Source organism: Sus scrofa, chromosome 1 (assembly GCF_054392235.1).
Source record: "Sus scrofa isolate SSC_HxYL_T2T_F1_AM1 chromosome 1, Sscrofa_HxYL_maternal_Yorkshire_Landrace_v2.0, whole genome shotgun sequence".
Lineage (NCBI taxonomy): Eukaryota > Metazoa > Chordata > Mammalia > Artiodactyla > Suidae > Sus > Sus scrofa.
In genome coordinates, this window is record NC_139383.1 from 275,496,077 (window position 1) to 275,557,024 (window position 60,948).

Below are 60,948 nucleotides of genomic sequence, written 5' to 3' on the forward strand. Positions count from 1 at the left end.
ATTTAAAAAATTGGGTTGTTTGCTTTCTTATTCTTGGGTCTTAAGGGCTAACAATCCTTTTTTTTCAGATTGGACTTAGGGTTTTCCTCCCCCGTGGCAGGGGGAGGAAAAAACTGGGAGGATGGGATTAATAGATACATACTACTAAATGTAAAATAGGTAACTAACAAGGACCTACCATATAGCCCAGGAAGTCTTTACTGGCATATAATTATTCCTCAACAAATGTTAGTGATAAGACAATGATGGTGTACATGTCCCCGTGTCCTCAGTATTCTCATCTTCTTGCTGGTTCCCATTCCCTTATCCATCCTACTGAGCTCTGTTGATGGGGCTTTGATGAATCTTAAGAACCATGCGTGTTCCTATGGTGACAGGCACTGTAGGTACTGGAATAGGAGCTGTTTCCTGAGCTCTAGGCAGGCACATCCATCTATACTTCTGTAGACTATCCCATGGACAGCTCAAAAGGATATATTCCCAGTAGAATGTACTTATCAAACTTGCTCCTTTCTTTTCCAAAAACTTCTGCTTTATTTTTTAAGGCCTACTTTAGATAACATCACTTTGGTAAAGTTTTTCTGCACTTTTTAGATAAGCTAAGCAAGTACTGCCTCTAGCCTCCTACAGCACTTTGCTCACTTGACATCACTTTGTGTGGTATTTGTTTCTGCCCCACCTGGTGGATGGAGACTTCCCACCAGGCTGTGAGTCCTTTTGCAGGGCAGTGACTGTGTCCTGTTCATATGTTTATCTCCAGTACTGAAAATCCCATGTAACACCTAGTATGGTGCTCAGAAGACATCTGATAAGTGAATGAGACTAGAATACAGAAGCATCCCTACATAAAAAGACATCTAGCCTTTTTTGTTTTCTACCATTTAGCATTTTGTTTTGTTTTTTTATTTTTTTAGGGATGCATCCATAGCATATGGAAGTTCCCAGGCTAGGGGTTGAATATCAGCTGCAGCTGCCAGCCTGTGTCACAGCCACAGCAACACCAGATGTGAGCTGCATCTATGACCTATGCCACAGCTTGTGGCAATGCCAGATCCTTAACCCATTGAGGGAGGCCAGGGATTGAACTGGCATGCTCATAGATACTAGTCAGGTTTTTAACCCTCTGAGTCATTTAGCCTTTTGGCATCTGGTGGAAAAGAACAATTGTGGGATGATATTAAATTGGAAGAAAATATGTTTGTTTGTTTGTTTGTTTATTTATTTATTTATTTTGTCTTTTGTTTTTTTAAAGGCTGCACCCATGGCATACGGACGTTCCCAGGCTAGGGGTCAAATTGGAGCTATATCTTCTGGCCTACTCCATAGCCCAGGCAATGCCAGATCCAAGCCACATCTGCTAGCTACACCACAGATCACAGCAACGCTGGATCCTTAACCCACTGAGCTAGACCAGGGATCGAACCCACAACCTGATTGTTCCTAGTCAGATTCATTTCTGCTGTGCCTCGATGGGAACTCCAGATAATATATTTAGCTGTCTATCATATACCACATATAAAAGAAAAAAATCCCAGATGAATTTAAAGAGCTAAGGCAAAAAACCAAAAACTGTAAATGGATATTATAGAATATTTTTGTAATCTTGGGGTGGATTAACTCTTCCACAACAAATTATAAACCCTGAAACTCTAAAAGACTGACAGATCTGACTACCTAAAAGTGAGAACCTAGGTGATAAATAATTCAATGAACCAAGTTAAAAGAGAAGCAAAAGACTTGGAGAAAATATTGATATACATAATATATCCATGCAATATAATGCATATAATATCTTCACAATACAAAGGATCTGAATAACTCAATAAGAAAATGATAAATATTCCAGTTGTGGCAGGGACAGTGATATTTATCAAATATTCCATATGAAAACAAATTTCCCACCCCCTGCAGTTTGGTATGAACACTTGTTATGTACAGAAGGCACAGGGTATATTTGAACAATGTATATGGAATATATGATTATATAAGTATTAATTATAATAGAAACAAGAAAAAATAGATACTTTCTTATTTCCAGGAAGAGAGAAATGGTTAACTAAATTGTAGTAGCTTCATATTATACAATGCTATTGAAATACTGTAGGAGATTCTGCTGTGGCTCAGCGGTAACAAAACCAACTAGTGTCCATGAACACATGGGTTCGATCTCTGGCCATGCTCAGTCAGTTGAGTATCTGGCATTGCCGTGCCCTGTGGTGTAGGTCACAAATGCAAGTCGGATCCCATGTTGCTGTGGCTGTGGTGTAGTGTGGCAGCTGCATCTCTGATTGGACTCCTAGGCTGGGAACATCCATATGCCACAGATGTGGCCATAAAACAAACAAAAATACTATGGAACAATTAAAAACAATAGTGTAGATTGTATATAGTAGTGCCTTGGAACTGAGGCATCCCCAAGACAACTTGTTAGATGAAAATACATGTTGCAAGATAATATATTTATGTAGTGTGATTTCAATGTTATGAATCTACATTTGCTGGTGTGAAAATATATTTCTACATATAATAGTGGGTGGGAGTCAGAAGGGACTTTCAGTTTGAGTCTTACAACTTGACTGTGTTCATGTGTTACCAGTGTCCTAAGGAAATAAAACTTGGAAAACAGAATGAAAGATCAGAAACAAGGATTAAAATATTTTTAATAGAGTGCCTTCTTTTTGTCATCTCTCAGCATCATTTTCTTTTCTCTTTGGTGACCCCTGCAGCATGTGGACATTTCTAGGCCAGGGATTGAACCTGTGCTGCAGCAGCAACCTGAGCCATGGCAGTGACAATGCCAGATCCTTAACATGCTGAGCCACAATGGAATTTCTCAGCATCAAATAATAATGCATTAAATAATTTAAAAAGCCTCTTATGTTATCTGAAAACATACCTACGAGAGAGGAGAAGGTTATTAATTTGCTGAACCCTAAAATCACCACATTGGCTCTAACAAATTTCAAGACAACTGTGGTCCTCTGAAGAAATCAGTGGTTCTCAACCTTGGCTGGTGATTGGAATATCCTTTGAGCCTTAAAACTACAAATACCAAGGTTGCATCTCAGAGATTCTGATCTAATTGCTGCGGGGTGTGGTCCTGGGGATGAGATTATATTAAATCTCCCCAGGTGCTGCTAAATGCACATAAGATGCCTAGAACTTCTGCTTTAGATAATATAAACACTATCACAAAGGTTTTTCATTAAGAGACCAAAAGGAATTGGGGAACTGAATTGTATGCATCAAGGATAATGTTGTCCAGGGAATATGGCCCTGGGTAGAACTGCTTGAAAAATCCCCTCCCTCGAGTGGGATTGACTGGGAATCTAGGGTTAAGAGATGTAATGTATTTCCTTTGGAATGAATAAGCAATGAGTTCCTGTTGTATAGCACTGGGAACTATATCTAGTCACTTATGATGGAGCATGATGGAGAATAATGTGAGAAAAAAGAATGTATTTATATCTCTGTGACTAGGTCACTTTCCTGTACAGTATAAAATTGACAGAAAACTATCAACTAGCTATAATTGAAACAATAAAAATCATTTAAAAAAGCCTCTCCCTCTAAAACTCATAATTCAGTAGCTTCCTTCAGTGCTGCCCTTGAGGATTGGCCTCAGATGAGAGGAAGCAAAGCCTTGTTGCTATGATATCCTCTTTTATATTTCTAGAATTAAATCAGAATATGGCCCCCTGAGAGCAGCACAGGAGGAAAACCAGGACACCTTACTCATAATGATGTGTCAGGAAAGTTTCTGAGCCACCATCAGTGCAGAAGCTCCCTCAGAGGGATGAGGTCCCATCTTTGCTTTTTAACAAGGCTCAAGGGAGATCTTGCTGGTGAACCTCAAGGATCCTTTCCTTTGATGCTAATTAACCACTCAGGCCCCTCCTTACAGCCTAATCAAATAGAGTCCAGAGATAAAAGTTTGGCTCCTCTCTGTGCATGGTTGATTGGGGATTAAGCCTGGAATCTCTTATCACAAACCTATCTCAGTGTAACCATGGGTCACAACTGATCCCAACACAGACCTTGGTCAGAGAAACAGACCACCCAGGCACCCCCATCCCACTGTCTAGTCAGAAAAACATGCTGTCTCTCGAGGGCAAAAGTGTTGATCTGGTCAGACCATTGACTCATCTGGTTGAGAACTCTTCCAGAATGGAAGCCAAAGAAAGGCTCTGGGGAAAGTCATGACTGTCCTTAGTGATATCCTCATGCAGGTTAAGATGTGGCCTCAGACAGTGCCCACTTCTCCCCATAGTGTTTGGCTTTGCAGTTGGGATTTCCCCTTGATCAACTCTGAGTTTGAATTCTGTTTACCACTTCCCTGTTCATGACTTTGGACAAGTCACTTCACCTCTTTGGACTTGTTTCCTCATTTTTTTTAGATTGATCCTGCCACAGGTTTATTTGTACAAATAGCACAGAAGGACACCAGCCCCATATTGACAGCAGCCCAGGGATCACACCATTGCTTCTGTCCTCAGAGTGGCAGATAAACACCTCTATTGTGGAGTCTTTGTGGGGGCTTTGGCATCTTTCGGAGCTGTACCTCCAGCCACGGCCTTGGCCTTGGTCTGAGCCTTGGCCTGGGACTTTGGCCAGCAGAACCTGGACCCTTGGCCAAGAGGGCAAGAGTATGTTTCACAAGTTCATGGTGAGCAGTGTAGGCAAGTCAACTGAGCTTGTTGCTGCCACCCTATGGGATATTGTGCTTGACCTCCTTGGGTTTTACAAGAGCCCTGAGAGCTTCAGCACATACACTCTTGGCCTTGGTATTGTTGGCCTGCATCTTCTTTAGGTACTTCTCATTGTGATTCTTGGCAAAGTGCATGTTCCTCAGGAATTTGGAGTCCACCCCCTTAAGGGATTCATATCATTGTTATTGGGGTTTCTTGATGTTGTTTCTGTACCACTTTCAAGATTGATTATTTGTGGTGTGGTTCTTGGACTTTGCCATGTCTGCACCAGGGTCAGCTGATCCCGAAGTGCCTGGGGCTGGAAGAAAAAGAGCAGTTTCCTTATTTTTGAAATGAGGTCATTAATTCCCATCAGTCAGAACTGGAGGTGGATGGTTTTTGCTCATTCCCTTCCATGACCATGACAGTCTACAGCATCAGCTAACATCTTGAAATTTATTAAAAGGAAATGATAAAAAATGTGTATGCTAGCTCAGCAGATGATGGAAACTAAGAGGGTCCATTATGGCCAGAGAACTCAGGAGAATTTGGATCCCACTCTAAGATCCAGCTGCTTCCTTCCATGAGATTTCTAAGGAAAAGGCTTCCCAAGAAAAAGGGCAAAGAGCAATCTTGACAGGAAGATGGCTCTCTCATATTTCCCACATAATTCATGGGGCTAAATATTCAAATGTCTTTAGGTTATAGAATTCTTTATGTCCTTTCAATCAGGATTCCCTTGTCATTTTGTTCTTGTGTTGACTTTTACACCCCAATCTCTTACTAGTTGAGTTCTAGGTCTTATTTCTCAAACAAGCTAGAGGTTATGGAAATTTTACAGGTTTATATTCTCCTGGATAATCCAGAAATCAGAGTCCTTCATGTTTGGAAAACTAATTTTCTAGCCAGAATGGAGGACATGTGGAAAGCCTTTGCTGTGGCTTAAAAAGCTGAGACCTCTAGTACCATTTATTTTTCAATTATCAGCAGCACAATTATCAAAACTGCTGTCTTGGGACTTTCTGTTGTAGCTCAGTATTAAAAAACCTGATTTGTGTTGATGAGGAATGGGCTTGATCCTTGGCCCCACTCAATGGGTTAAGGATCCGGTGTTGCCATGAGGTGTGGTGTAGGTAACAGACATGGATCAGATGTGGCGTTGCTGTGCTTGTGGTGTAGGCTGGCAGCGGCAACTCTGATTTGACCCCTAGCCTGAACTTCCATATGCCTCAGGTATGGCCCTAAAAAGAGCAAAAGAAGAAAATAGTCTTCTTAGTTTGCTAGAGCTGTTGTAACAGAGTACCCCATATTGAGTGGCTTAAGCCACCAGAATTTATTTTCTCACAAGTCTGGTTGCTAAAAATATGAAGACCAGGTATTGACAGGTTTGGTTTCTTCTAAGGCCTCTTTGCATGGCTTGGCATCTTCTTCCTGTGTTTTATGTGGTCTTCCTTTGGTGTATGTCTGGGTCGTCATCTATTCCTTTTATAAAGGCAGCAGTCATATACTATTTGAGCCCACTCTAATGACATAATTTTATCTTAATTACATCTTTAAAGAACATCTCTCCAAATATGTCACATTCTGAGATGTTAGGGATTGCCGGATGCCAGCTCCGGAGGCCAGGGTGTATACATCCTGATCGGAGAGGGGCATGGTGTCGGTGAATGTACATACGGAGACAGCCTCTTTGTCCCTTCTTTCAGGGTGCTGGACTGCTCAAATTTTATTGGCAACAGTGGTTGATTATATAGACAGTTTTTCACTACAGAGTACATTACAGTGTTAAAAGTACATTGGTTAACTATTACATGGTATAGCAGCTATGCATCCAGTTTTAAGATCTCTATCTTAACTAAGCTTAGTGAGTACTTTGAAGAGAGGCCATAGACACAAGAATTTAGCATTCACAAACTTTGTTTGTAGACTGGTGCTTATCTTCAAAGCATTATGGCAGGGAGACGGTGTCAGTAAATATAAACCAACTTAATTAAACTAGCTATCACTTAAAAGCTTTTAAAATCAAAGACAAAACTCATAGCTAGGTTTTTTGGATAAGATGTGGCTAAATTCTATGGACCTCATTAAAATCCTAACTCTAAAGTTTCCTATATAACTAGTTAATAGATAAACACTATGTTTTAACTAAGTTGGATTTAAATAGGGGAAAAGTCCTTCAGGATGAAATTTTTATTATATTATTGTTATAATTTTGTTAACTCACAAATCACCACAGGAAAATAAGAATGGGAAATAAGAATAATAAGTAAATAATCAGAAAAGACTGAGGAAAACTGAATAACCAATAAAACAGCTGGAAAGACTAGGTCACCTGAGAAACAATCCATGTTCTCCAGTGCAAACATGGAAATTGTTTTTCCAGGAAAGCCCCAATTCTTCCCCATCAACATCAAAGTGAGAGCTGTGTAACCTGAGGCCTGCCCTCGGCTTTCGTGCAGGCAGCCTTTTATCCTGACCAGAGGCCCACCATTGGCATTCACCGTTCAGGTGAGCTTTTTTCCTGACCAAAAGCCCACCTTCGGCTTGTACCATTCAGGTGAGCTCCTTTTCTTGGTTAAGAACCTGCCTTCAGGTTTTCCTGCCATCAGCCAAGGTCCTTTTTTTGAGTCCCTGCATTTTCTCGGCTCCCCACAGGGATTAGGATTTCAACTTATGAATTTTGAAGGCGACACAATTCATTCTAAAAATTAAAAAAAAAAAAGGATTTCCTGTCATGGCTCAGTGGAAACAAAACTGACTAGCATCCATGAAGGCATAGGTTCAATCCCTGGCCTTGCTCAGTGGGTCATGTATCCAGCATTGCCCTGAGCTGTGGTATAGGTCACAGATGTGGCTTAGATCTGTCTTTGCTGTGGCTGTGGCATAGGCTGGCAGCTACAGCTCTGATTCGACCCTTACCCTGGGAACCTCCATATGGAGTGGGTGTAGCCCCAAAAAAGCCAAAAAAAAAAAAAAAGAAAAAGAGAGAAGTAAATAGTGCTGGATTTGTATACACCAGAGTACTAGATATTGTCCTAAGTACTTTCCTTGAGGTAATCCAAAGGTTTTCTTTGTAAAAAAAAATTTTATTGGATTATAGTTGATTTACCATGGTGTATTAGTTTCTGGTGTGCGGCAAAGTGAATCAGTCATACATATACACATATCCATTATTTTTTCCTGTATAGGTGATCACACACTATGATTAGACTTTCATGTGCTATGCAGCAGGTTCTGGTTAATCATCTATTTTATGCAATAGTGTGTGTATATCATTTCTACCCTCCCAGTTTGTCCCTCCCCCCAGTGGTTTCACTCATGATAACCATAAGATTGGTTTTGAAATCTCTGAGTTTGTTTTTGTTTGTTTGTTTAATTATTTAGGGCCACACCCATGGCATATGGAGTTTTCCAGGCTAGGGATAAAATCAGAGCTGTAGCTGCCAGCCTAGACCACAGACACAGCTATGTCAGATCCAAGCCATGTCTGTGACCTACAATACAGCTCACCACAGTTCCAGTTCCCTGACCCTCTGAGAGGGGCCAGGGATCAAACTTGCATCCTCATGGATGCAAGTCAGATTTGTTTCCACTGAGCCACAATGGGAACTCCCCAGTTACTGTTTTTTAAATAAGTTCTTTTGTGTTATGTTTTATTGGATTCCACACAAAAATGATATTGTATGATATTTGTCTTCTTTTCTGACTTACATCACTCAGGATGATAATCTCTAGGTCCCTCCATGTTGATGCCAATGGTATTATTTCATTCATTTTTATGGCTGAGTAGTATTCCACTGTAGATATGTACCACATATTCCTTATCCATTTCTCTGTTGGTGGACATTTGCATCGCTTCCATGTCTTGGCTCTTGTAAATAACACTGCAGTGAACACTGGGGTGAATATCTCTTCAAATTAGAGGGTTTTTCTTTTTCTGGATATGTGCCTAAGAGTGAAATTGTTGGATCATATTATAGTTTTATTTTTTAATGACTTTTATTTTTTCCATTATAGTTGATTTACAGTGTTCTGTCAATTTTCTACTGCGAGGAAAATTGACCCAATCACACATACATGTGTACATTCTTTTTCCTACATTATCCTCCATCATGCTGCATCACAAGTGACTAGATATAGTTCCCAGTGCTATATGGCATTTCTATATTCAGTTTTTTGAGGAACCTCCATACTGTCCTCCATAGTGGTTGCACCACTTTACATTCCCATCAACAGTATAGCAGGGTTCCTTTTTCTCCACACCTCCTTCAGCATTTATTGTTTGTTGACTTTTTGATGATGGCCATAGCAGGGGTCTAGAGTGGCTCATTCAAATTAGAGAATGAATGAGAGAACCAAAGCCAGGTTGGTAGGGAGTAGAGAGATGAACATCAAAGGGACATGGGAAGACCCACTTCATGGTGGCTAAGAATGAATGGCATCTCCATTGGATCATCATCTCACAGTATAAAGAGTAATGAGAACCAGCCTCCATTCTCAAAATAAGCCCCAGCTGTCGTGTATGGTGACAAATGAATGGAACAAGGTCAGATGTCAGCTACAGATTCTTGGGTGGGACCAAAAGATGGACAAGTCTGATAAAAGACCCGCTGTCTCTTTGGATATGTATGGAGCAAGTTGCATAATCCCTGACAGATTAGAAACCGAACTTGGAAGGAGCAATGATAGCCATGAGAAGTGGGAAATGAATGAATGGGGCTAAATTACAAATCAAAGGTCACTGAGAAATTGTTGGATTGGGTTGAAAAAAGGCAGAATTGTGTTACAATTTCCAAAAATAAAATAATATTAGGAGTTCCTGTTGAGGCACATTGGAAACAAATCTGACTATTATCCATGAGGATGTGGGTTCCATCCTGGCCTCGCTCAGTGTGTCAGGGATCCAGAATTGCCATGAGCTATAGTGTAGGTTGCAGATGTGGCTCAGACCTTGAGTTGCTGTGTGGCATAGGTCAACAGATAAAGCTCTGAATCGACCTCCTAGGCTGAGAACTTCCATATGCTGCTGGTGTGGCCCTAATAAGCTAAAATAATAATAAGTAACTTAAACTATTGAAATTAAATTACAGAAACAAAGTTTCATTTTTGCTTGCCCAGGTTTTGAGGCCTATGGTGACTGAAAATTCACTTGCTATATGTACCGGTGCTTCTTGCACCCACATCCATAGCATCCATCATAATCCATCTTTATTCACCCTTCTTCATTCATCCCAGAGGGAGACACATGTTTTCTCACTGCAGCAATGCAAGATGTCCTCATCAATTGATGAGAACTGGCATGAAAGTTCAAACTTACATGCTACACATGTAATAAAGGAATGAAATCGAGGAATAAATCCTCACCCACACAATGCTCTACCCTAAGTTAGGGCTGACTGAGGCAAAATTAAAGCAGTTCAAAGATTCCTATTCTATCATTTAAAACTTCAAGTACCTCCACTAAGTCCTTGCCTAAAATACCATGGAAGATTAATTTGTTTGACTTGGATATTTCTATCTACTAAAATACAAATACCAGAAGAATCACACAAACTGCCATTTTCCACAACAACACAGTATAAAATAATTCATCTGACTGCTATTCTTTCTTATTTTGTGGAGGTATACTCACCTTATATTAGTTTCAGGTTTACAACATAGTGATTCAATATTTTAAAAATTGCATGCCATACAAAGTTATTACAGTGTTATTGACTATATTCCCTGTTGTATACATTACATTCCTGTGATTTACTCACTTTTATAAATGGGAATTTGCACCTCTTAATCCCCTTCACCTCTTTTGCCCATATCTGTACCCCCACCTCCCACAATGTCCCCTCACCTGTGGCAACCACTGGTGTGTTCTATGAGTCTGTTTCTGTTTTGTTATATTTGTTCATTTGTTTTGGTTTTTTGATCCCATACATATGTGAAAACTATGGCATTTTTCTCTCTCTGGTTCTGAATGTTTTTCTGTATAATTCATTTTTAACTCAATTGAAAGTGTCATTCATACCAGGCATTTTAAACCAAAGAGTTATTCCTATTAACTTACATCCATTGCTTTTTTTTTAATTGAAGTATATCCATTGCTTGTTCTTTCTTTCTTGCTGGTGGCTGATTGTTTGTCTGGCTGGCTGGCTGGCTTGCTTTTTAGAGTCGTACCCACAGCATATGGAAGTTCCAAGGCTAGGGTAAAAATGAGAGTTGCAGCTACAACTATACCACAGCAACAGCAATGTGGGATCTGAGCCACATCTGCAACCCATACCATAGCTCACAGCAACACTGGATCCCTAACCCACTGAGTGAGGCCAGGGATCGAACCGTCATCTTCATGGATCCTAGTTGGGTTCATTAACCACTGAGCCACAAAGGGAACACCCAGAAGCATTTCTGATTAAACAGAATAAATAATCCTTCTGTCATTCTGAAACAAAATCAACAGATAACAAATATTTGGAAAAACAGCCATCCCTAAGAGAGAAGAACACACAGGCAAGGAGCCACAGAAAGATTAAAGTAATGAATTCACTCTGAGCACACGGACATGAGGAAGACTAGAGACCAAAACATGTTTAAAGGCATAGAGATGACTAAATAATAGTCAATTAAGTGATTTCTCTGTCATAAATCTAACAACCCAAAAGCCCAGGATATCCGTAAGATATCCATATGTTGGAAGAATTTTTAAACAGGGACCATGGTACTATCAGCACATGATTGTGGAACAGAGATGCTGCAATTGGGAAGCACCTGGTCTGATCTGGAGGTGAAACACACATACCCACACCTGCAAAAACTTATAGAAATTTAACTAGAACATTGTGTTTATGTGTGCATAAGTACCTTTGCATGCATATAGATTTCCAAATAGATGTATGCAAAAAATTAAGTGACCAAATTTGGCTGAAGTTATAAATAGATGGAAATACAGGAGGTTCCAAATAAATATGGAAACAGCAAAGGGATTATGGTTTTCTAGAAAGGAGAGGTGCTAGGGGCAAGTAGCATTGTATTATATGAACAAAGACATGGGTAGAACGGTCCAACCGTGGCATAACAGAGACCATAGGGTGGAAAATGAAAAGGTTCAGGTTCCGTTGATGAAATAATATTTCTCCATGGAAGACTTTCCTCAGAGGCTGTGTGTGTAGGAGTGTGCATGTGTGCACACATCACCACACCCCACACCTTGTAATCAGGGTCCACAAATTTTCTTGGCTTTTGCAGTAGAAAGCCTATCCATGTGAGACTTAATCCTGCTTATCAGTTTCTCCAAGCCCCGTTTCAGGTCTTCATTTCTTAAACTGAAAATAAATGGGTTCAGCATTGATGTCAGCACAGTGTAGATGACTGTTGCTATTCGGTCCTTGACAGTGTAGCTGGACAATGGCTGGAAATAGACATAACTAATACTCCCATACAACAGAGTCACCACAGTGAGATGGGAGCTGCAGGTGGAGAAGGCTTTGCGTTTTCCAGCAGCTGAGGGGATTTTGAGGATGGCTATGAGGATTCTCAGGTAAGAGATGATGATGCAGCCAAGCGGGGCCATCACAGAGGCCAGCCCTTCTGTCATGGCAACAACTCCATTTACAGACATTTAAGAGCAAGCCAGCTTCAGAATGGGGTTGATATCACAGAAGAAATGATGGATAACATTTGATGCACAGAAGGTGAGCGACTCACCAGGAAGACATGCAGGAGGGAGTGAAGGTAGGAGAAAGCTGTGAAGGCAGCCAGTAGCAGCACACAGCATATGTGGTTCATAACAGTGACATAGTGGAAAGGGTTACAAATGGCTACATAGCGGTCAATGGCCATAGCTGCCAGGAGATAACTGTCCATGTTTGCAAAGGCCAGGAGGAAATACATCTGTGCCAGGCATTCATTGTAGGAAATGGTCTTTGTCTCTGATACAAAGTTCACCAACATCTAGGGGACTACAACTGTTGTGTAGCAAATATCAGCAAAGGACAAGACGCTTAGGAAGAAATATATGGGATTTTGGAGTTGAGGGTCAGAGCGGATAGCCAAGATGATGAGCAGGTTTCCCATCACGGTGACCAGGTACATGATAAGAAAGAGGACAAAGAGTGGTTTTTGGTCCTCTGGGCGAGAGGAGAGTCCCAAGAGGTTGAATTCAGAGTGTCTTGTGAGGTTGGACATTCCAATACTGTCAGTTGATGGTTCTTACATTATGGATGACATGGATTTTTTTTTCCATCTTGTCCTTAAACTGAGTAGGTATAAATAGAATTTCTATTGCAATATTCTTCATCCTGAATATGGAAAAAAAATCAGAGCCAAATTTGTGCTTTCAGTTGTTCTCTTAAAATCTTTGACATAGTGATGTACAGAAAACGGATATGGGGCAGCATTGGTGAGAGAAAGTGAGAGGGGGAGAAGGTTGTTGAGACTTTACTTTCCTTTTTCCTACTCCATGGCTGATAATCGCAGGAACAACAGAGGCAGTCTGCAAAGCAGGTTTAGGTCTGCCTCTGATTAAGGATTATCAGTGACTAACCTACATCTAGATAATCATAAATTAATCTAACTTGTGGTTGATAAATAGTCATCTTTTAAAATAAAAGATGCTTCTTTCCACATCATTTATAAAGGAAGGAAGAAAGCCATTTAAAAAGCATTGAACTGAATGTGGGCATTCCCCCTGTGGCACATCAGGATCAGCAGGCCTTTCTGGAGCACTGGGATGCAGGTTCAATCCCTGGCCTGGCATGGTGGATTAAGGATCGAGCATTGTTGAAGTTGTGGCATAGGTCACAACTGCAGCTCAGATCTGATCTCTGGCCTGGAGGCGGAGAAAGAGGAAGTGAACTTGGGTGAGAAAATTTTCTCCCCAATCTCCCTATTCATCAGCTGATGATACAAATCCTGTGGTCAGAGGAGGGGACTCACAAGTAATGGGTAAAGGAAGATTCACTTTTGCAGTATAGATCAAAAACCTCCATCTTTGGCATGAACCTAAGTTAACTTTCTTATTCAGGGTCCAGTGATGACCAATTCTCTGAGATCAGAGATTCACACCTTCTCATCAGGTATTCATTCTCAAAGCTGATTTCTTACCTGGGAAGAACATGGTAGTCCTGCTTCATGTATTTAGTCCATTTTTTTACATTATACTCTATGGGATGATTAGTCAAAAATGAAGACAAAATTGAGCCAAGAAACAGCATACAGCAAAGGCACCTGATTGCAGACAATCTTCTTGTGATTCTTGAAAGTGATGTTCCCTTCCTTGGATTCTTATGGTCCTCTGCCAGCTGTAGATACTCGCAGCTCCTGTTTCCTCCTGGGAGCATCCTCTACTACTGTGTCACTAAGTCCCTGGTGTTTGGTGGAGGGGAGAGTATGCACACAGACATCCATTATCCATGTGCAGGACTGTCTCCATGGATCCAGAGGAATTACAAGCCTTCTCCCTCCCAGGTATCACCACATCCCTTTCTTGAAACCTCAAGGTATAGTGCAACTTCTGCCTAGCCTGACATAGGTGTCTAAGAGGGACAATAATGTTCTGGACCTGCCTCTTTCAACCCCTGTGAGGGCTTACCTGGGAGATGTCTCATGTAGCACTGAGGATGGAGTACCAGGCAGGGACATCTGGGTCCAATTTCCCCCTTGAACTTATAAAGCTTCCACTTGGTCTCCCCTGAATCTTTCCATTTCTCCAAAGGACAACTACCCCCAGAGTTCTCCCCTCCCACAACATGTTAGGTATCTTCTGCCCCACTGCTCTCATGTTCAAATAAAACTTCTAGTTTAGTATCTGTGGCTTATGCCTCTGTCCTCTAACAAAAGGCAGGGTCATAACCTTGGAACCTAACCTCAGGTCACCCTTCCTTTATTAGCCAATCCTCAAGGCTACTGCTCAGATATTTGCTTACCATTCCCTGCTACCAACTCTGGGGAAAGCCACTGGCTTCAGATGTTTCACCCTTTTTGTTGGGTGAAAGCACAGAGTAACCACACATGATGCTCCTGACATTCCCTGCCAAATATATAGTGCTCACTGCCTGTCACTTGTTTGTGTTGGTTTTGTCTGCCTTTTTGGCTTTTATCTTTTGTCTTTTTAGGGCCGCACCCACGGCATAGAGATTCTCAGGCTAGAGGTCTAATGAGAGCTGTAGCTGCAGGCCTACACAACATCTAGAACAATGCCAGATCTTAACTCACTGAACGAGGCCAGGGATGGAACCCAAAACCTCTTGGTTCCTAGTTGGATTCATTTCTCCTGTCCCATGATGGTAATTCCCAAGATTTCTGATCACATCTTATAGTTAAACCTCCTCACTTCCTTCTATTTCTCCATTGACCTTCTTCTCAAGGCTAAAATATAGTCTCCTCCAGGAAGCATCCCTTGATGACCAGATTAGAATGAAATAGCTGTCTTGGCTGTCTTAGTCTTATATATGAATTTCTATTAAACACAAATCATGTTCATTGTTATATGATATTTCACTTAAAGGAAGGCTATTAATACTTATGTACTGAGTAATTTGTAAGCCTTTCTCACATGAAGCACACAACAGACTCATAACATGTGTGTTTATTGTCTCCCTTTTATGTGATTTTAAAAATAAGGTAACTAGCAAAATAAAGCTTGAGCCAAAGACAGTTTGAAGCCAAACAACACCATTGAATCACTTCACTAAAAGGCCTCTCTCTTTTGCTTTGACAAAATTAAACATTTCTGTAAAGGAACAGCTTTCCAATGACTTAGGGAGCCAAAATGTAGCCATATTTCTTTCTTGCCAGATTAAGCTTGAAAACTCTTTGATGCCCTGATTCAAATCCAGGCCCTTATTTCAGATGCTATGTGCTATATTGCCCATGATTCAGCTATTTTATCTATGAAAACATAACTATATATTGCTTATATATATAAATAGCTTATATGTGTGTATATATACACACACATAAAATAAATGAGAGGAGAATCAAAACTGTATATGAGAAAAAAATCAATTAGATATGAAAGAAGGAAGTAATGGGTAATTGAGAAACAAAAAAGATGAAAGACAGAAAACAAGTAATAAAATGGTACAAGTTAAGTCCTTCCTTAGTTGCAATTATTTAAAATGAAAATGAATTAAACTATTCAATTAAAAGGCAGAGGTTGGCAGAATGGGTTTTTTTAAAAAAAACAACCATGATCTGACCATAAACTGTTACATGTGACTCAATTTAAATTCAGAGCCACAAATAAAAGTTTAAGGATGGAAAAAGATATTCCATGAAAAGAGTAACTAAAAGAAAGCTGAGGTGGCTATGTTAACTATCAGAAAAAAAAATATAAACTTTAAGTAAAAAAATGGTTACATGAGATAAAGAAGGACATTATATATGGATAAAAAGGTCAATACCTCAAGAAGCTATAAATTCTGATTATCCACTATGCTCTACCTTAGATCTCCAGAACTAATTCTTCTTATAACTGGAAACTGTATTCTCTGATCAACATCTTCCCATTTATCTCACCTCCCACCCTGGCCCCTGGCAACCACCAATCTACTGTCTGATTCTGAGTTGAATTTTTTTGAGATTCCATACACAAGTGATATCACACAGTACTAGTCTTTTGATGTCTGACTTCTTTCTCTTTTGTGTGTGTGTGTGTGTGTGTGTGTGTGTGTGTGTGTGTGTGTGTGTGTGTGTTTAAGGTCACAGCTCTGGCCTATGAAAGTTCCCAGGCTAGGGGTCGAACTGGAGCTATAGCTGCTGGCCTACACCATAACTACAGCAACACCAGATCTGAGCCTTGTCTATGTCCTACACCACAGCTCATGGCAACACCGATCCTTAACACACTGAATAAGGCCAGGGATTGAACTTGTGTCCTTATGGATGCTAGTCAGATTTGTTTCCACTGAGCCATTAGGGGAACACCTGACTGATTTATTTCACTTAGCCTAATATCCTGAGTGTCCATCCATGCTGTTATAAATGACAAGATTTTGTTTTTCATGGTGTAATCATATTCCATTGTATGTATGCTTGTATATACACCACATTTTCTTTGTCCATTCATTTGTCAACAGACACTCAGGTTGTTTCTTGGCTATTGTGAATGATGCTGCTGTGAACCTGTAGTTTTAATGTATCATTGTACCCAGCACACAAGCAAGAGCTCACTTCCACTTTTTACACAGCAGTTGCCTGAGCACTGACGTGGGTGGATGTATTTTTTCATTCTTACCACCCCATGCACATTGGCTAGAAATCTTCCTAGAGCAATGATCCAAGGCAAAATTAAGCTGAAACAACTGACAATATTTACAACTTAAATGTAAAGAATACTACAACAGTCAGGAAAATTCAAATGAACAATGTTAAGGGAATGTGATAGATCATGTTTTACTGAAATGAAATTGGCAGTATTAGGTGTAATAGAGAAAGAAATTGCCTTAGATCTGGTTACATTTTTAATGTTTCTATATTTTTGCTTTAATATCCTTATATGCAGAATGGTTATTTAAAGAAGTAGATAAAAATGATGTTAGTAACATCAAGCTGTGTTTAATAGCTTAGGAAAATCAAATATCATACTGATCCAAAATTACCAATAAAGAATCCTAAAATACAAAGTTATTAAAATGTCACTTCACAACTCTTTAAAGCTGTCCTGTTCATTTGAAAAAGTTTAGTCTTTTGACTTTGTCTAGATCCGCATGAAATGAGGATCTAGAGAGCTAAAGGGATCTAATTAATCACAGTAGTAATAACAATAAATAACAATTACCATTTATTGAGTCCTTTACATGAGGCAGTGTCCTCATGTCATTATTCACAGCATTTTATTTATTGTCTCTTACTATCTGAATAGTACCTCATTATCTTTCTGCAGCAATCAACCTTAGCAGGATGGCTATACTGCATCTTAGTGGCACTGATGTTGACCTTTCTATATGGAGTAGAGAGTCACAAAGGTAGAATTTAGTATAGAGATGGCCATCAGTTGGGGTATACCCATTTTGAAGACCATAGATTCTTTTGTAATTTCAGGAAGATTAGTTTAAGTGAGCCATTGTTATGGTCTATAAAACCAGCAGCATGGAACTGATAGGGGAGGTGGAAGTTTCCTTGAATGCCTTGTCCACAAGTCCAGCATCATGCATTTTGAGAAGAGAAGTGAGTGCCTTGGTCTTTTTTCTGGGAATCCACAAGAAATGAGGGGTGTTTTGATGAGGTTCTGTGTGCTACCTTGAGCAGTGGCAGGTCTGGTGGATGGGAAAATAATATTCCACTCTAGGAGTTACCCATTCTAGCTCAGTGGTAATGGACCTGACTAGTATCCATGAAGATGGGATTCATTCCCTGTCCTTGCTCAGTGGGCTACAGATGCGGAATTTCTTTGAACTGCAGTATAAGTCACAGACACAGATCAGATCTGTCATTTCTGTGGCTATGGTGTAGGCCTGCAGCTATAGCTCCAATTCAACTCCTAGCCTGGGAGTTTCCATATGCTGCTGGTGTAGCCCTAAAAGAAAAAAAAAAGACAAAAAAGAAAGATGCCACTGTAGATTATCTACCAAGGTCAAATCATAGGTAGTGGCACTGGCTATTGGGGACAGTGGCTCAATAAAACCTATTTGCCAGTGACTCTATGGAATCTCCATGGGAGTGCCACCTCAGTGATTATATAGCCAATGATGGGTATTTTCACATAGGGTGCCTAGGCTCATCACCATGTGGTCTATAACAGAGGAAAGGGAACACCCTTTGCATGTAGCCCAAGACACAAGGGCAGAGGGGCCTCTATGACCTGATGTTTCATAGGCTCTCTGAGCCAAAAGGAAAGGAAATACATCTGGACTTTTACATGAAGTAGTTTCATCCCTGGCCTCTAAAATCTGTGCAAATCTATCAGCTTGGATGTTCGATTGGGCCTCAGAAGTCTGAGTCTTGCTTTTGGCAGAGACATGTAAGATCTTAATTTGTATCTTTTATATTTGACAACCAAGGAATTCCCAGAGTTCATTATTCCACAGAGGGCAACCCTGAATGAGAATTATTCTTCCTATTGGCCAAAAACAAAGTGCTAAACCACTGGCAATGGCCAGTTTCTAAAGATGTATAATTGGAGCCAGGTGCTGCCCAGGGCCTCTACCAATGCCAAGATGAGCACCTGGAGTTCAATCAACTGTTCTGACCAATGGATTCCATCCTTGATCAGGGGAATCTCAATTGGGCAATGAAAAGCAGCAGTTCTCCAGTGAGCTCCATCGTGTATAATGGTGGTGCTAACATATGTAAATATTTGAACTCCCTTTCCTGTTCACTTAGTTAGTCCCAAAATATTTCCTCAGGTAGCCAAGGAATCCAGGAGAAGGATGACCTCCTCTGGCATTCTGGCATCTGGCAAAAGATAGAGGACTGAGGAGGCCACCTCCTGCAGGTGGAATATATCAGGGTTCAGGTTTGCTCCATCCTATAGGTACCATTTCCGTTTCAGCAAAGAGGCCTCCATGACCATCTCAGCTTTTAGGGTGATGTTTCCATGACTTAGAGTATAGTGGGTAACTGAGTGTAGAGATAAAAGTTTCAGATCTTGTGATAACTTCTGTTTCCAGCAAAGCTCAGGATGAATCCAGCTCTAACAGTGTATAGCATGGGGCCTAAGTAGGCAATCTTTTATGCCAGAACTCTGTGGGCAAGTTATAGCTTGTATGGGCAGTTCAGAGATAACAAGAGAAAAAGGAAGTAGATACCAGAGCCTTTATTTATTTATTTATTTATTTATTTATTTATTTATTTATTTATTTTGTCTTTTTAGGGCCACATCCTCGACATATGGAGGTTCCCAGGCTAGGGGTCTAATTAGAACTCTAGCCACCAGCCTATGCCACAGCCATATCAACTCAGGATCTGAGCTGCATCTACAACCTACACCACAACTCACTGCAAAGTTGTATACTTAACCACAAGGACAGGGATCCAACCTGTGTCCTCATGGATGCTAGTTGGTTTCACCAACTGCTGAGCCATGACAGGAACACTCAGAGCCTATATTTTAATGGAGTTTCTAATAGGCACTAATGAAAATGTCTGTTACATGATCTTCTGTGCCAAATCCAGGGCCTTCTATTATAATGGGCCCTATTCATTGTGGGCTGATTTGCTGGTGATCCCATAAATAGGCCTTGGAAGTATTTGTAAATAGGGAATATCCTGCTTCTAGAAGCCAAAAATACATAACAAGTGTTGGGCCTGCTTGAGATTTGTTGAAGCTGCCAATGTCGGGAGTTATCTTTGTGCCTGGTCAGGAATGGAATGGCCCTCAGTGGATTAGATGGTGCTTAAGAATTTAATGGAGTTAGCAGGCCCCTGAACCTTAGGTGGGGAAGACCCCCTCCCCTCTTACTAAGTGCAGAGGTGGTATTTGTTGTGTGTGTATCTAGTGAATCCCCTACGAGGATGTAACCAAGGCAGTATCATTACCAGGTGCCTGGGGACAGATTGGTCTGATTAAATGCTTGCCAACAGAGATTGTGTGTGGTGACAGATCTGCTGAGGTACTCAAGCAGAGGTGTATCTTGTCCTTTCAAAAGTGAGTATAAACAGAGGCCAAGATGTTGTTCAAGTTGGCACTTAATTGAACATATCACACAAGCCTAAAACAGCCAAGTATTTGCCCATGAAGCCGGAATGGCCTTGATTATTACAATTATGTTAAGTATAAGGGCCTTAATGAATGGAACTATGGCATAAGGTTAATCTACCACTAGCAACCACTGATTCCTTCTAGTTTTAAGATCAGAGCAAATTGGGCTGTTATGTTGAGAAATAGTAGGGATAATTTTCCTTTTTCTTGAAAGGTCTTATACAATGAGTCTCAATCCTTGAAGTCCTTGTTTTCCCAAGACATGCCATGCCCCTAATGAGGTTGGAGGGGTTGGCACTGTGTTAGATCAGGGAATAGGGCAGTGGGTTCTGCACCTTAGGAACCCAAGTTCTGGGTAGGAGGAGATTGGATGTACTGGGTAGCTTGTCATAGAAGAGCCTGGAGCTCCATGGGATTTTTCCTAGAAACCATATCCCATAATCATTGGGAAGCCAATACCAGAGTCTCCAATAGCATGTCTTTTGATGGGGGTCCTACCCTGATAGGAGCTATCCCTGGACACTCTGAAATGGGGGGGTTTACATGTCATTTTTGGAAGTGAGGATCTGGGTAACAGAGTGCTCCTCAGGGCAGACAATAATTTTGGGTCATCAAGGGAATCATTAATACTAGTCACTTGTGTAATCCAAGGGTGCAAGGAAGACTTAGAATTTTCTGACACTCCCTGAACAATATCCACCAGGGGTCTGTGTCAATGGTAGACTGTTTAGGACTGGTTAGGGCTTCCCATCCCTCAAGGTGCTCAACATTGTATCACACCAAATTCCTTGACAACTTGTGTGCCCCTTCTGAAGTTTTCCATTTGATGAAGCCAAGTCTTAAACCAGCCTTCTGTTCCCACATCACGTTCTGTCTCAAAACCATCTCCCTGTTCTCCATGATGTTCTAACTTTTTAATATTGTTACTGCCATTTCCTGGATTGTTGGTTTATCCCAGTTTCCCAAGGTGAGTGGGAGCCAGCAGTTTAAACGAATCGCCCTCTTAGCCATAATTTGAAACTGAAAGGCTCAGAGCAAGTAAAGTACAAGGAAATCTTTGGGCCAGTTCAGAGTTAAAGTTAGCTGTACTCCACCTCCTGTTCTTGCTCCCTTCTGCTTTTTTAAATTTCTTATTGGACTATAGTTGATTGACAGCATTGAGTCACTTTCTGCTGTACAGCATGGTGGCTCAGTTTTACACACACACACACACACACACACACACGCACACACACACTTTTCTCATACTATCTTCCATCATGGTCTGTCCCAAGAGACTGGATATAGTCCCCTGTGCTGTACAGTAGGACCTCATTGCCCATCTATTCTAGATGTAATAGACTTCCTTCTTCCACAGTTTCCAGTTCTCCCAGGGGAAACCCCAGAGCAACCACCACACTAAGAACAGATATACACATCCCCAGAGACAAAACTTACCACATGCAAAACCACCAATAAACATACTCTTCACTCCCTCCTCCCATGCTCCTCAGTGAATTCTGGTGCCAGGAGACAAAGTGTGAAGCTGGAGCAATTACTTCATGTTTGTCCCTGTGGATCCAGGGACTCATGCTCCAGAGACCCAGAACCTAGACATATGCCCATGAGAATGTGCCCAAAACACCTCTCACCACCAACACCACAATCTGGGTGCTACTCTGCAGCTGGCCCAGTGTCACCTGCAGCTGTGGGTCTTCTCACCCTTCTCATCCATCATAGGCTAAGAAGAGCCTTCAGTGCTTGAGGCATGGGCCTCTGAGACCAAAACGGACCTGTAGGAACAGGGTGGGTTCCTTTTGGGGGGGGGCAGAGAAATACGGTGAGTGCTATGAGAAAGGGGCAGGGTTGTTTTCCCTCTGAGACCCACAGAGACCCCAGTCCCTATCCCTGCCTCCTGTTCTAGGTCATCCTGAGATGATATGTGGTACCTGCTCCCCTACAGAGCAAGTCATGTAGGTCTTCTTCTTGCAGAGGAAGGTTCAATTCAGAGATGACCTTTACTCAGGGTGTTTAAGAATGTGGTGAAGAGCGTCAGAGTCCAGGTTTGTATTTATTTGTTTCTTTGGGACTTGGTGAAATTGACTTAATGTTCCTGAGCTTCTTCCATGATATGCAGGTAACAAAAGCAAGCTACTCACAGGTAACTTAGTTAGAGATGCTATGATGTACAGGGATTTGGGTTCAGCAAATGGTAGTTCTGAATGCCTATGTGCTACAGAGCAAGGATGGAAATAACGTGAACCTCACCTCCTGGGCCAGCATATAGCACTTTGCTTTTGTGCCTTAATACCTCTGCCTGCTTATTCTCCCTTCTCAGATGGACTGAAGGGTAGGGAAGCATTAAGGGAGATTGAGGAGGGAGGGTCTAGGGATCTGATAAAATCACATCTACTGAATAGAATATGACCACATCATTATGATTATATCATTGGAGGCCACATGTGTTACTCCTTCTACAATTTTCCTATATCTGTTTTCTCTTTCTAGAAAGAGGGGGTATCATGGACCAAAACAACCAGTCCGCTGTCACAGAATTCCTTCTCTTGGGTCTCTCTGAGAGACCAGAGCAGCAGTATCTCCTATTCAACATCTTCCTGGGCATGTACCTGGCCACCATGTGGGGAAATCTGCTCATCATCCTGGCCATTGGCTCTGACCCACACCTCCACACCCCCATGTACTTCTTCCTGGCCAACCTCTCTTTGGCTGATGCCTGCTTTTCTTCCACCACTGTCCCCAAGATGCTGGTGAACATCCAGACACACAGTCAGACCATCTCATATGAGGGGTGTTTATCCCAGATGCACTTGTTCATGACATTCGGGGCACTGGATGACTTCCTCTTGGGGGTGATGGCCTATGACCGCTATGCAGCCACCTGCAGACCTCTGCACTACTCCACACTCAAGAGTCCTCTTGTGTGCGTGCTCCTTCTTGCAGCATGCTGGGTTCTCACCAGCCTCGCCGCCCTCTTACATACCCTGCTCATGGCTAAGCTTTCATTCTGTGCTGTCAACACCATCCATCGCTTCTTCTGTGATGTGGTCCCTCTTCTGCAGCTCTCCTTGCCAGAGGCCACCTCCGACAGCCAGGGAGTATACACATTTCCTGATAGGAGAGGGACACGTGTTGGCTTTTGCAATGGAGACAGCCTCTTTGTCCCTTCTTTCAGGGCACTGGACTGCTCAAAGTTTATTGGTATAACTGGTTGATTATATAGACAGTTTTTCATTACAGATTACATCATAGTAAGTACATTGGAAAACTATGGGGCTTTGTTTTGTGATCACATGGTACAGTAGCAATACATCACATTCTAAAATCTTCAATTTAACTAAATTTAATGAGTACAATTCAAGGACAAACAAGTGTAGCATATCATGTGGGAAAGAGGAGACTCAGCACAAACTATCTCATGGCCAGTCAATTTCCACAAGCTGAAGAAGTTACAGACACAAAAATCTGGCATATGCAAATCTTGTTTTTAGACTAATATATATCAAAATATATAATGTCAGTCAAAATTTCAGTTGTTATTCTAATGAATGTGTGATGACTATTTTTTTTTATTAAATGACTCAACCCATGTTTATTAATTTTTGCCATTTTCCAGATACTGTGTCAGGCAGAGGAGGTGTTGATTCCATGTCTTTATAATTATGCATTTTTGTGCATGGGGTATAGTTGTTCACATGTATGCAATTAAATATAATATGGACAGTGAATTATGCTGGAGGCAGCTGTACACAGTCCTAGAGATTTCATCAGAAGTCAGGGTTGTGGTGGCAGTTAAATTTCCACTTCTATCAGGTGCAGTTTTGTTCTTGCTATTTTCACACTAATTTCCCTCCTGCAACTTTTGAGTTTCTCTTAGGTTTTCAGTAGTTTGGCTGAAAACTACTGTTGTATTTTCATTTATGTTCACTCTGCTTTGATTTCACTTGACTTCTTGAGTCTGTGAGTTGATGTTTATCACTGGTTTTGGAAAAATCTCAGACACTATAATCTAGAATATTGTCTCTGCCCCATTATTTCTGTCTTCTCATTCTGGGGCTTTAACTAAATAAACATGTGTATGTTAACATTTTCCATGTTTTCTTCATGGCTTTTAAGTCTCTATTACATTCCTTTTTAAATTTATTTTTATTATTTAATCATTTATTTATATATATATATTTTTTTCTATTCTACAGCATGGTGACCCCATTACATTATTTTAATTTCTTCTCTCTTTATGATTCCATTATGAGTTTATTAATCTTATTTTCTGTGTGTTGAATTTGCTGTTAAACCACCTGGTTATTTTTTTTTTGGTATTAAGATATAATTCATATGTCACACAGTTCACCCACTTAATGTGTGCAATTAAATGATTTTAATTATATTCACAGAGCTAATCAATCACACATAAGTTTTGAACCACTGTATTTTTCAAGGAATTTGTTTCTCTCTTCCAATTTAACAAATTTGTTCATATAAAGTTCACCATCACTTATCAGAGAGAAATTTCCTTTCCTTCCTTATACAGTCTAATTTTTCCTCATTTATTCCTAATTATCTAGCAACGGTTTATCAACTTTTCCGATCTTTTCAAAGAATCAAATTGTTTCTTTTAATTATCTCTATTTCTTATCAGTGTGATATTTCACTAGCTTCTGCATTTATCTTTATTATTTCTTCCCAATCTTACTTTTGGTTTATCTTTTCCTTCCTTCTATAGCTTCCTAAGCTAGAAGATTTAGATGGTGCTTTTTATTCTCTTTCATTGTAAGCACTTAATGTGATAAATTTCCCTTTAAACATTGCTTTATCTGCAACTCATCCACTTGGATACATTGTCTTTTTAGCATCTTAATATTCAAAATAATATCTTATACCCCATGTGATTTATTTTTTTGACTTGTGTGTTTTTGAAGTGTGGTGGTTAATTTCCAAATATTTAAGGTTTTCCTTCATATTTTATTATTATTGATTTCTTTTTTAACTTTTTGCTTTTGAATTTCTTTATACTTGTTGATTAAGGAAAAATTTTAGACTTGCAAAATACTAAAAAAAATAGTAAAAAGTGTTCTTATATACCTTATTATCAGTGTCCCCAATTACTGCAGTGTAATTATCAAATCAAAGAATTCATATTGATAAAATTCTCTTAAATAGTCAGCAGACCTCATTCAAATTTTGTTACTTGTCCCAGTAATATCATTTTTCAGATAGGATCAAATCCCAAGATCACATGTTACATTTCGCTGTTAAACTTTCCTTTAATTTTGTACAGTTTTGTTTTTCATGACCTTGACACTTCTGAAGAGTCCTGGACAGTTATTTTGTAGAATATCCCTCATCTGGAGTTGTCTGATGTTTCCTTATGATTGAACCCAGATGATAGGACTTTGACATGCCAAAAAAGTGAAACTGTATCCTTATTATATCATATCAGGAAGTGAATTGTGTTGGTATGTTTTGGTCTCTTGGTTGAAATGCTGTTTGCTTTTATTTGTGACAGACATTACAAATATCTTATTTCAGTTAGTTGTCTTTGACTTTTTTTATAGTTTTGCTTCACCATGAAAAGTTTAAAGCACTTATATGATCAAATTTTTATCGCCTCTTGACTTTGAGTCAAAGTTGTTCTCTATGGAGACATTAAAGAGAAATTTACCATGTTTCCTTCTAGTACTTTACACCAATGTACTCATTGTTATAGTACATTTATTAAACAATGGATGTTTGTATGAGCACTTATTATACTCTAAACTTAAATTTCTGAATATTCTATTCACTTGTCTATTTGTTTATTCATTCACCAGTTGCACACTCTTTGAATTATTGCATGTAAGATAAACTTTCTCTCCTCATGCAGCTAAACACCTGGACCACAAATAGCTAAATGTTAACAGCTATTTACAGTAGTTTTCTAGAGAAGCCTGCAAAGATCTGTGGGTATATAGAAGTATGAATTAATAACTCTCTCTGAATCAATGAACCCAGGAGGACTTCACTCAGAAGGAAACGTTTGCAATGGGTTTTGAAGTGAGGGTAGGTCATTGCAAAACAGAACATAGGAGACATTTTTCAATGTAGGAAGAAGTGAATATGAAAAGATACAGAATTAAATCAGGAGAGGAAAATGAGGAGCTCTTGCTCTGTGGGTGTGGTGACATGGGATATCTACTGTTCCTAATCTCAAAATCTCCAAGCATTTTCTTGATGTCAGTTTGACAGTGAACGCAGACAGGGAACTGGCACTTAAAATGGTTCTTGGCCATTTAATTCATTGACTAGTGCATGTTTATGATTCAACTGAAACTCAAATACTAGAAAATAAGAAAATGGAGTTCCCGTTGTGGCGCAGTGGTTAACGAATCCGACTAGGAACCATGAGGTTGCGGGTTTGGTCCCTGCCCTTGCTCAGTGGGTTAACAATCCGGCGTTGCTGTGAGCTGTGGTGTAGGTTGCAGACGCGGCTCGGATCCTGCATTGCTGTGGCTCTGGCGTAGGCCAGTGGCTACAGCTCTGATTAGACCCGTAGCCTGGGAACCTCCATATGCCGCGGGAGCGGCCCAAAGGAATAGCAAAAGAAAGACAAAAAAAAAAAAAAGAAAATAAGAAAATGTAGTAAAATCAACATCTAGACTAGACTTCAGGCAGCATGAAATGTCAGGGATTTTCTTCTGCTCTTGTACCCATGGTCAGCATCATTAGAAGGCATGGAGAGTAGCAGAGAATTTCAATTGCATGCACCATTCAAGGGAGAGGTGGTCCAGGGTAACGTCAGAGTCTTAGTGTTAAAAGGGGGAGGGGCAGGATGTGGGGTGGATGGGGAGTTTGAGGTTGGTAGATGCAAATTATTACACTTAGAATGGATAAGCAATGAGGTCCTCCTGTACAGCACAGGGAACTATATCCAATTTATTGGGATGGAACATGATGGAAGACAGTATGAGAAAAAGAATGTTACATATGTATGACTGGGTCACTATGCTGTCTAGCAGAAAGTGACACAACACTTTAAACCCACTATACTTTAATAAAAATAAAATTAAAAAAGGAATATATCACCAATACCTTTTTAAACTTAGAGGAAATTTCCTGGTACCAGTGATTCATGCACTAGAGAAAAGGTTGGAGTGGACATGTCACCTTATGCACTGTAAATGGAAAATTTCAGACTGCTCTCTGATAAGAGGTGGAAGGGAAGAGAAGGGAATGGAGGTGCTGGGAGAAGAAAAAGAAAAAGAGAAAAATCTCTATTATTTGCACTTTAAGTAGAAGTAGATTACAGCATATGTATTAGACACTGTGATAAGAATTTTATATGTGTTACCATTTAGATGAATTCTCACAAGAGACTTAGATGACAGTTAACTATAGTTGATATTAACCACCCACTTGTTTATATTTGGAAACAGAGACTCTGGGATGTTGAGAACTTGCTGAGTCACACGGGCAGTGAATGGTAAATCTAGTACTTAAACACAAGTATTTCTGACACTAATGTAAGTCTTACTTTCATTTTTAAAAAGAAACTATTTTCAGAATTCCCTCATGGCTCAGTGGGTAAGGATTCAGGATTGTTACTGCTGTGGCTCTGGTTATAGCAGCCGTGGTGAGGGTTCAATCCCTGGACCAGAAACTTCTGCTTGCCACAGGCATGGGCAAAAACAAAAACAGAAACTATTGAAAAAAATCTGAGTGCATCAGTGAGATCTCAGTAGAGTCTCAGTGATGGGGGGAAGAACCCACAGAGAGCAGTGCAAGTTCTGAAATTTCTTCTACATATTAATAAAAAATCCTCTGCAGATTATTAGGATATATCCTTAGCTGCATCTCTAGGGGAGAGACTATATCCAGGTTCTTGAGATAGACCATGATGGAAGATAATGTGAGAAAAATATATATATATGACTATGTCACTTTGCTGTACAGCAGAAATTGACACAATGATGTAAATCAACTATACTTTAATCAAACACACAGAAATGGCCACAGTTTTATTTGAAAAACATCTAAGCATGGACTGTTGGCATAGTGCTAAAGAATGATGATGGTTCGATGAAAGAAACTTGGTGAGAGTGTCAGGCAGTGTGGTCCAAGTGTGCTTCTCTCCAATCCTGTGGCTTGGTGCAGAAGTCATTTCAAAATGTCTAAGTTAGGACTTAGGCTCAAGCAGAGTGTGTGACCTCTTGGGGAAGCAGAATCTCTGAAGCTGTATATACTCTATTCTCTAGCTTCTTAGTCATTTTACCTCATTTTCAAATCAGTTGCTTATATTTGGAGAAGTTGTAGATTGGAACTGCATATGTGAACAGTGTGAAGTAAGCAAAAAAGAAAAAAAAGATGAATATATGTATTTCATGTGCATTTATCAGAGTATGCATGTTGGAATCAGATATCTGAGTTCAAATTCTGGCTCTGCCACTTATTAGTTGTCTAACTCCAAGTTTAATAATTTAATCTATATGAGCCTTTTCTTCCTCTTCTGCATAATGTATATATTAACCACAAAGGCGTATGTTGACCATTACTGAAAAAATGAAGATCTAAAAAATTTATACTTATTTATTTTTTTTTCTTCTGACCCTCCCAGAAACCCTACATGATGGAAAGTGTTTTATTATCTCCTTTTTTTTTTTGAGTGAGGAAACCATGGGTCAATGAGATTATTTAATTTGCCCTGGGTTGGAAAGCTAGCAAATGGCAGATGCAGGATTTGGATGGCGACACCAAGATAATTCTCTAAATTGATTTCCCCTGAAATCCCCAAATGATGTCCTTGGGCTAATGGAGATTGCAGTGCCCTTCTGCTCAGGAGTCTCCCCAAGGCCCTCTTCATGTCTCTGTTTCTCCGGCTGTAGATGAAAGGGTTCAGCATGGGGGTCAGCACAGCATACATCACTGTTGCAACCCAATCCTTGCTGGCTGCATCTGCTGAGGAGGGAAGGAATTACATGCCAGTACAGACACATAGAATAAGCAAATTGCCAAGAGGTGGGAGCTGCAGGTGGAGAAGGCCTTCCACTTCCCCCTTGCTGATGGGATTCTCACAATGGCAGCCACGATGCGGGCATAAGAAATGATGATTAGCAAGGGGATCAAGATGGTTAACGCCTCTCCCCAGTAGGTCAACACACACTGGTTGGCATAGGTGTCGGAACAAGAGAGCTTCAACAGGGGGAGAAGGTCACAAAAGTGAAGAATGCTATTGTCAGTGCAGAAGGATAACTGAGCCAGGAGAATGGTGTGGGTTAGAGAGTATGAATGTGTGAGGATTAGGATGCAGTATCTGGGGCTCATGACCAAGTTGTAGTGCAGAGGATGGCAGGTAGCCACAAACCGGTCATATGCCATCACTGCCAGGAGGAACACATCTAGACCGATGAACCACAGGAAGAAGTAGATCTGAGACAGGCAGCCAGAATCGGTGATGGTACGCCTGTGAGCCTGGATGTTGACCAGCATCTTGGGGACCGTGGTAGATGATAAAGCCAGGTCGGTGAGGGAGAAGTTGGCCAGGAAGAAGTACATGGGGGTGTGGAGCTGTGGACCAGAGCCAATGGCCAGGATGATGGCAATATTCCCCACCACGGTGATCAGGTACATGGCCAAGAAGATGCCAAAGAAGAGAGGCTGCTGTTCCTGCTGCTCAGACAGGCCCAAGAGGAGGAATTCAGAGACTCCAAATGTGTGGTTTCCTGCTTTCATCTCACTGGTGTTAACTAAGGAATAAAATGAAGGCTGATGCATCCAAAACTTTTCTTGCCCTAATATTGTCTAGATGGAAACAAAAGCATAAGATAGAGATGGAATCAGGATATTAGCAGCCATGCATTATCTCATTTAAACCTGGAAGAGATCTATGAGATTGTTATCATTATACCCATATTACAGGTATAATGATGAAGAAAAACAGGTAAATTTCAAATCTGGCCATTCCAACGTTAGAACCTGTGATCTATTTTTTAATTTTGGCTGCAACCCTGGCACCCAGAAGTTCCTTGGCCAGGGAATCAAGCCTTTGCCACAGCAGTGATAACAACAGATCCTTAACCCACCAAACCATGAGGGAACTACCTAGAGTCTGACCTTTACCTCCCTACCAATCTGCCTCTAATGAGGTACCAAGGACTACTTCATTTCTTTACTCCAGCTTCAATGAATACATATTTTGGTCAGCCTTTTCTCTAAGAACCAGAGAAGCAATGGTTCATACCTTTATGTGGATAGCATGCTAATCAGAGGAGACATGTCATAAACAAATACTTAAATGAGAATCTAAACTGTGTAGAGCTGGGAACTATTTCTAGTCACTTATGATGGAGCATGGTAATGTGAGAAAATAGAATGTATACATGTATGTGTAACTGGGTCACTATGCTGTACAGTGCCAGAGTCCAGCTCCAGCAGCCAGCGTGTCTCTGCAGAGATGGACAGCGTTGGCAGATGCAAATGGAGACAGCCTTTTTGTCCTTTCTTTCAGGGCACTGGACTGCTCAAATTTTATTAGCATAAGTAGCAGTTTATATAGACAGCTTAATTGTAACACATCACAGTGCTTAGATCATATTTTTAAAAGTTAAACTTTTAGATTATATGGTACAGTAGATATACATTGTATTCTAAGGATTTTAATTAAAACCAAGGGATACAATACATCATGTAAAACTATAATGGGTACAAAACATCATGTGGAAAAAAATTATATAAAAATAAGAACTTTTGGTACAAAGCATCTTGTGGTTACTACCTATTATTATGTTAAGTTAGTCATTAACAGCCAGAAAGGTCACAGGTATAAGAATCTGACATTAACAAAGTTCATTTTTAGATTAAAACTTCAAAGTATTATGGCAAGGGGACAGAAGAAGAAATCATTTTTATTTCTCAATCAACCAATTTATTAAAACTTAAAAGCTTCCCAGAAAATTAAAAAGAATTATAATTATTATGTTTTTTAACATGAATAATGCATACATATTTTCAACCTATTGTGTACTCCAAAATACCTAACTCTAAGACCTATTGTGACTTGCAACAAACTAATGGATATAATTTCTTACTTTAACTAAATTAGATTTGAATGGGGGGAATTCTATCAGGGTGAAACTCTTATTATTCCATTGTTATTTCAGTTCACTGAGTCACAAATCAATACAGGAAAGTAAAATAAAAAACAACAGGAGAGACTGAATTATCCAAGAAGTAGTTTCCATTCTTGTGCTGCTAAGCAGCCCCTTCATTTTGTAGTTGTTAGGTCAGCAGGTGAGCCTTATTGTCTTCTAGGGCCTGTCCTTTGAATCACACCATACAGGCAGGCATTTCCTTGTTCAGGAACCTGCCCTCAGAATTGCACCATTCAGACAGGACTTGATCAGGAGCTAGCCCTCGGAATTGTACTGTTCAGGCAAGCTCCCTTGCTTGGCTCTTTGTATCTTCTCAGCTCCCTGCAGTACAGTAAGAAAAAAGTGTATTGGGGAAATAATTAAAAAAAAAAGAAAAAGAAACCAAAAAACAAAACCCCTAAGATCTTTCTTTAATCAAACCTGGAAGTCAGTCCTTCATGCAATCTCCTAAGAAAGGCCTTTATTTTCTCATGGATATTATAGATAGTTGTCAACTACTTTGTAACCATGTGGGTAGATCCATTCTTTAGAATGCCTCCACATTGGGTCTAGGGAGCCCTATTTGCAATTTTTCATCTATTCAAATATTTATTGATTGCCTACCTTCCACCATGTTTGCCTCTGGCCACTAAGAGTCTAAAGGGAATAGAAATAGGCACCTTCTCTGCACCTACTGGCTGAGTAGAGAGACTGACAACAAACAAATAAAAAGTAAATACAAGGTCAAGGAGAGATATAGTGGTAACACTAAGACCATATAATTGGAGGACCTAATTTGGATAAGAGCTCAGGGAAAACTTCCTGGGGAAAGTTTGATATCATTTGGGCCCTGAAGTAGTGATGAGCTATATCAGCAGTAGAAGAAAGAAGAGTAGGGCTGAAAAATTTTCAGCATATATGAAAGTCTGGTCATGAAGACCAGAGTGGCTGGAGGACAGTGAGCAGATATGACCTGCACAGAGCACTACCTGGGCTTTCTGGCCAAAGGAGACTGAACCACAAAATCAGATGTGTCAGACTGAGTCAGGAGGGTTCTGTTTTTAAAACTTGGAGTTAGTGATACAGAGAATTTAGGCATTAATTTCGATCTCTAAAGATATAAGTTTCTGTAGCATGAGGATAAAAGGCTGCCTCAGAGCCCACAGCCTTGCAGAAACCTCTGCTACATAGGAACAGAAGCAGAGATAGATCTGTGGAGAGAGTGTTGGCACAAACTTGGAGAAAAGAACAGTCAAGAGGTGTAGCATTCCAGAAAGACACACAATAGCTGCTCTCTGATGTTCCAGTTTAATTCCATTCTCTTGAGCATTTCTTGCCCCACCACCCCAACAAGAGGCAGAATGACTTAGGGCTCAAGAGTACAGATTCTGCAGTAAAACAGACCTAGGCATCAGTTTTGCCTCTTCCATCTGTGAGCTACGGGTAAATCACAAATTATCTCAGTGTTCACAGCAATATCAAAGGCAAGAATAACAAGGATTGACTTCACATCCTGCCAGGCTTTGTGCCAAAACTGCTTTTCTTATCTCATTGTGTTTTCACTATCTCATTGGATGAACAATCTCTTTTTCAGATAAAGAAACTAAGTTGTAAAGAGGCAAAGTGATTTGTCCCAAAGGAGGCAGCAGGTAAGCAGTAAAACCCAGACTCGAATTGTGGTGCATCTGATTCAGCACTGACCCACCTGATCCTCCTCAGATCAGCAGTGCACTATCTTCACTTTCTCCTTGGAAAAGGGCGGATTCACATCACAGCCTCATCTGGAGACGTGGCCTCTCCTCCATGTTTCAGGCAACTGTAGATTTCTGGAGTCCCAATAAATGGAACTGAGGGGGCCTAACAGGTCTCCTGCTGGGAATATGCTTCAGGTTTGGAGGCCCCAGTGTCCTCATTAGAGGGAAAAGAGACTAATTGCCTCTGAATCCCTAAAGAGAGGAGGGGGCCCTTCTGTTTCCAAGTGGGAGTCCTGTTTACCTGCAGACTCTCAGAGAATTTTCCTCTTGTCCATCATCTCGGGAGGCCCTGCTCTGAGCTTGCTGTTGCCACCTTATTTTATTATATCTTTGACTCAGAAGGAAGAACCTGGGTGAAAGGCCCAGGAATCACCTAGTTTCTCTCTTGGACGACAGTCTCCTAGTCCAAGTATCTTGGGCAATATTCTAACACTTCCATGTGTTATTCTCCTCATCAAGGGCAACTGTGGTGTCTTTTGAGGAACAGAAATTCCTAAATTTAACATAGATTTATCAGTTTTGTCTGATTTTTCTTGTTCACTATCTTGTTTGTGAGATTCATCAACATTCATTTGGTTTATTTATTCTCATTCAGTTTAGAATTCCATTATATAAACATACCGCAATTTTTAATCCATTATAATGTATGTGGACATTGAGGTTTTTTCCCAATTTGATACTGTAATGAATAGGGCTGCTGTGGACATGCTTGTAAATATCTTTTGATATACATACAATGCAGTTCTTTTGAATACATGCCTGGGAATGAAAATGCTGGGTCACAGGGAATACATGAAAAGATACCACCCATTCCAACTCCAGGGGGTTTATACCAATGTATGTTCCCATTTATACCATAGAAGGGTTTTAGTTGCTCCAAATTTTCAGCAAGATTCAGATTGTTAAGCATGGTGGTGGGTGTGTATTTCATGGTGGTTTTAACTTGTATTTCTTTGATATTAAAAACTGAAATTCGGAGTTCCCATTGCAGCTCAGGTTAAGAACCTGACTAGTATCGTGAGGATCCAGGTTCAATTTCTGGCTTTGTTCAGTAGGTAAAAGGATCTGGCATTGCCATGATGTGCAGTGTAGGTGGCAGAGACGGCTAGGATCTGGCATTGCTGTGGCTGTGGTGTAGGCTGGCAGCTGTAGCTCTGATTTGACCCATAGCCTGGGAACTTCCATGAATTGAATTTGAACATCTTATTTTATGTTTTGTGTTCATTTGTGTATCTTCTTGTGTGAAGTAGCAGTTTTAAATATTTGCTTACTTTTCTATTGCATTCTCCTTTTCTCTTAGTGATTTGAAGATTCCTTTATACAGTCTGGATTTGATATCTTTGTTGAGATTAGAAAATTAGGGAAGTAGATAGGTAGAATCTTCTACTCTGGTAGTTGCCTTTTCATTATCAAAATGATATATTTTGATGAACAATACATAAATTTAATGTAGTCCAACTTGTTGATTCATTCCTTTATGATTAGTACTTTTTTGTGTTGTAATTTGGCCAAATATATGAAGATATTCTCCTGTGTTGTTTCCAAAAAGTGTTTGTTTTTTTAGCCTTTAATATTTAGACCCATAATCCTTCTGGAGGTAATTTTTGTTTACAATGTATGTTATAATTCATTTCCCTTCTATATGGATATTCAATGACCCTAGCACCATTTGTTGAGAAGGGCATCTTTTCCCTCATGGCATTGCAGTATTGCCTTTGTCAGACATATATGTACAAGTGTATAGCTCTGCATCCAAATCTTTGTGTGTACAAGATTTTATTTCTTTTGCGTAAATACCTAGGAGTGGAATTGCTGGGTCAAGTGTATATTGAACTTTATGAGAAACTGACACTTTCTCATCTAGGCTCTACATTGTGCATTACTGCTGACCACATATGAGAGTTCCATTTTCTTTCTTTTTTTTTTTCTTTTTTTTTTTCTTTTCCCACTGTACAGCAAGGGGGTCAGGTTACATTTTCTAATAACATCCTCACTGCCTCTGGTATTGCCAGTCATCTGAATTCAGCCATTCTGGTGGGTTTACTGGTGTATCTTGCTGTGGTTTTCATTTACATTTATCTAATGACTAATGATGTTGTCTTTATACATACTGCTTTGTTATATAACTTTGGTGAAATATCTGCTCAAATATTTTATACATAGTTTTACAATAATTGGGTTGCTTGTCTTCTGTATATGTTCCAGATTCAAGACTTTATCAGAAACAAATTTTTACAAATAGTTTCTGACTGGCAGAAACTATGTAATTTTATCAAGGGTTTCTTTTGCACAACATATGCATTTTATTTTGGTGAATTCCAAATTATATATTTTTTTCTTTCCTAGTTCATGATTTTTGTGTCCCACTTAAGATAATTTTGCCTACCCCATATTTTCTGAGATTTTGTCCAGTGTTCTCTCCAAACTAGCTTTATAGTTACAGTTCTTATACATTTGACTCATTTCTAATGTGGTGCAACATAAGAGTCTATGTTGCATTAAGACATATTGATATTTTATCATACTGGCACTGTTTACTAAAACAGTATCCTTTGCACATTAAATCACCTTAGAACACTTGGAAAATATTAATTGAACTTGTATGTATTGATCAATTTTGAAATTATTCATTCTGTTCCATCGATCTATATACTCATATCCTCATGCAGTTTTTGTTATTTTTATTGATAACTTTATAAAAAGTTTCAAAATTATGTAAAGTCTGGCAGTTTTCTTTCCATTTTAAAGTGGTTTTGGCTGGAGTTCCCATCATGGCACAGCAGAAATGAATCTGACCAGGAACCATGAGCGCACAGGTTCGATCCCTGGCCTCACTCAGTGGGTTAAGGATCTGGCTTTGCCATGAGCTGTAGTGTAGGTCACAGACATGTCTTGGATCTGGTGTTTCTGTGGCTGTGGCAGAGGTCTTTGGCTATAGCTGTGATTTGACCCCTGGCCTGAGAACCTTCATATGCCATGGGTGTAGCTCTCAAAAAGACAAAAGACAAAAATAAAATAAAATTGTTTTGGCTATTTTGATTCTTTTTCACTTCTATATAAAATTAATAATTAGTTTATTAAAATAGTCTGCAAATATTTTGGTTTTAATTGCATTGAATCTATAGATCAATTTGGGGGAGAATTATTTCTATAATAGTATTGACTCATCCAATCTACGTGCAAGCTATGTTTCTATTTATCTGGGTTCTCTAATTTCCTTCATTAATGTTTTGAGGGTTTTAAGTTACTGCTATTGCTAGTATTTTATTAAATTTATCCATATGAACCTTTTAGCTTTTATACTGTTATAAATAGTGTATTTAAAAATTTCAGTTCTCAGAGTTCCTGTTGTGGCTCAACAGTTAGCCAACACAACTAGCATCCATGAGGATGCAGATACAATCCCTGTCCTTGCTCAGTGGGTTATGGACCCAGCATTGCTATGAGCTGTGGTGTAGGTCGCAGATGTGGCTCAGATCTGTAGTTGCTGTGGATGTGGTATATGGAGGTGGCTATGGCTCAGATTAGACCCTTAGCCTGGGAATCTCCATAAGCCATGGGTGCAGGCCTAAAAAAAAAAGACAAACAAAATAAATAAATTTTAGAAAATTTCAATTCTCAATGCTCACCACTGGGATATAGAATTATCATTGATTTTGGTGGTTTGTTCATTAACTTTGTTCCCTGTTACTGTGGTAAACTCACTTAGTTAAAATAGATTTGCAGGGAGATTTTTTTTGTTGTTTTATTTTCCCTAGTTTTTCTGCCCTCATTTAGATTAATTTCACTTCTATGTCTCATTTTACCTCTATTATTTTCTTCTTAGCTATGTTTTCTTTTGAGGCTCAGGGTTTTAGCCCTTTCATTTCATCTTGTCTTTATGTGTGAGCATGTGTGTTTGTGTGTGTGTATGTTTGCCCTACCCAAATTGCAGTATGTTTACCTAATTTTATATGTAAATATAAGATTAAATATCTGGAATTACATTTAAGGCTGTGATGATACCCCAATCTCTAGGCTATTTGAGGTATGAAGATGGAAATGAAAATATTTTGAAAGAGTTTTATATTTGATACATATGTAGAATTTATGATAGCCACTTTCATTTATTATGCATTTATTTCATCCCATAAGCTGTAATGCCACAGGTGATCCCATAGGTGAATGAGGACAATTTGGCTTTGTTGTCTCTCTTGTCATGGGGTTCAACCTGGATTTCCATTCTCCATGTATTTTCCTGGACCTTCTCAAGTTAGTTCAGCAAATGAGTAAGCCACAGGCAGTGGGGAACTAAGGCAAAGGAGCCCATATACATGGATACTTTGAGTCTGTTTCTCTTCTGCAAATAAGTTAATTTGTATCCTCTTTTAGAATCCACATATAAGTGTTAACATATGACATTTGTCTTTCACTGTCTGACTAACATCACTTAGTAAGGTAATCTCTAGGTTCATTCGTGTTGCTGCAAAGACATTCTTTCATGCTTTTGTATGGCCAAGTAGTATATCTGCACCACATCTTCTTTTTCCATTCCTCTATTGTGGACATTTAAGTTGCTTCCATATCTTGGCTTTTGTAAACAGTGCTGCAGTGAATATCGGGGTGCATGTATCTTTGCAAATTATATAATTTCATGTTTTCTCTGGATAGATGCCCAGGAGTGGGATTGCTGGATCACACTGTAATTCTAGTTTTAGTTTTTTGAAGAAACTCTGTGTGTTTCCCATAGTGGTTTCACCAATTTACATTTCCACCAAAGGTGTAAGAGATTTCCATTTGCTCTTCATCCTCACCAGCATTTATTGTTTGCAAACTTGTGACTTTGACAAACATATGATCACCAAAGGAGACAGGTGGGGCAGGTAAGGATGGACTGGGGGTTTGGCATTTGCATGTGCACAGTGAAGTGTATGGGATAATTGGCCAATGGAGACCTGCTATATGGCACAGAGAACACTACCCATATTCTGTGATAATTTATGTGGGAAAAGAATCTCAGAGAATGTATGTGTATACATGTATAACTGAATCACTTTGCGGTATGACAGAAATTATCACAAAATTGTAAATCAGCTGTAAACCTTACAAAAAATGGATCCTTTGGAGATATACAAGTAAACTTAATCTGACAACTAACAAAAGGCAAGACTCCAAATAATAGTATAATCTTTAATAAAATTTCACAATGAAGCTGTGTGTTAATTCAACAAGACATCAACTAAAAATTAAAATTTCAGGAGATTGAAGATTTGATGTTGTATGCTTTCTATGTATTGGTATGCAGAGAGGTGGAAATTGAAATATTACAATAAATTAGGAAAATAAAGGAATAAAATCCTATATAAAATAAATCATAATTAGTAAACTAATTTTTTCTGAAAAAAATTGCAGAAAGATAACAAAAATGAATAATGAAAGAACGAAGGACTTTGATTTTATCCTATGTTTTCATGTCTATATACTTAAATATGTTATTTCCATCATGGATGCAGAATTAATTTTAAAAGCAGCAAATCAAATAGGAATTTAAACTTCAAAGAGAAAATGCTTCTTCACATCCCAGGCTATGACCTGTCAGGGGAAACATGAATCTGGTAGGAAGGGTTGGTATGTAGGTCTCCTCACATCTCCTTCTGGGCTCAGTTAGTTCACCCCCTGCAGAAATGGAGAGGTGAAGACTAAGCACAGGGCATCTCCCTGAGGTTCTTCCTAAGGACAGTTTTGCCTCACAGTCTGCCCTGAGAACCATCTGTCTGAGAATCACCTGGCCCCAGCTCTCATGAATGAGCATCACTGGATGTGGAGCTGGGATCTGCATCTTTTAACAAGCTCCCCAGGTGATTCTATAGAATATCCCAGTTTAGGGACCACTGCCTTAGGGCATCTGTCTTGGAGGCAGGAGGAGGAAACCTGAGCAAATATCACAGGTTTAATGCAGGTCTCTTACCAAGATCTTGGTGCCCTGTCCCCTTGGGTCCTCTCCCTGGTGGGTAGAGCTTAGTCTTCACCTCTCCATTTCTGCAGGGGGTGAACTAACTGAGGAAGAAACTCCAGGCTCATGACTTTTCTCTCTGATGCTGGTGGGAAGTTCAGGACCACAGAAGCTGTGGCTACATCTATTGTCAGGGTCCCATACAGAGAATGTGAGAAGCCAGTGTATGCTCCTGGAAGCTAGATCACCTCAACATAAAGTTCAGAGCAGATCTGCATATCTTTCATCAGAAACAGATGTAATGTGTGTGCATGTATGTACATAGGATTTCAGTACTTCCCTGTGCTCTTGCTTAAGCCACTTCTAAAGAGTAATTCTTAAAGATGGATAGAGGAGATTTCCTGGCTTCTCCCTTTGGTATCTCTTGGTGACAGCCCTTTTCATTACATTTGGTGGATGTCAATGGGGTCATGAGAGGTTGTTCAATCAGCAGGAGATTAGAAAATGATGAATACAAGTATCAGTAAAAAAATAAATAACTCATTAATATTTTCACTTTTCCAAGCAGTGATATTGCAAGACTGAACTCCAAGACACTTTGAGTCCAAGCACCATATGTATCATTTTACTTCAACATTTATGTCTAATGGACCTTTTGACAATTTATTTTTGATCCACTTTGCTTTGAATACATGTTGCAGAAACTTCCTCTGACAAGTACTTATTAAAGGATTTCAGGTTTCAAAAGGTCAGTATTTAACAACTTGAAAGTCAAACCTTATGACTATTTCTAAATGTATAGAAATGAATAGAAATTAGAGAGATTTCAACTTAATAATCCTCTGTTAAGACAGTGTGACGCTTAACTCTTTACTGACTAGACACAGGTGCAAATGACTTAGAGGCTGACTCTCTCCTGGATGATGGAAAAATGACACCGAGCCAGATTCTCTTATGTAACAAACTGTCTGTAAATTCTCTCATTTTATGTGGTGTTACCATTCTGATTAAAGGATTTTTGATCAGTCTTGGCAATGCAGGCAGACTTTGGCATATTCACCAGTGGAAAGGTCTCCATTGTGTCTGCCTTCTGTACACCATAATGTGATGGTTTCTGACTTTCTTACTCTCTGTTCATGCCAGCAGACAGGAGAGGAGCATGAAGAGGGAGAACCAGAGCAGTGTGTCCAAGTTCTTGCTTCTGGGGCTCCCCATCTGGCCTGAGCAGCAGGACATGTTCTTTTCTCTGTTCCTGGGCATGTACCTGACCACGGTCCTGGGGAACCTGCTCATCATCCTGCTCATCAGGCTGGACCCTCGCCTCCACACCCCCATGTACTTCTTCCTCAGCCACCTGGCCTTATCTGATGTTTGCTTTTCATCAGTTACTGTCCCTAAGATGCTGACAAACATGCAGACTCAGGATCAATCCATCTCCTATGCAGAGTGCATAGCACAGATGTATTTTTTCATATTTTTTACTGTTCTGGACAATTTCCTTCTCACATCAATGGCCTATGACAGGTACGTGGCCATCTGTCACCCTCTCCACTACACCAACGTCATGAGAGAGGGAATATGTACCTTACTAGTAACAGTATCTTGGCTTCTCTCCTGTGGCGATGCCCTTTGTCAAACCCTCCTCCTGACCCAGCTGTCCTTTTGTGATGATAACACCATTCCCCATTTCTTCTGTGACCTTGATGTCCTGCTCAAGCTCTCCTGCTCAGACACCTCCCTCAATGAGCTGGCCATTTTCACAGTGGGATTGGCAGTCATTACCCTCCCCCTTGTGTGTATCTTGGTCTCTTATGGCTGCATTGGGGCCACCATCCTCAAGGTTCCATCCACCAAGGGCGTCTGCAAAGCCTTGTCCACATGTGGCTCCCACCTGTCTGTGGTTTCTCTGTATTATGGAACAATTATGGGGGTTTATTTTTCCCCCTTATCCAGCACCTCCAATGACAAGGACATAATTACCTCTGTGATGTACACAGTGGTCACCCCATTGCTGAACCCCTTCATTTACAGTCTGAGGAACAGGGACATGAAGAGGGCCCTGGTGAAACTCTTCCACAAGGGAGCAGTCTTGTCTCAATGATGTTTTCTCATCTTTATAACAGACACATGGGGTCACTAACCCCAGACCCAACAAGTCTAATCTTGAGTCCAGCCGGAATGAATACTAAGTAAATATTTCTTAACTTTAAGTGCAGTTTGTTATAGTTATTCTCTCTTCTCCTAGCAACCTTTTAGTCTAAATTGTGAATTCTTAATTAATGTTCAGATTATTGCTTAATTACTAAATTGAGCAGTTACATAGGTAATAGTACTTAAGTCTTTCCTTTTATTTCCTAGGAATTTATAGATCTTTTTAAAATACCTTTATTGAGGTTAAATTGATATAGAAATTATACATGTTTAAAGTCTTCATACTGATATTTTGATATGTATACATTGTGAAATAACTACTCTAATCAATTTAATTATTATATTCATCATCTCCCCACTCTTAACATTTTAATTTATTTTTCTGTGGGGTGAGAGAACTTGTGTTCCACTGCACTAGTAAATACTGTGTATGCAATATAGTCTGGTTTGCTATAAACATCGTGCTGTACATTCGACCTCAGAAGAACTTATTCCTCTTGCCTAACTGGAACTTTGTACATTATGCTAGTGAATGAAGTCAAACTCATAACAAGACACTGCAAGTTTTCACTTTATGTGGAAACCTAAATAGACAAATTAATAGATCAGGGGATTGGATGGTGGTTTCTAAGGGCTGGGGAGGTGGAAATCGGGGTCCTTATGGATTGGCAGGAGTTCTAGGCTGACCAGGCTCCTGTGGCATAGAAAGGTGGCAGAACTGGGACTTTTTAAACTATGTTTTTTTCCTTTCCTTACTTCCCATTCAGTGTTCTTTTCATGTTTTTGGTTGTTGGTGGTGATGATGGTGGGTCATGAGAAGAACCTGTATATTATCCTTTATTGCTTCGGGCAACAATCCACAGGTATGAGTTTAGCTCCTCCACTTAGGGATTCAAGGCTTATTCTGGATTGTAGAAACACTGATCACTCTAAATCACTGCTGTTCCCTACATGAAGCAGGTAACTCTCAGATCAGTTGTCTCTGGGGTGTTCTGACTGCATGGATGAGTTTGAACAAAATGCATGCTCAGTCAAGACTGGGATTCAGAAAGACAAAGAAACCACCTCTGGTCTGGACATTTCTGTTTCCCTCACTGAATTTGGTGTCTGTCTCATTCAATGTCTTCATTATGAATCTCTGTGAAAATAATTTCTACTCAGCATAATGATACAAGTTTTATGTTAGGAGCCTACATAACAATCTCTTTTCTTCTATATCCAGGAAGGGACCACATAGTTCTGTTCCTTCAGGCTGTACTTAGTTAAAGATGAATATGATCAAAACTGCTTCTGAGGCTTAGCACCATGTAACTATAAGAGAAGAGGATTTGGGAAAACAGATCTCAATTGCAGGGTATCCTTGGCAGAGTGTATAGCCTAGGGAAATTCCCTTCACTCTGAATATCCATTTCTTCTTCTGTAGACATTGAAAACATTGCAAAACTTCTAAAATATGTTTGATTTGAAACAACTGCAATACAAAATTTGGCTTAACATGACCACTGACCAAGCATAATGAACATTAGCTTTCCCTCCTTGTGTATCAGTATCACATTTGTTCGATGTATATGTTCATGCTTATAGCTATGCATCCAACACTTTATGGGAATAAGTTTTTTATTTCTTTTTTATATTGATTTTTGTTTTCTCCATTGTAGATGGTTTATAGTGTTCTCTGAATATTCTACTATACAGCAAGGTGACCCAGTCACACATACATGTATACATTCTTTTTTTCTTACATTATCATGCTCCATCATAAGTGACCAGACATAGTTCCGAGAGCTATACAGCAGGATCTGATTGCGTATCCATCCCAAAGGCAATAGTTTGCTTCTATTAACCCCAAATTACCAATCATTCCCACTCCCTCCCCCCCCCTTGGCAACTGCAAGTATGTTCTTTAAATCCATGTGTTTATTTTATGTGCAATGGTTCATTTATGCCATATATTAGATTCCAGATATAAGGGATATATGGTATTTGTCTTTCTCTTTCTAACTTCTCTTAGTAGAAGAATCTCAGGTTCCATACATGTTGTTGCAAATGACATTATCTTGTTCTTTTTTAGGGCTGAGTAGTATTCCATTGTATATATTTACCACTTCTTCTTAATCCAACCATCTATCAATGGATATTTAGGTTTTTACCATGACTTGGATATTATGAATAGTGCTGCAGTGAACATACAGCTGCTTGTGTCTTTTTCAAGGAAAGATTTGTCCAGATATATGACCAAGAGAGGGATTTTATATGGTAGTTTTATATTTAATTTTCTAAGGTACGTCTATACTGTTTTCCATAGTGGTCGTAAAAATCTGCATTCCCACCAACAGTGCAGGAGAGTTCCCTTTTCTCCAAACCCCCTCCAGCTTTTGTTATTTATGGACTTATTAATTATGGCCATTTTGACTGTTGTGAGGTGGTATTTCATTGTAGTTTTGATTTGCATTTCTCTAATAATCAGGGATATTGAGCATTTTTTCATGTGCTTGTTGGCCATCTGTATATATTCTTTGGAGAAATGTCTGTTCAGGTCTTTTGTCCATCATTCAATTAGGTTGTTGGCTTTTTTGCTATTGAGTTGTATAACTTCCTTGTATATTTTAAAAATTATGCCCTTGTTGTTTGAATCATTTAAAAATATTTTCTCCCATTCTATAAGTTTTCTTTTTTATTAATATGATTTCCTTTCCTGTGCAAAAGTTTGTCAGTTTTATTAGGTCCTAGTGCTTTTTTTTGTTTCTTATTTGGTCTTTTTGCCATTTCTTGGGCCACTCCCATGGCATATGGATGTTCCCAGGCTAGGGGCCTAATAGGAGCTGTAGCTGCTGGCCTACACCAGAGCCACAGCAACAGGGGATCTGAGCCACATCTGCAACCTACAACACAGCTCAGGGAAATGTTGGATCCTTAACCCACTGAGGTGGGCCAGTGATCAAACATGCAACCTCATGGTTCCTAGTCAGATTTGTTAACCACTGAGCCATGATGGGAACTCCAAGACCCGTTGCTTTATATTTGCTTTTATTTTATTTTATTTTATTTTTTTTGCTTTGGGAGACTTTGAGAAAATGTTTTTAAAGTTAATGTCGGAGAATGTTTTGCCTGTGTTCTCTTCTAAGAGTTTGATAGTGTCTCCTTTTTCATTTAAATCTTTAAGCTATTTTGGTTTATTTTTTTTTCGTGTTTATCTTCTTTTTATTTTTTTTTTTTATTTTCCCACTGTACAGCAAGGGGATCAAGTTATCCTTACATGTATACATTACAATTACGTTTTTTTCCCCACCCTTTGTTCTGTTGCAACATGAGTATCTAGACATAGTTCTCAATGCTACTCAGCAGGATCTCCTTGTAAATCTATTCCAAGTTGTATCTGATTACCCCAAGCTCCCAATACCTCCCACTCCCTCCCCCTCCCATCAGGCAGCCACAAGTCTTTTCTCCAAGTCCATGATTTTCTTTTCTGAGGAGATGTTCATTTGTGCTAGATATTAGATTCCAGTTATAATTGATATCATATGGTATTTGCCTTTGTCTTTCTGGCTCATTTCACTCAGGAGGAGATTCTCTAGTTCCATCCATGTTGCTTCAAATGGCATTATGTCATTCTTTTTTATGGCTGAGTAGTATTCCATTGTGTATCTATACCACCTCTTCCGAATCCAATCTTCTGTCAATGGACATCTGTGTTGTTTCCATGTCCTGGCTATTGTGAATAGTGCTGCAATGAACATGCAGGTGCATGTGTCTCTTTTAAGTAGGGTTTTGTCTGGATAGATGCCCAAGAGTGGGATTGCAGGATCATATGGAAGTTCTATGTATATTTTCTAGTTTATTTTTGAGCAAGGTGTGAGGGTGTGTTCCAGTTTCATTGATTTACACACAGCTCTACAGTTTTCCCAGCACCACCTGCTGAAAAGACTCTTTTTTCCATTTTATATTCTTGCCTTCTTTGTTGAAGATTAATTGATTGTAGGTGTCTGGGTTTATTTCTGAGTTCTCTGTTCTGTTTGATTTGTCGTATGTCTGTTTTGGTACCAGTACTACACTGTCTTGATTTCTATTGCTTTGTAATAGTGCCTGAAGTCTGGGAGAGTTATGCCTCCTGCTTGGATTTTGATCCTCAGGATTGCTTTGGCAATTCTGGATCTTTTGTGGTTCCATATAAATTTTTGGATTGTTTGTTTTTGTTCTCTGAAAAATGTCTTGGGTAATTTGATAGGGATTGCATAGAATCTGTAGATTGCTTTGGGTAGTATGACCATTTTTACAATATTAATTTTTCCAACCTAGGAGCATGGAATATCTTTCCATGTCTTTGAATCATCTTTAATTTCCTTGATTAATGTTTTATAGTTCTTAGCATATAAGAATTTCACTACCTTGGTGAGGTGTATTCACTGGTATTTGATTTTTTTTGGCTGAAATTTTAAAAGATTTTGTATGTTTTAATTCATTTTCCAATATTTCTTTTTTTTTCTTTAATGTTATTCTCAATTTTAACAACAAAAATTATCAGTTTCACTTATTGGAACTAGCTTGTATATCTGGTCAAAATATTTTTCCCAATTTACATCTTAAAAGCTGTATTTAGAACTTGCCATACAAATTTATATTTGTAAGTTTATATTACTCCTGATATTTATTTTGTATATGTTATTAGGTAAGAGATTAATTTTATTATTGTTGATTCATTTTTCCAAGCAAAACTTAATGGCAAAAAGATACCCCATAATCTTCTATGTCACCTGTGGTGTAAGCTAATTATGCCTATATTCAGGTGATGTGATTTGATGCACTTTCTTTCTTTTTTTAATTTTTTTTATCTTTTTTCCCATTATCATGCTCCATCGTATGTAACTAGACATAAAACTCAGTGCTACACAGCAGGATCTCATTGCTAATCCATTTCAAAAGCAATAGTTTGCATCCATTATCCCCAAGCTCCCTCCTCCTCCCCAGGGTACCACAAGTCTATTCTCCAAGTCCATGATTTTTTTTTTCCATGGACAGGTTCACTTGTGCCTTATATTAGATTCCAGGTATAAGTGACATCATATGGTATTTGTCTTTCTCTTTCTGACTTTCTTCACTCAGGATGAGAGTCTCTAGTTCCATCCATGTTGCTGCATATGGCATTATTTTGTTCTTTTTATGGCTGAGTAGTATTCCATTGTGTATATATACCATATCTTCCTATGCCAATCATCTGTCAATGGACATTTGTGTTGTTTCCATGTCTTGGCTAATGTGAATAGAGCTGCAATGAACATGTCGGTGTTTGTGCTTTTTTTTTAAGAAAGTTTTGTCCAGATATATGCCCAAGACGGGGGTTGCTGGATCATATGGTAGATCTATATATAGTTCTCTAAGGTATATCCATACTGTTCTCCATACTGGTTGTACCACATACCATTCCCACCAACAGTGCAGGAGGGTTCCTTTTCTCCACATCCCCACCAGTATTAATTATTTGTGGACTTATGAATGATGGTCATTCTGACTGGTGTGAAGTGGTATCTCATGGTAGTTTTGATTTGCATTTCTCTAATAATCAGGGATGTTGAGCATTTTTTCATATGCTTGTTGCCCATCTGTATATCTTCCTTGGAGTAATATCTATTCAGGTCTTTTGTCTATTTTTCCATTGTTATTTTTTTATTTTTTATTTTTGCTGTTGAGTTGTATAAGCTGTTTGTATATTTCAGAGATTAAGCCATTATCAGTTGCATGATGTGAAACTATTTTCTCCCATTCTGTAAGTTCTCTTTTTGCTTTCCTTTACTGTGCAAAACTTGTCAGTTTGATGAGTTCCCACTGGTTTGTGTTTGCTTTTATTTCTGCTCCTTTGGCAGAATGACCTGAGAAAACATTTGTAAGGTTGATGTCAGAGAATGTTTTGCCTGTGTACTCTTCCAGGGGATTGATTGTGTCTTGTCTTATAATTAGTCCTTTCAGCCATTTCGTGTTTATTTTTGTGCATGGTGTAAGGGTGTTTTCTAGTTTCATTGATTTGCATGCAGATGTCCAGGTTTCCCAGCAATTCTTATGGGATAGACTTTTTCCCATTTTATGTTCTTGCCTCCTTTGTCAAAGATTAATTGACCCTAGGTGTCAGGGTTTATTTCTGGGTTCTCTATTCTGTTACATTAGTCTGTATGTCTGTTTTGGTACCAGAAGCACACTGTCTTGATGACTGTGGCTTTGTAATTTTGATTGAGGTCTTGGAGAGTTATGCCTCCTGCTCGGTTTTTGTTTTTCATGATTTGTTTGGCAATTCTGTATATATTTTGGTTCCGTACAAATGTTTGGATTGTTTGTTCTAGTTCTGTGAAAAATGTCCTGGGTAATTTGATAGGGATTGCATGGTTTCTGTAGATAGGTTTGTGTATTATGACCATTTTTACAATATTGTTTGTTCCAATCCAGGAGCATGGAATATTTTTCCATTTCTTTACATCTTCTTTAATATCCTTGATTAAAGTTTTATAGTTCTTGGCATATAAATCCTTTACCTCTTTGGTCAGGGGTATTCACAGGTATTTGATTTTGGGGGGCTGCAATTTTAAAAGGTATTGTATTTTTGTATTCATTTTCTTTGTTAGTATACAGAAATGCAGCCGATTTCTGGATGTTAATCTTGTATGCTGTTAGTTTGCTGAATTTTTTGATGAGGTCAGGTAGTTTTTGGGGTTGAATACTTAGGGCTTTCTATGTATTAAATATCATATCATCTACATACAGTAACAATTTTATCTCTTCCAATTTGGATACTTTTTAGTTCTTTTTTTATTTTTTTGGATTGCTGTGGCTAGGACTTTCAATACTGTGTTGAATAACAGTGGTGAGAGTGGCATCCTTGTCTTGTTCCATATTTTAACAGGAAGGCTTTCAGCTTTTCTACATTGAGTATTATATTTGCTGTGAGTCTGTTGTAAATGGCTTTTATTATGTTAAGGTTTGTTTCCTCTACACCCACTTTGTTCAGAAGTTTTGTCATGAATGGATGTTCAACTTTGCTAGATGCTTCTTCTGCATCTATTGTGATGGTCATCAGGTCATTTTTGACTTTTCTTTGTTACTCTGGTGTATGAGGATGGTTGATTGTGTACATTGCACAATTCTCATGAACTGGGGATGAATCCCAGTGGGATGTGGTTATATGACCTTTTCGATATGTTGTTGGATTCCACTGGCTAAAATTTTTTGAGAATTTTTGCTTCTATATTCATCAGAGATATTGGCCTATAGTTTTTTTTTTTTAGTGGTATCTTTGTTTGGTTTTGGAATTAGGGTGATGGTGGCATGATAGAATGTCTTTGGGAGTGTTCCTTCTTCCTCAACCTTTTGAAAAAGTTTAAGGAGGATGGGCACCAGATCCTCTTTGTATGTTTGGTAGAATTCACCTGTGAAGCCATCTGGTCATGGGCTTTTATTTGTAGGGAGTGCTTTTATGACATATGCAATTTCATTTCTAGTGATTGGTCTGTTCAATTGATCTACTTCTCCTTGATTCAGTTTTGCAGGCTATAAGTTTCTAGAAAGTTGTCCATTTCTTCTAGGTTGTCAAATTTGTTGGCATACAATTGTTTATAGTATTCTCATATGGATTTTTGTATTTCTGTAGTATCCATTGTGACTTCTCCCTTTTCATTTCTTATTTTGTTTATTTGGGTTGTTTCTCTCCTCCTCTTGGTGAGTCTGGCCAGAGGTGTGTCAATTTTGTTTACCTTTTCAAAGAACCAGCTCTTGGTTTTATTGATTTTTTCAATTGTTTTTGAATCTCTATTTTATTGATTTCTTCTCTGATATTAATGAGTTCTGTCATTCTGCTGACTTTAGTTTTTTGTTCTTATTTTCTAATTCACATTTATATGTTGGGTTAAGTTGTCAATTTGAGATTTTTCTTCTTTATCGAGGAAGGCCTATATTGCTATGAATTTCTATCTGAGCACTGCTTTTGAGGCATCTGCTAGATTTTGAGTGGTTGTGTCTTTACTATCTTTTGTCTCAAAGTATTTTTAAATTTCCTCCTTGATTTCCTCATAGACCCATTGGCTTTTTAGTAGCATGTTGTTTAGTCTCCAAGTAGTAAGTTTTTTCTTATTTCTTTTCTCCTGTGGTTGGTTTCTAGTTTCATGCCATTGTGATCAGAGAAGTTATTTGAAATAATTTCTATACTCTTAAATTTACTGAGGTTCACTTTGTGCCCCAGTTTGTGATTGATCCTTGAGAATGTTCCTTGTGCACTTGAGAATAGTGTGTATTCTGATGTTTTTTGGATGTAATGTTCTGAAAATGTCAATTAAGTCTGAAATTTCTATTTTGTCATGTAGGATCTCTGTTGCCTTATTGATTTTCTGTCTAGAGGATCTGTCCATTGATGTGTGGGGTGTTAATGTCTCCTGCTATGATTGTATTCCCATCACTTTCTCCTTTTATGTCCATTAGTATTTGTTGTAGGTATCTGGGTGCCGCTATATTAGGGGCATGTATATTGACGATTGTAATATCCTTTCATTGAATGGATTGTTTTACCATTAAATAGTGTCCTTCTTTGTCTTTCTTTACGGCCTTTGTTTTAAAGTTGATTTTGTCTGATATAAGCATTGCAGCTCCTGCTTTCCTGTCTTGCCCATTGGCATGAAATATCTTTTCCCACCCCCTTACTTTCAACCTATATGTGTTTTAGCCATAAGACGAGTCTCTTGTAGATAGCAGATTGTAGGCTTTTGCTTTTTTATCCAATCTGCCACTCTGTCTTTTGGTTGGAGCATCACGTCTATTGGCATTTAAGGTAATTATTGATAGATATGTATTTATTTCCATTTTAAACCTTGTTTTCCAGTTGAACCTATGTTTCTCTTTTGTTCTTTTCTTTTTTTGGTTAGATGATTTCCAATTATTTGAAGCTTGAGTAATTTTCTTTTTAGTTTTTGTGAATATAATGTTTGGTTTTGATTAGTAGTTGCCCTCTTTTTTAAGTATGTTAACCCCTTCCTCTATGTGATTGCTTTAACATGGTAGGCAAAGAGGTTCAAACACATTATTAAAATAAAAAAAGATGTGTATTATCTTACTTCCCTTCCATGCAGTCTATGATTTTGAAGTCTTTTTTTTAACATCTTCATGTTTGTCCTTTTGCTGTTCCTTATGTCTATCATTGCTTTAACAGTAGCTTCTCCCCGCCCCCCCATTTAGATCTGTATGCTGGCTTATTTAAGTGACTGCATTCGTGGTTTCCTCCACCCTATTTCTTCTTACTTCTTTTTATATTTAGTGAAGCCCTTTCAGTATTTCTTTTAGAATGAGTTTAGTATTGTTTTATTATTTTAGCTTTTGTTTGACAAATTCTGTATTTCCCCTTCTATTTTAAATGATATTCTTGCTGGATATAGCATTCTGGGTTGCAATTTTTTTTTTTTACTTTTAGCACTTTAAATATATATTTCCACTCCCTTCTGGCCTATAGTGTTTCTATAGAGAAGTCAGCCAATAGCCTTATGGGGGTGACCTTATCATTAATGCTTTGTTTTTCTTTTGCTGTCTTTAGAATCCTCTCTTTATCTTTATTTTTTGCCATTTTTATTTTAATATGTCTTGGTGTGGGCCTATTTGGGTTCAACTTGTTTGGGACCCTCTGTGCTTCCTGTATCTTGATATCAGTTTCCTTTAGGTTTGGAAAGTTTTCACCATAATTTCTTCAAACATAATTTCAATCCCTTTTTCTTTTTCTTCTCTTTTTTGAATTCCTATTATGCTTAGATTGGCCTGCTTTATATTATCCCATAGATCTCTTATAATGCTCTTTGTGTTTTTTTCATTTGCTTTTCTGTCTGCTGTTCTGACTGGGTGATTTCCATTTTTCTATTTTCCACATCACTAATTCATTCCTCTGCATTATTCATTCTGCTGTTTGGTGCCTTTAGCTCAGAGTGCATCTCTGCAAATGAATTTTCTAACTTTTCTATGTTCCTTCTTATATTTTCTAGTTCCTTTCTAAAAGTATCTACATTATTGCTTCTATCCACTCAATTCCTTGATATGCAGCCTTAATTCCTTTGTTAATTTCACTGTCTCCCTTTTGAACTCAGTGTCTGTCAGACTGCAATGGTCTGTTTCATTGTTTGTTGCTTCAGGCAAATTCTCCTGTTCTTTTAACTAGGAGTTGTTCCTGAGCTTCTTTATCTTGATTATGTTTTTTCTTATTCTATGAGTTTAGGGAAGCCAAACTGTAGTCTTTGAGGGCTACTTCCATGCAAGATTGCCCCTTTGTATAATGTTGGGGATTACTATTTACTTTTGGTATGGGAGTTTGGATATTTGCTGTATCTTTCTGTGGTGTGAGCAGCCTGTTATCCCCAGGGTGCTGAGTGTGTTTCTAGGGAGAAGGAGGCAATGGGTAGGGCTAGTAGCCAGTGTCTGGTGTTGCTGGGCTCTTAATAGCAGCAAAGACCTGCAGGAAGGTGCCACTGGGTACTCCAAGTTGCAGGACCCTGAGAAGTGGTAATGAGCCTAGGCAGAGTGACAAGGTGTCCAGAAGAATGGCAATGGTAGCAGCAGTGTGTGTAAGTCCCCAGGGGAGTGAGAGCAACAACCAGTAGTGTTCAATTGTAATGTCCTCCTCTGAGGTGATTGAAGACACAAATGGTGCCCATTCAGGGACCCCTAGCGGTAGCAAGCCACACCCACATCTGGAACCAATGATAGCTGCTGTGGTTTGTTCCCACCACATGCAATCCACAAAAGAAACACCCTGTCTCACTTAGCCCACACAGGAGGTCATACTCAGGCTGCTTCTGGTTGCAGGATCCTGAAACGTGACAGAGATCAAGCATGTGGGCATTGCCTGGAGTGTTTGGCAGTGGTAGCCACTGCACCAGTGTGCTCCAGGGCTGTGTGAGCAACAACAGGTGGTGTTCAGTCACAGTGCCCTCCTCTGTGTTACACTTGAGGTAATTGCTGCCCCAAGTGGTGCATGGTCACAGACCCCTCATGCTGATGGACCACTCCCACTTCTGGAGTCAGTGATAACTGTGGTGATCTGCCCCCACCACCTTTAGACCATGCAGGAAGCACCCCATCCTGTTTAGCCTCCACATGAGTTTCTGCACCAGTTGTTCCCAGTTGTAGATTCCTGGGAAGAGACAGTGATCGAGTGTCTGGGGCACTGCCCAGAGTGTTTTCCAGTGACAGCTAAATGCTGAGTGTGTTCCCAGGGATCTGAGAGCAATGACATGTGGTGCTTGGTTGCAGTGCCCTCTTTTATTTTTTTCTTTCTTTTTTTTTTTGCTGACCCCTGAGGTGATTGGGGCCACAGGTGGAGCCCACTCACAGGCTCCCAGTGGTGCCAGGCCATGCCTCCCTCTGGCCTCCAGAGGACCACAACTGTCTGTCCCTGCTACCTGTAGATCACACAGGCGGCACCACGTTGCACTTAGCCCCCCACTGTCCTTAGCCCACACATGAGATCCCTGCCACCTGTAGCCTGCACAAGAAGTGCCAGGTCTCCACATAGCCTGACAAGTGGCTTCTCTCCACACATAGCCTGCACCAGAGGCACTCGACGCTCTGAGAGCCTGTGTGCACACATGCTCAGAGAGATTCCTGTGGATGTCCACCCCTCCCCCTCTCACCCTCCCCAACAATGGTGCCTTGCTTCTCCTGTGAGTCCAGACCTTCTCCCAGGTTCCCTCTGCCATGACGTTCCACTGCCCAGACTGTAGCACACCACTCCCCCACCCATGGCACACTGCTCCTTAGCCCCTTAGGCCATCCTCACACGGCCAATCCTAGTCCTCTCCCTAGGATTGACCTCCAGAGCCTGAGTCTCTGTGCCCAGCCCACTCTAGAGTGTCTCAAATGGTGGTGTTTGGAGTGGTGGTGCAGAGGATATGTGTGGCTCTCACTCTGCTTTGCCCTCCTCAGTCCAGCTACATGGCTTTTCTTGGTGACTTTGAAGTCACCTCCATTTTGGCTGATCTCCCAGTCAGTTAGGTGGCTTCCCAGGATGTGGGTTCTTTTTCTCCTTCACAGCTCCCTCTCAGGAATGCTAGTCCCAACCTGATTCCTTTTCTCTTTCTCTCTTTTTTTCTTTTGTTCTCCCAGTTATGTCAAGAGTTTCTTGCCCTTTTTGGAGGTTTAAGTTCTTCTGCCAGCATTCAATAGATGTTCAAATTTATTTTACATGTAGATGTGTTTTTTTGATGTGTTCATGGAGAAGGTGTGTGTGACCACTTACTCCTCCACCATCTTGATCCATCTCCTAGTTTTTTATTTCTTTAGATTAATTACATAGGAGTGGGATTGTTGGGTCAAGTGTAAGTTGAACTTTATATGAAACTGACCAACAGTTTCTCATCAACGTTCTACTTATGCATTACTGCCAACCATGTATGAGAGTTTCAATTTCTAAAATCCTCACTGCCTCTGCTATTGCCAGTCATCTGATGTCAGCCATTCTAGTGGATTTGTTGTGTTGTCTTGCTGTGGTTTTCATTTCCATTTATCTAATGACTAATGATGTTGGTTGCCTCTATACAGACTGATCTGCTCCCTTTGGTGAAGTTTATTTTCAAATATTTACCCTAGTTTTAAAAGATAATCGACTTGCTTTTCTTGCATATGTGTTCTGGATTTACCTCTTTGTCAGAAATATGTTGTATAAATATTTTCTCCCAGTGTGAAGCTAGTTCTTTTATTTTATTAAGAGTTTCTGTTGAAAGTCAGGTGCACCTCATTTTTATCAAGTCCAAATTATTTTTTTTCTTTTCTAGGTCATGACATTTTTGTCCTATTCAGTAAATATTGATAGCCCATATTTTCCAAGATTGTGTCCAATGTTCTCTTCAAAATGGTTTTGTCATTACAATTCTAACCCATTTGACACATTTCTAGTTACATATTTTGTATGTGGTGCAACATAAGACACTATGATCTTTTAGGACATATTGATACTGAATCATGCTGGCACCATTTATCAAAAAAAATCCTATCTACATTCAAATGTCTTGGTGGATTTTTAAAATATTAATTAACCTTATATATTCTGTTGTATTTCAGATTATTAATTCTTTAAAAATTATTCATTGATCTATATTCCTATGCTCATGTAATGATTGTTATTCCAATTGCTATGGATTTAGAAACAGTTTTAAAACTAGGAAAAGTAAATCCTGCATTTTGTGTCTCACTTTTAAGTTGTTGTGTCTATTTTGTTTTCCTTTTACATCTATGTAAAACTAGGAATTAAATTCTAAAATAGACTCTGCTGTTTTGAATTGATTACCTTGAGTCTGTAGCTCTACTGTGGGAAGATCCACCTCTATAATAATATTGAGTTATCCAATTTATGTGCAAGGTATATCACTATTTATTTACATCCACTTTAGTTTCACCCATGAATGTTTTGTTTTTTAATGATGTGTATTACACGTGTTTTGATAAAATCATCCATGTGTATTTTTTTTGTTTTTCTGCTTCTGTAATAGTACATATAAATTCTTAATTCACAATGCTACTCCTGGGGTATAGACATACCATGAATTTTTTGGTTTAATTCATTAACCTTGTTTCATGCTACCTTGTTAAACTCACATAGTTCAGAATGATGTGGAGGGAGAGTTTTTGTTTGTTCATTTTCTTTCCCTTTTTTCCTGCCTTTGTTTAGATTAATTTGCTTTGTGTAATTCACTTTTTTTTTGGGGGGGGGTCACCTGTGTCATATGGAGTCTCCCAGGCTTGGGGTCAGATCAGACCTGCTGCTGCATGTCTATACAGTAGCCACAGCAATGAGGGATCTGATGGGATCTGAGCAGCATCACCTACACCACAGCTTAGGGCAAAGTGGGATTCTTAACCCACTGAACAAGGCCAGGCATCAAAAACACATCCTCATGGATACTAGGCATGTTCATTCCTGCTGAGCCACAATGGGAACTCCTTGTATTATTCATTTTATCTCTATTATGTAGAGATATTATAGATATATGTCACTTATTTTTGAGCCTCAGGTTTTTCCCCATCTTTTCAACTTTTGCTATCTTCTTTGTGTGTGTGTATGTGTGTGACTTCCCTATGCTGAATGCAGTAATTTTACAAATTTTAAATAAAAATATAAAATTAAAGAGTGTATAACTAGCATTTGGAGTGACATTTAAGGCTTTGCCAATGTTCACAACTGTAGTTTGTTTGGAGTGTGAAGGTGGTGATCAAAATATTTTGAAGGTGTTTGGTATTTGATACATGTGGGGATTTATGATAGCAACTTTCCTTAATGATACATTTATTTCTTTCCATAAACTGTGACTTAGGTGATCCCATAGATGAATGAAGATAATATGGCTTTCTTTCTTTTCTTTGGGTTCAATCTCGATTTCCATTTGACATGTTTTCTCTGGGACCTTTTTGAAATTAGGTTATTTGTTCAAAGGAGCAAGCAACATGTACCACCTCTTCTGTGTTACTCAGCCATAAAAAATGTGAAGTAATTACTTATGCAGCAACATGGATGGACCTGGAGATTATCATACTGAGTGAAGTCAGGCATAGAAGGAAAACTATCATATGTTATCACCTACATGTGGAATCTAATAAAATGATAGAAAAGAACTTGTTTATAAAACAGAAAGAAACTCACAAATTTGAAAAGAAATCTTATCATTACCATAAGTGGAACCATTGTGGAGAGGGAAGAATCCCAAGGGTGGGAGTAACATACACACACTACTGTATGAAATATGTGATTAACCAGAACCCACTGTATAGCACAGGAAAATCTGCTCTATAGTTTGTAATAACCTAGAGAGGAAAAAAGAATGGATACATATGTGTGTGACTGATTCCCTTTGTGGCACACCTAAACTAAAACAATATTGCAAGTAAATTATACTCCAATAAAAAAATTAAAAAAACAAACAAATTCAGAGCAAGCCAAAGGGAGTCATTAACTAAGACAATGGAGCCCATTAAATGGATACTTTTATAGACCTGGTGGAAGATAGTATGAGAAAAAGAATATATATATATATATATATATATATATATATATATATGTTTAATATATGGCTGTATCATTATGCTGTAGAGCAGAAATTGAAGCAACATTGTAAATAAATTAACTCTAATAAAAAATAAAATAAAATGAGTACTTTTGGGATATTCATTAACCTTCATTAGATAAGTGACAAAATAGATTTAAAGGGATAGTAAAATCCTTAGTAAAATTTCACAATGAATGTGTTCATTTAATAAATCCTCAGCAAAAATTAAAAATTTAACTGGATTGATGAATGGGTATTTTATGTGCTCAATATATTGATATGCATAGAAGAATAAATGCAAATATTGTTACAACAAATTTCTCATAGAAAAAGAAAGTTATAAGATAAAAAAACTAAATGGATTTATGTAAACCTAAAATTCCTGAATAAAAACAATTGTAGAAAGATAGAAAATGATTAATAGAAGGCTGAAGTTCTTTACTTTATCCTTTGTTTTGATGTCTGTTTTATTTGGATTTCCATCATGTAGCAGAATGGATTTTAAAACCAGCAAATCAAATAGGTATGTCCACTGGTGAGAAAAATCCCTCTTTGTATCCAAGGCTATGACCTGTCAGGGGAAACATAAATCTGGTTGGAAGAGTCAGGAAGGAGGTCTCCCTACATCTCCTTCTGGGTTCCCACACACATGGCATCTCCCTGATGGATGGTGTTGCCTCACAATTGTCCCTGAGAACCATCTGCCTGAGAACCACCTTGTCCCAGGTCTCATAAATGATCATCACTGGATGTGGAGCTAAGATTGGCATCTTTATCAAGCTCTCAAGGTGATTGTACAGAACATCCCAGTTTAGGGACCACTGCCCTATGGCATCAGTCCTAGGTGCAGGAGGAAGAAAAGTGAGCTATTAACACAGGTGTAATGCTTGTCTCTTTACCAAGAGCTTGGTGCCCTGTTAGCTTGTGTCCTCTCCCTGATGGGAAGAGCATAGATTTCACCTCTCCATTTCTGAAGTAGGTGAACTAACTGAGGAGGAATATCCAGGCTCATGTCTTTTCTCTCTGAAGCTGGTGAGAATTTCAGGACCACAGAAGTTGTGGCTAAATCTGTTGTCATGGTGTCATATGGATTAGGTGAGAAGACAGTCCATGATCCTGGCAGATAGATCACATGAGCATAAATTTCACAGCAGAACAGCATATGTTTTTTTGGAAACAGGTGTGTGCGTGTGTGTGCGTGTGTGTGTGAACACGGGTGATCAACACTTCTGTGTGCTCTTCCTTAAGCCACTTCTTTTTCCTAGTTCCTAAAGATGGATAGAGGAGATATTCTTGGCTTTTCTCTGAACTTTCTTGATAAGAACTGTTTTCATTTTAGATTGTGCTTGATGAAGGCATGAGAGGGTTTTTTGTATATATGTATATATTAATATATAATTTTATTTTAATATATAGTTTTATATAATTTACATATAATATTTATATAATATATAATTTATAATTTTGTATATATTTATATATTAATATATAATTTTATTTTTATTAGGTTATAGTTTATTTACATTGTTATGCCAAGTTATGCTTTGCAGAGAAGGAACCCAGTCATAAATATATACATATTTTAAATATATTTTTATATTATATGTATTATATAACTCTCTATACATGTGTGTATATATGTACACATATATACACACACACATTATTTCTCTCATATTATCTTCCATCATGTTCTATCCTACAAGATTGGTTATATACATTGTTAAATCATGAGAGGTAAGAGAATGATAAACTTGTGTACTAGTAAAATGTATTTAACTGGCAGTAATATTTTTAGTTTTTCCTGCACTATTTCAAGACTGAGCTCTAAGTCACTTTGAGTCTAAGCAAAAGGTATGCTTCTTTTTTCTTCAACTTTTATATATAGTGTACTCTTTGACCATTTATTTTTGATCCACTTGTCATTAACTATATCTCATTAAAACTTCCTCTGAATACAACTCATTAATGAGTTTTAGATTTCAAAATTTCAATATTTAATCAACTTGAAGGTCAAGACTTATGGTTGCTTCTAAATGTACAAACAAAATGTAAATTATGTAGATTTAATTTTAGATACCTTTGCTAAGACATTTTTTTTCTTTACTGATTATACATAGAGGGCTGATGCCCTCTTGGATGATGCAAAAATGCCACTGATCCAGTTTCTCTTCTGTATCCAACTCTCCTAGCTGATAGATAGTTCACTCATTTCACATGATGATACCATGCATTTAAAGGATATTTGTAGAGTCATGTCTGTGCAGACAGACCTTGTCATATTCTCCAGTAGCCTAGATTACATTTTATCTTGCTACTATAAAATATTATGTGATGGTTACTGCTTCTTTTACTCTCTGTTCATTCTAGCAGACAGGAGAAAAGAATGAGGAGGAAGAACCAGAGCCATGTGTCCACGTTCCCCTTTGTGGGGCTCCCCATCCAGCCAGAGCAGTAGGATGTGTTCTTGGCCCTGTTCCTGGGCATGCACCTGACCACAGTTCTGTGGACCCTGCTCATCATCCTGCTCATCAGGCGGGATCCTCACCTCCACACTCCCATGTACTTCTTCCTCAGCCACTTGGCCCTCACAAATATCTCCTTTTTATCTGTCACTGTCACCAAGATACTGATGAACATGCAGATTCAGGATCAATCCATCTCCTATGCAGAGTGTATAGCACAGATCTCTTTGTTCATAGTTTTTGCTGTTCTGGACAATTTCCTTCTCACCTCAATGGCATATAGTCAGTATGTGGCCAAATGTCACCCTCTCCACTACACCAACATCATGAGAGAGGGACTGTTCATTACTAGTAACTGTATCTTGGCTTCTCTCCAGTGCTATTGCCCTTAGTCATACCTTCCTCCTGACCCAGCTCTCCTTTTGTGCTGACAGCATCATCCCCCATTTCTTCTGTGACTTTGGTACCCTGCTCAAACTCTCCTGCTCAGACACATCCCTCAATGAGCTGGTCATTTTCACGATAGGAGAGGGAGTCATCACCTTCTCACTCATGTGCAACTTGGTCTCTTATGGCTGCATCGGGGCCACCATCCTCAAGGGTCCATCCACCAAGAGCATCTGTAAAGCCTTCTCAACATGTGCTTCCAACCTCTCTGTGGTTTCTCCGTATCATGGAACAATTATTGGGATGTATTTTCTACCATCATCCAGCACCTCCAGTTCCAAGGACATAATTACCTCTGTGATGTATACAGTGGTCACCCCATTGCTGAATCCCTTCATTTACAGCCTGAGGAACAGAGACATGAAGGGGGCCCTGGAGAAACTCTTCCACAAGGCAGAAGTTTTGTCTTAGTGACATTTGCTCATCTTTATAACAGACACATGTAGTCACATATCCCTGATCCTGCGAGTCTAATCTTTGGGCCAGCCTGGAATGAATACTCAGTAAATATTTGGTAACTTGAATCACATTTTGTTGCAGTTATTCTTTCTTTTTCTTGCAAATCGTTGGCATAAATTGTTGATTCTGTGTTAATATTGTGTATTAATGCTTATTTACTGTATTGAACAATTACATAGTTAATAGTACATATGTCTCTCCTTTATTTCCCAGGGGGAAAAAAGTGCTTTTTTTTAAACATCTCTATTTAGATTAAGTTCATGTATAAATTGTGTACATATTTAAAATGTTCAGATTGGTATTTTGAGTTACATATACTGTGAAATACCACCACAATCAAGTTAATTGATATATTAATCATCCCCACATACTTAACATTTTAATTTATTTGTGTGAGCAGTGAGCGATCCTAAGAGACTGCACTAGTGAATACCATGCATACAATAGTCTGGGTCACTATAGTCATCATGTTGCACACTTGCTCTCAGGAGAACTTACTCCTCCTGCGTAACTGGTCTTTGTCCATTATGTTAGTGAAATAAGTCAAACTCAAAACAAGACAAATACTGCATAATCTCCCTTTTATGTGGAAACTAAAATGGTCAAATACATAGAGTAGAGGATAGGAGGGTGGTTGCTACAGGCTGTGGAGGAGGACATGGGGGTCCCTATGAATTGGTGGAAGCTCCAGGCTGACCAGGCCCCTGTGGCATAGAAAGGTGGCAGAACTGGGAAAGGCTAAAGTATGTATTCTCCTCTCCTCCCTCCCCATTCAATGTTTTTTTTTTCATGATTTTGGCTCCTGGGGGGTCAGCAGAAGGAACTGTATAGCGGCCTTTATTGCTCCAGGCAACAATCCACAGGTATGAGTTCAGCTCCTCCACTTAGGGATTCAAGTCTTCTTATGGATTTTAGAAACACTAATCTCTCTAAGACACGGTGGATCCCTTCACTCAGCAGTTCACTCTCAGACTACTTGTGTCTGGAGTGTTTTGACTGCATGCATGAGTTTGAAGAAAATACCCGCTCAGCTCAGACTGGGATTGAGAAAGACAAAGAAAGCACCCCATGGTTTGGCGTATTCTGTTGCCTGCATTGAATTTGGTGTCTGTCTCATTCAATGTCTTCATTATGAATATCCATGAACATAATTTCTATTCAGCATAGTGATACCAAATTTATGTTATGAGCCTAAGTAATAATCTCTTTTCTTCTACATCCAGGCAGGGACCACATAGTTCTCCTCCTTCAGGCTGTATTTAGTTAAAAATGAATAGG

General features: G+C 39.0%; 1 protein-coding gene and 4 pseudogenes across 1 annotated transcript; 2 read left to right on the forward strand and 3 right to left on the reverse strand.

Annotated features, from left to right (window-relative positions):
* Window positions 1-4,514: 4,514 nt before the first annotated feature.
* On the reverse strand, window positions 4,515-4,969 carry LOC146407230 (large ribosomal subunit protein eL29 pseudogene; annotated as a pseudogene).
* Window positions 4,970-11,892: 6,923 nt separating this feature from the next.
* Window positions 11,893-12,863, reverse strand: LOC100153237 (olfactory receptor 1L3-like; annotated as a pseudogene).
* A 9,957-nt stretch (window positions 12,864-22,820) lies between these two features.
* Window positions 22,821-41,205, forward strand: LOC100525147 (olfactory receptor 1J4-like). Its single transcript, XM_085019438.1, has 2 exons — window positions 22,821-23,309; window positions 40,255-41,205. Exons 1-2 carry the CDS (start codon window positions 22,821-22,823, stop codon window positions 41,203-41,205), a joined length of 1,440 nt encoding a protein of 479 aa, XP_084875564.1.
* LOC100515070 (olfactory receptor 1G1-like) lies at window positions 28,934-30,021 on the reverse strand (annotated as a pseudogene).
* Window positions 41,206-58,385: 17,180 nt separating the features above from the next.
* LOC146407231 (olfactory receptor 1J4-like) lies at window positions 58,386-59,732 on the forward strand (annotated as a pseudogene).
* The last annotated feature ends 1,216 nt before the right edge of the window (window positions 59,733-60,948 follow it).

Excerpts from the sequence above, each read along its gene's own strand:
- LOC100525147 (XM_085019438.1), top strand. The coding sequence starts at position 22,821 with ATGGACCAAAACAACCAGTCCGCTGTCACAGAATTCCTTCTCTTGGGT. Across the intron at positions 23,310-40,254 it reads TCTTACATACCCTGCTCATG|GAGAGGAGCATGAAGAGGGA; the intron begins GCTAAGCTTTCA and ends GCCAGCAGACAG.